The sequence below is a fragment of the Heptranchias perlo genome, chromosome 43, assembly GCF_035084215.1.
Source record: "Heptranchias perlo isolate sHepPer1 chromosome 43, sHepPer1.hap1, whole genome shotgun sequence".
NCBI classification, from domain to species: domain Eukaryota; kingdom Metazoa; phylum Chordata; class Chondrichthyes; order Hexanchiformes; family Hexanchidae; genus Heptranchias; species Heptranchias perlo.
Window position 1 is genome coordinate 9,126,584 of NC_090367.1, and position 70,090 is coordinate 9,196,673.

At 48.8% G+C, this 70,090-nt stretch overlaps 1 protein-coding gene across 1 annotated transcript; it reads left to right on the plus strand.

Moving 5' to 3' along the window:
* Nucleotides 1–3,899: 3,899 nt before the first annotated feature.
* LOC137306527 (membrane-anchored junction protein) lies at nt 3,900–55,978 on the plus strand. The gene is made up of 10 exons (XM_067975794.1): nt 3,900–4,243; nt 10,696–10,741; nt 15,809–15,884; nt 17,331–17,456; nt 24,476–24,504; nt 31,097–31,200; nt 41,133–41,208; nt 47,654–47,720; nt 50,600–50,726; nt 54,266–55,978. Exons 1-10 carry the CDS (start codon nt 4,143–4,145, stop codon nt 54,354–54,356), a joined length of 843 nt encoding a protein of 280 aa, XP_067831895.1. The 5' UTR covers nt 3,900–4,142; the 3' UTR covers nt 54,357–55,978.
* The last annotated feature ends 14,112 nt before the right edge of the window (nt 55,979–70,090 follow it).

Genomic DNA, 70,090 nt, shown 5'->3' on the forward strand with positions numbered 1-70,090 from the left:
TCTATGTCGGTGTTTATGCTCCACACGAGCCTCCTCTCTCCCTACTTCATCTCACCCTATTGACATATCCTTCTATTCCTTTCTCCCGCTTCCCCTTAAATGTATCTATTCTATTCACCTCAACTACTCCTTGTGGGAGCGAGTTCCACATTCTCACCACTCTCTGGGAAAAGAAGTTTTCTTCTGAATTTCTTATTGGATTTATTAGACTGGACTAGATGTGATATTAAAATATATAGGGAGGGAGCAGGAGAGTGGGATTAGACTAAGTTAGCAAAATTTACTCTATATCTAATCTGTGCTGTACCTGCCCTGGGAGTGTGGGACAGTGTGGAGGGAGCTTTACTCTGTATCTAACCCGTGCTGTACCTGCCCTGGGAGTGTTTGATGGGACAGTGTAGAGGGAGCTTTACTCTGTATCTAACCCTGTACCTGCCCTGGGAGTGTTTGATGGGACAGTGTAGAGGGAGCTTTACTCTGTATCTAATCCGTGCTGTACCTGATTTTGACGGGTGTAAAAAGTACAGAGATGTTCTGTCCTTAGCCCTGACAGCCCTCATTTTCATGAACAACATAATCCTAAAATGCAAAGCAGTAAAATAATGCTAATCTTCAGCTGTTTGATTTGCTGGATGATGGACAGTATGGTGGTATAGAGGTGGAGTAACATTGATTGAGATGAGTGTTCCATACCCAGCCCTCTCAAGCTAAGTTCCCTTTCTTAGCTTCGTACCTGTAGTTTTAAAGTTCAGGCGCTCTGATTGTGAAGACACGGCTATGATGGTCAGGTCACGTGGTGCGAAATATCTGATGAACGAATTCCAAAGATCTTTTATGGCGCTTCAGCCGCTGCGAAGCGATTTTGAGATGGTCAGCAAAAGACTGCTGAAAAGCGACTCTGAAGCAGTGCCAAATAGACGCCCATTAGTGGGAACAACATGCTCAAGGTAAGAAAGCCTGGTGAGAAGCCATCCGTGAAGGCACCTCCTACATTGCTGATGCTGAATGTAAATGGCAGCTCAGGCCGTCTCGCCTGAAAAATCAAAGAAACCCCAATCTGGGGTGTCCACTCTTCAATCTGCAGACGCTCATTTGCAGCAAATATAGGACTCATCAGTCATCTAAGAACTCGGTGCAAGAAATGAGATGATATTCTGGCTGTCTTCTTCCATATCAATGAACAAATGGCGGAGGTGACGGTGTGACTGGCAGGCGGTGAGCGTGAATGAAAAAGAAAGACTTTACAGCCAATGAAGTACTTTTGAATTGTGGTCACTGTTGTACTGTAGGAAACGCGGCAGCCAATTTGGGCACAGCAAGATCCCACAAACAGCAATGTGATCCTGACCTGATAATCTGTTGTTAGTGATGTTGGTTGAGGGATAAATATTGGCCCAGGACACCAAGGAGAACTCCCCCTGCTCTCCTTCGAAATAGTGCCCCTGGGATCTTTTACGTCCACGTGAGAGGGCAGACGGGGCCTCGGTTTAACGTCTCATCCGAAAGACGGCCCCTCCGACAGTGCAGCACTCCCTCAGTACTGCACTGGGAGTGTGAGCCTAGATTCTGTGCTCAAGTCTCTGGAGTGGGGCTCGAACCCAGGACCTTCTGACTCAGAGGCGAGAGAGAGAAACCGACTGAGCTAAGCTGTCACTTCAGTGTATGTAACTGGAGAGGGAATGAGCGAGGCCCAGAGAATAAAAAGTTGTGAAGAAAGTCACACAAATGCACCTCTTGTGTACTTCCCCAGCCAGGGAATAGTGTAGAGACAGACAACAGCGAGGAAGGAGAAACTTTAAATGGCGGATTGTATCACAAAAACCTAAGAGTTCAAATACATTATTCCCTGAAGGTCTGAGAGCACCTTGATAAAGCCATAAACAAGGCCAACTGCATTTTGAGTTTCATAAACAGGGCATAGAAGAGTAAAGAAATAAAAAAGGATTTGTACAAAACACTAGTTAGACCAGTTAGCACACTGTGGGTGCCCCATTATAAAAAGGGCATTAAAATCATACAGTGTAGATTCACCGGGACGATGCCAGGGATAAGGAAACTGTAGTCATGAGGAGAGACTTGAGATACTGGGACTGTTTCCACTGGAGTGGGGAAGGCTCAGAGGAGGTTTAATAGAAATATTTTAAATGACAAATGGTTTTGATAGGATGAATAGGGAAAGACTGTTTCCTGCAGCTGAAGAGTCATCAATTTAAAATGATCACTAAGAGAGTGAGGAGGGAGGTTAGGAGAAATTTCTTTATGCAGAGCGTTGTTGGAGCATGGTACAGGGAGTGGTTGAGGCAGAGACCATTGCATCTTTTAGGGGAAAATGTGATAAATATTTGAAGCACAGGGCTATGGGGAGAGAGCGGGGCAGTGGGATTAGTTTGGGATTGATACAGGGCTATGGGGAGAGAGCGGGGCAGTGGGATTAGTTTGGGATTGATGCAGGGCTATGGGGAGAGAGTGGGGCAGTGGGATTAGTTTGGGATTGATACAGGTCTATGGGGAAGAGAGCGGGGCAGTGGGATTAGTTTGGATTGCTCTAGCTGGCACAGATACAACGGGCCGAATGGCCTCCTTCTGCACTGTACATTTCTAGGGATCTTCTATGTTTATTGTAGGAGATCCAATACGGACTGATCAGAATGTAATCAGCTGGCCTTTGTCAGGCTGCTTGCAAACTGATATTCAGAACAGATTGCCTGAAGTTAAACAGCCGTGTGACATTCACCAAACCGTTTAGCATTTAAAACAAGTTCACATCTGTGTGCCCTGCAGTCTGTTCAACACTCATGTTGGGAAGCTGCTGTACAGCTGGGAGGGGCACATCAGTGTGGCAGCGGTTTGAAGTGCCAACATGTGGGGCCAACAATTGAAAGGGAAAAATTTGCAGGGCCATGGGGAAAGGGCAGGGGGAGTGGGGCTAATTGGATAGCTCTTTCAAAGAGCCGGCACAGGCACAATGGGCTGAATGGCCTCCTTCTGTGCTGTGTCATTCTATGAAAGAAAGAACTTGCATTTGTAGATGGCCCAGAATGTCCCAAAGCACTTTATAACAAATTAATTACTTTTGTAGTCCAGTCACTGTTGTGTGGGCAAATATGGCAGATTGATCTGTTTTTAGTGATGTTGGTTGAGGGATAAATATTGGCCCCAGGACACCGGGGAGAACCCCCCCCTGCTCTTCTTCCAATAGTGGCCGTGGGATCTTTTACATCCACCCGAGAGGGGCAGACGGGGCCTCGGTTTAACGTCTCACCCGAGAGACGGCACCTCCGACAGTGCGGCACTCCCTCAGTACTGCACACTGGGAGTGTCGGCCTGGATTATGGGGCTCGAGTCTCTGGAGTGGGGCTCGAACCCACGACCACCTGCCTCAGAGGGGGGGGGGGGGGGGGGGAAGGGAAGAGAGAGAGAGACCTATGCAGCCAAGCTGGCGCCTCTTGTATTTGAAAAGAACGTGCGGCGGTGAAATGTGATGGAAGTGGGCACCTTACCGTGGCACCGCCTGAGGCGCAGAGGCTCCGGTGTGTGGGGTGGTCTCTCACTCTGCCAGTGCTGCTCTCTCCATCCCTGCATGGTGCCCGTTCCCGCTCTTTTACACTGAGGGGGGGGGGGGGAGGCGGGGCTAACGGAACAGGCGCGCGCCTGGTGGGCGGGGCTAATGGAACAGGTACGCGCCTGGTGGGCGGGGCTAACGGCATAGGTCCGCGCCTGGTGGGCGGGGCTAACGGAACAGGCGCGATCCTAGTGGGCGGGGCTAATGGAACAGGTACGCGCCTGGTGGGCGGGGTAACGGCATAGGTCCGCGCCAAGGGGGCGTGGCTAACGGAACAGGTGCGCGCCTGAGGGGGCGGGGTTAACGGAACAGGTGCGCGCCTGCGCCTAGGCGTCTTCAACCAAAAAGGCGGCAAATTTAAAATGGCGGATGGGCGCTGAGGTGAAGAGCTGTCCAAAAACAAAAGAGCAAATCATTCCGATTTTCTTTTGGAACAATTATCCAGCCCCCTGTATGTAAAGCGGCAGATTGCGCGCTGAGCCGGTTATTACTGTGGTATTTTACTGCCGAAGCAGCCCCGAGAGTGGCCTGGTGTTGAATCTGCTTTATTGCTGTCGGTTCCCCAGTAGCAGCAGCCCCAATGCCTCTGAAATCGTTCACGTACCCGTTGCCTGAGACCAGGTTTGTCCACGCGGGAAGGACAGTTTACAAACTGAAAATGCGTTACAGTCACCACATTAGGTAAGCGAGTGTCTGTCTCGTTGCAATCTCTCGTCCCTATGACCGGCCCAGTTATTCAACCAGGTGGGTCAGCCTGTGGTGCAAAGAGGACGCCTGCCTCAAATGCTGGGAGGAAAACAAAATGCTTGCAGACTTTCAAGCCCCACACTCACTTTAGTTTGGTCCTAATGTATTGGCACATACTTCCTACAATCATATATCTACCAGTTATTTCTGATGAACACTTCCTCGCAGTATATAGAGATAGGATGACATTTCCACACAAAACACTGGGTTTTAAAGTAATCTGACTTGGTGGCAGCTTGGCTCAGTCAGTATCACTCTCCCTCTCGCCCCTTGAGTCAGGAGGCCGTGGGTTCGAGCCCCACTCCGGAGACTTGAGCCCCATAATCCAGGCGGACACTCCCAGTGCCAGTACTGAGGGAGCGCTGCACTGTCGGAGGTGCCGTCTTTCGGATCAGACGTTAAACCGAGGCCCCGTCTGCCCCTCTCAGGTGGACATAAAGCTCCCACGGCCACTATTGGAAGAAGAGCAGCGGGAGTTCTCCCTGGTGTCCTGGGCCAATATTTATGCTTCAATATTTATCCCTGGCTTATCCTCAGGATGTAGGACAAAGCAGCCCGCTTGATTGGCACCCCATCCACCACCCTAAACATTCACTCCCTTCACCACCGGCGCACTGTGGCTGCAGTGTGTACCATCCACAGAATGCACTGCAGCAACTCGCCAAGGCTTCTTCGACAGCACCTCCCAAACCCGCGACCTCTACCACCTAGAAGGATAAGCGCAGCAGGCACATGGGAACAACACCACCTGCACGTTCCCCTCCAAGTCACACACCATCCCGACTTGGAAATATATCGCCGTTCCTTCATCGTCGCTGGGTCAAAATCCTGGAACTCCCTTCCTAACAGCACTGTGGGAGAACCTTCACCACACGGACTGCAGTGGTTCAAGAAGGCAGCTCACCACCACCTTCTCAAGGGCAATTAGGAATGGGCAATAAATGCCGGCCTCGCCAGCGACGCCCACATCCCATGAACGAATAATAAAAAAATATATAAATGCCGTTTGTTTATTTTTTTTAATGGATCATACAAAGTAGATCCTCAAAGGAAACAGAGGCCATTTTTTCATGCCTTGCATCTTTTCCAGCTTTATGGCTTTGTCACCTAGCTGAACTTTCTCTTCTCCATCTCCTTTGTGTCTTCCTTGAGTATAGAAGATTGAGGGGTGAATTTTGATCGAGATGTTGGAAGGATTAAGAAAGGTGAGAGAGAGAAACCAGGACATTATAGACCTGTTAGTCTAAAATCTGTTGTGGGGAAGTTATTGGCATCTATAATGAAGGACAGTGTGACTAAGCACTTAGAGAAATTTGAGCTGATTAGAGCAAGCCAACATGGATTTATAAAGGGTAGGTTATGTCTAACAAACCTAATTGAATTTTTTGAGGAACAAACCAAAGTAGTAGACTGGGGATTGTCTATGGATGTAGTTTATAGGGACTCCCAGAAGGCATTTGACAAGGTTTCACATAAGAGACTGTTAGCTAAAATTAAAGCTCATGGAATTGAAGGCAAATTATTGACCTGGTTAGTAGATTGATTAGGTGGTAGGAGACAAAAAGTAGGGATAATAGTTTATGTACTATTCACTATATTTATTCATGACTTGGATAACATAATAGAGAGCCATATGTCCAAGTTTGCTGATGACGCAAAGATTGGTGGCATAGTAAATAATGTAGACAGGAGCATAAAATTACAAAGAGACATTGATAGATTAAGTGAATGAGCAAAACTGTGGCAGATGGATTTCAACGCAGGTTAAGTGTGAGATCATCCATTTTGGACCAAAAAAGGATCGATCTGAGTATTTTTTAAATGGTGAAAAGCCAGGAACAGTGGAGGTCCAAAGAGATTTAGAGGTCCATGTACACAGATCATTAAAATGTAGTGGTCAGGTTCAAAATATAATCAATAAGGCTAATGGAATGTTAGCCTTTATAACTAGAGGGCTAGAATATAAAGGGGAGGAAGTTTTGCTACAGCTATACAAAGACCATACCCAACCCACCTTAGAAATGATATATTGGCCTTGGAAGGAGTGCAGCGCAAATTCACCAGAATGATACCCGGGCACCAAGGGTTAGATTGAGGCGAGATAAACTAGGTTTGTCTTCCCTGGAATGTAGAAGGTTGAGGGGTGATTTGATTGAGGTTTTTAGGATTTTGAAAGGAATTGATAGGGTCGATAGAAAGAAACTTTTTCTGCTGGTCAGGACAAGGGGACATCACCTTAAAATCAGTGGCAGGCCATTCAGGAGAGAAGTTAGGAAACAGTTCTTCACGCAAAGGGTGGTAGAAGTGAGGAACTCTCTCCCACAAAAAGCAGTAGATGCTAGCTCAATTAATAATTTTAAATCTTTGATCGATAGATTTTTGCTAGCCAAGGATATTAAGGGATATGGAGCCAAGGCGGTGGATGGAGTTAGGATACTGATCATCCATGATCTCATTGAATGGCTCGAGGGGCTGAATGGCCTACTCCTGTTCCCATGTAGTTGTTGCCTATAATCTTCATGTCATCCATTGGACATCCTGAAGGGAATAATAATTCATGTTTACCGATGATATCACAATAGAAGGCAGGGTAAAAAATGATCAATGCAATCGGACTCAGAAAATTTAGATGTTTTAGGGAACTGGGTGGCAGATGCAATTCAATGCAGATAACTGTGAAATAACGAGCTTGTTGGGCCTAATGAGCTTTTCCTGTTTCTAAAAATTGTTTTGTTCTTAAAGGAAGGGTTTTGTATGCCACGAACAAATGGGAATGCATGCTCATCCTTATCCACAGGGTCCAACCATGTTCCATTCTTTCTGGGGCACTGTCAACACTTGATACCTTGGGTGCATCTACATTTATACTCCACCCCGCCCCAGCATGATTTACTATCCTATTCATGCCTGTTGAACAGGGGCTACGAGTACAGCTTTCAGATGTTTTCAGAGCTGCCAGCTGCCTTGAGATGATGAGGTTGAATCCAGTTGTTCCATGAGATGGTCTAGAATTGCCATCTACAGACAGTAGAGGAACAGTGAGCAAGCATCTCCCTCTTTCCAATCAACTCACTTTAACTCGGATTCTGGGTAGAATACTGTGTGCATTCCCTGGCAAACATCCACTGGCTCAATTCCCTTAATACCTTAGCAGGAGACAGATTATTCTGGATAAGTGGAGTCCCAATCTGGAGGTCATTACATTCACATACACTCCCGCCTAGAAATGGCCACAGTCAACATCTCCCCTCTCAAGGAGAATGGCACACTGATGTAATTAGCTTAAGGGGAGATTTGATAGAGATGTTCAAAATCATGACCGGCTTTAATAGAGTAAATAAGGAGAAACTGTTTCCACTGGCAGAAGGGTCGGTAACCAGAGGACACAGACTTAAGGTGATTGGCAAAAGAACCAGAGGCGACATGAGGGGGAAAAATATTTACGCAGCGAGTTTTGATGATCTGGAATGCGCTGCCTGGAAGGGCGGTGGAAGCAGATTCAATAGTAACTTTCAAAAGGGAATTGGATAAATTCTTGAAGGGGAAAAATTTGCAGGGGGGTGGGACTAATTGCTCTTTCAAAGAAACGGCACAGGCATGATGGGCTGAATGGCCTCCTGTGCTGTATCATTCTGTGATTCTGTGATGGTGTTTTGTACCTGGTACTTCCCTAACAGTGAATCAAAGAATGTATGGCCTGAAACTGCTGAAAATGTTGAGGACCATGAATATGGTTGTTAGGCCCAGTGAGCCCAGCCCTTTTTGAGTCATCTGAACCCAGCTACCAGCTTTCTCACCACAGCTTGCTTCCTGAGCCTATTTATATCCACTTCAATAGCCTTCTCTGGAAAAGGTTAGGGAGAGGGTTTTTTTTTAACACAATACAAACTGCCTCATGTGAAAGGCAAATTGAGGCCCATCTCCTCGCCCAGAGATAGATGTTTAAAAAGAGATCTTTTATCTATTCAAGAACAGCTGAAACCCCACACAAATGGGAGCTTTTGCATTCTATCAAATGCCCTCTGCTACTCACTGGCATGGACTGGGAACAGCATCAGCAGTAGAGGGTTGTTTCTGGGAGATGCTTTCTGTGATGAGCACGACAAACATTTGTCTTTTTTAAGAGCCCAATGGAAAGCAGCAGTTTGTTAATTTGGATTTGCTCTGTAAAGAGATTTGAATTAAAATATATTAAATAGCCAATGGTAAAAAAAATTTAGTGATCATTAAATCGATCTAAATAGATAACGGAACCAGCACTTTCTATTGACTCCATTGACACACCAGCATTTTTCAAGCGTTAACCGGATTGCTTTGTTGAAAAGATGCTAAAGTGAGTTAAGTTGCCAGTTAATTTATTGCTCATAACATCATCCATTTTTCGCACCCATAACTTCAGAAGGACATGTCTCACTCCTGCTCTAAATGTATGCTGCCCCATAGATGGTGGGCAGTCGTGATCCCTTCCTGGTGGGCACATGAAAATTCCTCTTTTAAAAGGGCTCCTGCAGATTCCAAGAGTCAAGTGTTTCAAAAATAATACTTCAGAACATACAAAGTAAACATTGTAGAAATAGATTAAATGTGCTGATTACGAGTACTAATGGGACAAACGAGACCCTTTGCACACAGAGCAGGGGAGTTGAAATCCTGTACTGAAGGGTGGATAAAGGGGAACCAGTGGAGGTAGTGTATTTAGACTTCCAGAAGGCATTCGACAAGGTGCCACATAAAAGATTATTGCTCAAGATAAAGAATCACTGGATTGAGGGTAATATTCTGGCATGGGTGGAGGATTGGTTGTCTAACAGGAAGCAGAGAGTTGGGATAAATGGTTCATTCCCGGACTGGCAACCAGTAGCCAGTGGTGTTCCGCAGGGGTCGGTGCTGGGTCCCCAACTCTTTACAATCGATATTAACGATTTGGAGGAGGGGACCGAGTGTAACATATCAAAGTTTGCAGATGATACAAAGATGGGAGGGAAAGTAGAGAGTGAGGAGGACATAGACAGGCTGGGTGAGTGGGCGGAGATTTGGCAGATGCAATACAATATTGGAAAATGTGAGGTTATGCATTTTGGCAGGAAAAATCAGAGAGCAAGTTATTATCTTAATGGCGAGAAACTGGAAAGTACTGCAGTACAAATGGATCTGGGGGTCCTAGTGCAAGAAAATCAAAAAGTTAGTATGCAGGTGCAGCAGGTGATCAAGAAGGCCAACGGAATGTTGGCTTTTATTGCTAGGGGGATAGAATATAAAAACAGGGAGGTATTACTGCAGTTATACAAGGTATTGGTGAGACCGCACCTGGAATACTGCATACAGTTTTGGTGTCCATACTTAAGAAAAGACATACTTGCTCTCGAGGCAGTACAAAGAAGGTTCACTCGGTTAATCCCGGGGATGAGGGGGGCGGACATATGAGGAGAGGTTGAGTAGATTGGGACTCTACTCATTGGAGTTCAGAAGAATGAGAGGCGATCTTATTGAAACATATAAGATTGTGAAGGGGCTTGATCGGGTGGATGCGGTAAGGATGTTCCCAAGGATGGGTGAAACTAGAACTAGGGGGCATAATCTTAGAATAAGGGACTGCTCTTTCAAAACTGAGATGAGGAGAAACTTCTTCACTCAGAGGGTGGTAGGTCTGTGGAATTTGCTGCCCCAGGAAGCTGTGGAATCTACAGAAATAGACAGTTTCCTAGAAGTAAAGGGAATTAGGGGTTACGGGGAGCGGGCAGGAAATTGGACATGAATTTAGATTTGAGGTTAGGATCAGATCAGCCATGATCTTATTGAATGGCTGATCTGATCCTACTCCTGCTCCTATTTCTTATGTTCTTATATTCTTATGAATGTTACTTATCTGGGGTAGGAGTAAGAATTTTGATGTACCTCAAGTATGCTTGTTGTCTTTTACCCCTTTTACCCTTTCATCTGAATTTAATTTGACCTTTGAATTGCCTGTGACAACCTTTCACTTCACCTTGAAAGTGTAACAAATCATTCTACAAAATGCAAATAAAAACTGGTGAATTTTGGAACCTGCTGTTGGAGGAGTGAGCTGTCCCAATCTCTCTCTCGTGCTATAAAGCCAGTCTATCATTCACTTTATTTTTATTCTATTTAATGGTGCTTTTTTATTGCATCACGCAAATGTGTTGTATAAATAGAATTACTAACTTTACACGTGGCAAGCCACGGGGAAATTTGGAAGCACACATTTGTAATCTGATAAATTACTTTCCTTATCCTGTTGCTTGGTAATTCTACACCTAATCATTCAAATAGATGTAGAGAGCTTTCCTTCTTGTTAGGACCGGCGTGTTTTCCCCAATAACACGGAGTGCTGTTCAACCTTTCTTTCCCTTGTTTTTGTTTTACAGGGAAGACTTGCGAATCGACAGAGAGCAAGTTAGGCAGGAACTGGAGGTAAGGTTCCATGTTCGAATGTTTCAGAACACAGGTACTTGGAAATTAGAGGGAAAGGATGTTTAACTCGTAGCCACGTTTCAAATATGTAGAGTGCCAGAGTTAAATGGATCAGTGTGAATGCTGATGCCATTGTTTATGTGAAATCCAAAGATCTTAGCCCCGAAATTCCATTCCTTTCAGGGGCGGAACTCAGGTGCAGAGTCAGCAAAGGCACCGGAATTTGGGGCAGACTCCGGATACACTGGGTTTCTGCCCCGTTGACCAATCCAAATTCTGGTAGAGGGGAGGACAGGTGCAATCTGGGGGGGTATTCTCAGGTTTTCCCAGCAATCCGGCCAGGTACGCCTCCGATGGGCCCAGTGGCACCCACGTCTGCGGAGAGCAGACATGGACGATTCAGGGCCTGCCACAGAAAACGACAAAAAGTGACCTCCTTTCTTAGACCCGACCGGCCCATTGAACTCCCCCGTCGGAGCGGGAGGGTGCTATTCGGGCGTGCTGTTGATTACGCTGGGTGGACGCACTTGTTGCCCCTCTGCAGACGCAGGCGCCTTCCCCCACTATGTTAATGATCCTGTCCCTGGGTTTGGGACAGCGTCACGGAGAAGCCGCTGTGGCGGATGTAAGTACCGCCACGCCACACTTCCGGCGGCGCACTGGCACTACGGGAATTTCTACCGTCTTATTTATAAAACCAGCAAACTTAACCGTTATAGAGAAAGCCGAGCATCTTAGGCTTCTCCATTAAAGCATTTAGGCTGCAGTTTTACTTAATGTGTTCATTCTGTACTGTATAATGCACAGCTGGTAGACTCCTGTTCCACTGCTGGCTGTGCACTGTTTGCACTGAGCTCTAGTAAAGCAGCTCCACTCGTGCTTGCTTGGCTTCGCCTGCTGAGCTCTGGGCCTTTGGTAGCTAATTTTAATGTTTTGCGAGAGTATCCCTTCTCTTGTAACGTTAAAAACATCCCATTCTAAGTTTAAAAAGTACCCAATGGACTGGAGTCATACTACATCTGGTGAAAAGCTCAAGCAGTGTGAGGGTGTGTATACACAAATCAACTTTAGCATTGCTGCAAAATGATTTCTGCTTCACATTGCCACTAAAGTTGCAGCATAAAGTCTGGAGTTAGGGCACATCCGACTCTAGAGAGAAGTGGTGTGAGACTTCTTGGAGGAGGTAGTCTCGCATCATTTGGGTGTTACACTGCATGGAATGTAAATCCAGTGTGGTGTCGCACTGGGTTTAAAAACGTTTTAAATCTACCTGGAGTTAATTTAAATGTTAAGTCAGTGCGGACGCTGCCTCATGCAGCACTGGGAGAGGAGCTTCGCCTATCAGAGGGCTCTCTGGGCCAGGAGGACTATTTACACAGATACACACTGTGCTCTCTCTGGGCCAGGAGGACTATTTACACAGATACACACTGTGCTCTCTCTGGGCCAGGAGGACTATTTACACACATACACACTGTGCTGTCTCTGGGCCAGGAGGACTATTTACACACATACACACTGTGCTCTCTCTGGGCCAGGAGGACTATTTACACACATACACACTGTGCTGTCTCTGGGCCAGGAGGACTATTTACACAGATACACACTGTGCTCTCTCTGGGCCAGGAGGACTATTTACACACATACACACTGTGCTGTCTCTGGGCCAGGAGGACTATTTACACAGATACACACTGTGCTCTCTCTGGGCCAGGAGGACTATTTACACACATACACACTGTGCTCTCTCTGGGCCAGGAGGACTATTTACACAGATACACACTGTGCTCTCACTGGGCCAGGAGGACTATTTACACACATACACACTGTGCTCTCTCTGGGCCAGGAGGACTATTTACACACATACACACTGTGCTCTCTCTGGGCCAGGAGGACTATTTACACACATACACACTGTGCTCTCTCTGGGCCAGGAGGACTATTTACACACATACACACTGTGCTCTCTCTGGGCCAGGAGGATTGGTGCTTGAGCCAGGTAGTATGAAAGGGATTCTGCCCAGCTAGCCTGAAACTGGAAGCTGCAGGAGGACACTAACTCCTGGAGGTGGTCTCGAGTCTCCTGGCTTCAGGATACTCGAGTTAACTCGTGACCGGGCTCCTGAGTTATGTCGCTGCTTTTACGTCATTGCATACGTGAAACTGCTTCGTAATTGTGGGAAAGTGATTGAGTATCAGCCAGTTTAATGAATAAAAGTATGCTTGTGAGTTGTCCTGCTGAAATGTGGTAGGATGGTCAGGAGCAGAGGCGAATTTTATTTTGACACGAGCGTTTGTCAGCTGTTGTGATTCTGCAGTATGATATTTCTACAACATGCAAGCTTCAGTGAACTTCTGAATAGTCTAGCTCCCGGCAGTGGCTGAAAACAGGTACTGCAGCAATTAACTTGCTGTATACACCCCTTGGTGTCCGTACTGATAACTCTGGCCGTACCCCTGTACACTTCGGGCTCCCTAAGCCTTAGCTCTCGCCAAGCTACAACTAAATTTTCTGGGTGTAGGTAAGTGAGTGTTTCTCTGCAGGTGGGGAGTGGGGGGTGTGTGCACTTGATATTGGACAAACCCACCCTGCATAGATTTCTCAGTAACTTGGCCTGGGGACTCCTAAACATGATGATGTGTTTCTGTGTCTATCAACCACCCGGCAGAAAAAAGTGACAGGAAAGGCTAATGGAAGTTCTGACTAATGGAATTCTCCACAACGACAAACCTTGTATTGAACACGAGGAGTGTATCTCCCTGTTGATGCTGTCCTGAATAAACAGCAACTTGCATTTGTAACACACTTCTAACGTCGAAAAATGTCCCAGAGGCAGGAGGAGAAAAAACAAATACCAAGCCAATGGAGGAGGGAGCAAAAGCTTGGTCACAGAAGTGAGTTTTAAGGAGGGTCTTAAAGGCGTAGCAGTAGTTGGAGGTGTTTAGGGAGGGAATTACAGAGAATGCAATCGTACATTATTTTGGGTGTGGGGCAAAAATGAAACCACAGCCCTTTAAAGGCTTGAAAGAGCCCAGAGAATGGTATTGAGAGAGAAGCAGAACATACACAGAATACTAAGGACTGGTATTCCTCATGTTCAAGAATAATTTAGGTTGGATGGGAAAAACTGCTTGTGAGCAGTATTGGGGGGCAGGGCCTTGTTGGTTGGTAGTGTTGTTTGGGTGGTCTTGGGCGCTTGGAGTGGGGATAATGGAATGTGGGAGCGTTGAGGAAAGGTGAGAGTGTCTGGGAAAACCAGGAGGGCAGGCAAGATGTGGGAACACTGGGAGGGGTTAGTGTAGTGTTTGTGAGCACTTGGACGACCGTACCAGAGCCTGGTAGGAGTGGGAGAGGGGAATTGGAGAACAGCAGCAACGGGGAGGGGGGGGGGGAGCCCTGGAGTGTGCGAGCGTTGGAAAGAGGGTGGCAATGTTGGGAGGGTGGACTTGTGGTATGACCGTATAGTGGTGGCGGAGTGTGGAAGTATTTGAGAGGGAGGCTGCTGAGTGTGAGATTACTGGAAGTGGGCTTGAGGGTTACTGATAAAAGCACGGTGATAGTTTTCTTGTGGTGGGTCAGCATTGAGGGGAAAGACATTGGTGCTTGGCATGAGGGTGTAGCAGCAGTGGAAGGGGAGAGGAAGGTAGGGGTGCTTCATTGAGGATCTGGCCGCAGTGGGTGGCGGAGGGCAGTGGTGGCAGGGGCAATCTCTTAAAGTAATGAGATGTAAAACTGAAGCCTTGTCTGCCCTCATAGGGAGATGTAAAAGATCCCATGGCACTTTTTGAAGAAGAGCAAGGAAGTTCTGGTGTAATATTTATCCCTCAACCAACACCACCAGTACAGATTATCTGCTTATTAATTTCATTGCTGTGTGTAAATTAGCTGCTGCATTTCCTACATTATAACAGTGACAACACTTCAAAAGTACTTCACTGGTTGTAAAGTGCTTTGTTACGTCCTGAAGTCAATGCAAGGTAGCATGTAAATGCAAGTCTGCCTGTCTTTTACCACCCAAAATAAAAAAGGTTCCCAAATATAACTTACTGATATTTTTCACGTGCTTCATTATAGTGGCTATGATTTATGGTTAGTGGCATTTAAAAGATGACAACTTTCACTCTAGCTCTTTGTTATAATGTCATTGAAACAACCTACATAATCTGTACTTATCAAGAAAACCAATCCTAATTAACAAGGTACATGGGGGGAAAACCATGGGTGCCCTGAACATAAGTACGTGAGAAATAGGAGCAGGAGTAGGCCATATGATCCCTCGAGCCTGCCCCACCATTCAATCAGATCATGGCTGATCTTCAACCTCAACTCCACTTTCCTGCCCGATCCCCATATCCCTAGAGTCCAAAAATCTATCGATTTCAGCCTTGAATATACTCAACGACTGAGCATCCACAGCCCTCTGGGGTAGAGAATTCCAAAGTTTCACAACCCTCTGAGTGAAGAAATTCCGCCTCATCTCAGACGTAAATGTCCGACCCCTTATCCTGAGACTATGTCCCCTAGTTCTAGACTCGCCAGCCAGGGGAAACAACCTCTCAGCATCTACCCTGTCAAGCCCCCTCAGAATCTTATATGCTTCAATGAGATCATCTCTCATTCTTCTAAACTCCAGAGAGTATAGGCCCATTCTACTCATTCTCTCCTCATAGGACAACCCTCTCATCCCAGGAATTAATCTAGTGAACCTTCGTTGCACCGCCTCTAAGGCAAGTATATCCCACCTTAGATAAGGAGACCAAAACTGCATGCAATACTCCAGATGTGGTCTCACCAAAGCCCTGTACAACTGTAATACTCTTGTACTCCAACTCCTTTGCAATAAAGGCCAACATTCCATTTGCTTTCCTAATTGCTTGCTGTACCTGCATGCTAACTTTTTGTGTTTCTTGTACCAGGGCACCCAAGTGTCTCTGAACACCAACATTTAATAGTTTCTCACCATTTAAAAAAAAAATATTCTGTTTTTCTATTCTTCCTACCAAAATGAGAAGCAACCACATAGAGACACGATGCAGTGGTGCTCAGTTAATGTTGATTTGTTGCAGGATGCCATTCGAGCAGTGCTTGGGAATCTGGACAGATTACAACCGTTTACCACTGCGCACTTCACCATCTTCCCATGTATCCTTTGGGGCTTGTTCAAGGAGGGCTGGATCGAATTCTGAGGGCATTACCATCCATCCAAGTGATAGTGGAAGAGACTTTACTAAGGTTTCACCCAGAGTAATGGTCAATAAAATTTAAGTAAAATTGTAGGGGTAGACTTTACAAATTAGCGCCGCTGGTGCAGGACTTCACACAGCAGGAGTGCGTATCAGTAATTCAAAGGCAACCCTTGGAATCCAGCGTTGCTAAGGGTGAAACTGAGGAAAATATACTTATGAGACACTTCAAAACTAAAGATGTATTTGCTGGAGCAGATAGTGATAGGAGGGGATCGATTCAAACTTTTCAAAGTTCTGAGATGGTGAACAGTGATAGATTACCTCCACTGGTCCATGAATATAGAGGGGGAGGTCAGAAGGAACTTTCTCGTGGAAATGTTAATTCGAATGCGGAACGCTTTATCTCAAGTGGTTATTGAAGCCGAGCCAGTCAAAACATTTAAGAGGGAATTAGATAAACTCTTGAAGAGTCTTAAATGTTTAAAGGTGTGGGGAAAGAGCACAGAAGTGGAATTGGAGCAGCTGGCTGAGTTGAGGAGCTTACATCACCACAGGCGTGATGGGCAAATGGATCCTTTCTGTGCTGAACTTTCTATGATTATATCGAATCTTAAAATGTTACAGCGTAGAAGGAGGCCATTTGGCCCATCATGCCTGTGCCAGCTCTCTGAAAGAGCTCTCCACTTAGTCTAATTTCCCTGCCCTTTCCCCCATATCCTTTTACATGTTTTTCTTTTACAAATATTTATCCATTTCCTTTTTAAAAGCTGTTATGCATTCTGCCTTCCTCACTCCATGCCTGTATAAAAAGAATCTTGTACCCTCTACCTTTGTTCTTTTCATTACAACTCACTACCCAATTTACTACCTCTATCATATCTCCTCTTAATCTTCCTCTGTTCCAGTGTCCCCAGTTTCAAACCTCCCTCTGTTTGGTAATGTTACTCCTTTTAATACCTCCTCCTTTTGAACTGTTCTTTATTACTATGTTCCTATATTACTTTCCATTTTTTTTTCTTTTCCCTACAATCCTTTTGCTTCCTCCTCTTTGCTATTCCCCATCCCCTGGTATTCTTGCTCAACCAACTAACACAGATTATCTGATCATTTATTTCATTGCTTCCTGCGGGATCTTGCTGTGCACAAATTAGTTGCCATGTTTCCCTATTTTACTATAGTAACTGCACTTCAAAAGTGACTCGTTGGCAGTGAAGCACTTTGGGACGTCCTGAGGATGTGAAAGGTGCTATATAAATGCAAGTTCTTTATTTTTAGATGTCTGCTGTGTGATTAATTGATCTGGTTTATGTCCGCTGGGGCGTCCTGTATGTATTTTGGGTGTATGAGAGGGACTGCATACAACAGATTCTCCTTTGCCGCTTGAACCTTAACAGTGTACAAGATAAAAGCGAATGGGAAAGATTATCAGAGCTGCGATTTAAACAAGGAGACAAAATCCTGATCTCTTACCCATATGTATGTACCTTGTATATTGAACTAAGATCAGATCAACAGCATTCGTATGCAGGTAAATGTGTTTCTTTTCACTACCGTTTCTCGAAATGTAGATTTACAACTGTATGACATAAGGATAAAACAGTACTATATGAGAGGTGCTTTTTTTTAAAAAAAATAAAGTTTTCACCCCCTACCCATTTATTTACTTTGTGTGCCCCTCCCTACATTTTGTGCCAAGCATCATTCTCTATCCAAAAAAGGCCGCCTGGCAACCTGGGGACAGGCCTCACCCAATGCTGCTCAATAGAGGGAGCAAGAACATGCTGAGTTAACTCAACTTACCCGTTGTATTCTCATCTCCACTCTCTCCCACGAAAAGCAGTAGATGCAAGCTCAATTAATAATTTTAAATCAGAGATCGCTAGGGTATTAAGGGATATGGAGCCAAGGTGGGTAAATGGAGTTAGGATACAGATCAGCCAAGATCTTATTGAATGGCGGAACAGGCTCGAGGGGCCGAATGGCCCACTCCTGTTCCTATGTTCACTCACCCCGCACCTGATAAAGTGGATCAGGAATTTGTCTCGAGGTGCAGTGTGATTTAAAATATCGTACAGAAGAAAATTTGAGAAACAGAATTGGAGATCCTCTGCAATACAGGTTGAGGAACTGGGAGGCACAGAACTGAGATGCTACAACGCCACCGCTGGTGGCAGGGTGTAATTACAGTGTGACGTTTACATAGGTAGTTTTCATTGTAAATGTGGACACTGGAATTTATAATGGGAAAGCTTGACACAAAAAGTGTGTGCAAATGTAAGATTATTAATATATTATCAATAGATTCAATAGTTCAGATTTTAGAGCTTTCTAGAGCCATCCAAAAAGTGAATAGGATTATGAATTCTGTGAAATTTATGGGTAAGTTTTCTGAAATTCAGAATTGTGCGCCTGTGATTTTCCAATAAGCCACCTGTTGCATGCAAGGCCCAACCGATGGTGCATCAGAACACTTAAGCCCTTTTTTAAAAAACTGTTTGTGGGTCCCCGCTCTTCGGAACATGGCTGCGATGTGTATGGCAACAATTTGTATTGATATAGTGCCTTAAATGTAGGAGAACATCCCATGGTGTTTCACAGAGCCAGGAGGAAGAAAACAGGCAGTAAGTCAAAGAAGGAGCTGTTAAGAGGTGGGCTTTAAGGAGGTGAGGGAGGTGTAGGGGTTTTATAAAGTAGTGAAGGAGAGAAAGAATGCTGGATCTTCGATGGAGTAAGCCTCAAAAAAGCTGTCTCACATGCCATGTGGTGGGAGGTGGCAGTGGCACTGAGTGCCACCTCTCTCACCCCCCCCCCCAGAACTGCAGACCAGTACTTCAAGTCCAAAGACCCAATGAGGGTAAGCAAAGTAACACATTGGCCCTTGTCCCTTTTCTTCCTTCCCTCCAAAGTGCCCAGGGCCACCTGCCCAGAAATGTCCATTTCCAGACCTTTTTGGATGGTAAAGTTGTGCAGGGCACAGCAAGCGGGACACACGATCTGGAGCATATTGTAGAGTCCCTCTTGACCTGTCAGGGCAGTAAAAGCAGCCCTTTATTTCTCAATGACCACTCTGGTGGAGGTATGTGCCTTGTTATAGTGCTTTTCAGCTGTTGTTTTTACAGGGGCCATTACCCATGGCAGAAGTGGGTAGGCCTCATCACCCTCAAACTATCCATCCACATGATTATCTTGCTTGAAGAGCTCAGGGAGAGCAGAATTCCCAAGGACAAATGCATCCTAGCAATGTTCAGCAAATCTCGTGTTGATGTGAAGGATTCTTTGCAAGTTGTCACACACAACCTGGAAGTTGAGCAAATGGTAACCCGTTCTATTAAGGAAGTTGTACAGGGTTAACTGTAGGAACTCACAAAGCAACGTGGGTCCCGTCTAATGCACCCTGCCCTATGAGGAAGCCAGTAATCCCATAAAGCTGCATGGCCCTATCTTGCTGCAGCCTTGCCGTGAAGTCCTCAGCTCTCTTGAAACATGTCAGCCACCTGATGAATACATGCCTGGACAGCATCCTGGCTGATATCTCACAGATCTCCCGCGGCTGCCTGAAAAGATGCGGTGGCACGAAAGTTTAGCCGTGACCTTCACAGCCACAGACAGCTGATGATCATGGCTGCAGATCTTCATACCGTAGGATGTACAGGTCTCCTATGGCTTCTTCAATGAAGTCATAGGAGACCTGAACTCCTCTAACGCAGAGCTCCTCCTGAACATCTTCATAAGCTCTGCGTGGCCTCTAGATTCTTTTGGGGCAGGGGCGTAATATCTTGAAGGCTGTATCCTCGTGCTCCCTCACTCTCCTTCATCCTCTTCTGCTCCTCCTCCACTATAATGGCAAACAAAGGAATGCTCAGTGGGACTCCCATGCCTGAACCTCTCACTGTGGTTGGGGGGCAAAAGTCTCCCGGTGGCCTCACAGTTCCTCCGGCAGTAGGAGGCAAGACCAGCACTGTCTAGGTGAAAAACCAAAAAAAAAACAGCTCTCCAAAAGCTCTTTCCCACCTCCAGTAACCGATTGTCAATTTTTCTGCAAACTTCAGGCTCGCAAGTTCCTCACTTCTGCCAGTCTCCACTGTTATTAGCAGCAGGTACACCTCCTTTATTTCATTCCAAGTTACCCCTGGTGTATTATGAGCGTAACTCCCAGGATTTTGGTGCACCAACATCACTGGCCCTCAGTTACGTAAATTTAAATTCCAATTTCCCTATCCCCTCTAAACGTATTGAACGTACTGGCACCTCCCAGATCCGTCTCTCTCTCAACTCCATGTTTGGCGCCCTCCAATCAGATTTCCACCCCCTCCCACAGCATTGAAACAGCTGTAACCAAAGACACGAGCGGCCCGCTGTGTGACTATAACCGTGGTATATTAAGTCTCCTCGTCCTTCTTGATCCCTCTGCAGCCTTTGACGTGGTTGACCACGTCATCCTCCTCCTGCATTGTCCAGCTCAGTGAGATTGCTCTTGGTTCCACTCTTACCTATCCAATTGTAGCCTGAACATCTCTAGAAATGGCTTCTCTTTCCATCCCCCATGCATACGTCCTTGGCCCCCTCCTCTTCCCCATCTATATGTTGCCCCTTGGCGACATCATCAGGTGTGAGTTGAACTTCAAAATTAATGCTGACGAAACCCTAACCCTGTCCACCACCGCCCTCAACCCTCCACTGCCTCTGCTGCCAGACTGCTTGTCTAACATCCAGTCTCGGATGAGCTGCAATTCCCTCCAGTTAAACATTGGGAAAACCAAATCTATCGTCTTTGGCCCCTGCCACAAACTCTGTACCGTTGCCACTGACTCCGTCCCTCTCCCCAACCCACTGTCTCAGGCTGAACCAGACCGCACGTAACACCAGCAAACTATTTGACCCCGAGCTGAGCTTGTGACCCCATATCCTCTTCATCACAACTACTTCCGCTTCCGTAACATGGCCCACCCCTGTCCCTGCCTTAGCCCATCTGCCACTAGAACTCTCATCCCTGCCTTTGTCACCTCCAGACTTGTCTATTCCAATGCTCTCTGGGCTGGACTCCCGTTCCCCACAGTTGCTAAACTTCAGCTCATCCAAAACTCTGCTTTCCATATCCTAACCTTCACCAAATCCTGTTTGCCCATCACCCCTGTTTGTACTGACTAACATTGACTACTGAACCCCCAATACTCAAACTGAAATCCCTCCATGGCCTCGCCCTTCCTCCTCCAGAACTGTTCGTTATTTTGAGTCTGGCCCCTTGTGCATTTCTTCCCCCCCCACCCCCCGCCGGCAAATCTTCTCCCCACCATTGGTCACTGTGCTTTCAGCTGCCTAGGCCCCATGCTGTGGAATTATCTCTGTAAACCCCTCTGTCTCTCCACCTCCCTCTTATCCTTTAAGACTCACCTTTTTAACCAAGCTTTTGGTCACTTTGGCTTGGCACGATTTTTAAAAAAATTTTGTCCTGCCAAACCCTTGGGGATTGAGGCATGTGCATCATTTCAAGTGCTGCCCTGGGTAAGATCAACTCTAAGGAATCTTACAACACCAGGCTATAGTCCAACAGTTTTATTTGAAAATCACAAGCTTTCGGAGGCTTTCTCCTTCATCAGGTGAGTGTTGAATTCCTTGAAGGTTATCGCATATATAGTCAGAGAGCAATGCCTGGTGATTACAGATAATCTTTCCAACTGCCCGTTGTTAAGGCAATCAGACAGAGAGACAGTAAATACAGGACTACTGAATATACAAACGGTCCGAACCCAAAGACAGACAGAGAGAGAGAGAGAAACATCCAAAAGGAAGAGAAAGAGAGAGAATGACCAGTTGTATTAAAAACAGATAACTCTTTTTTCGCTGGTGGGGTTACGTGTAGCGTGACATGAACCCAAGATCCCGGTTGAGGCCGTCCTCATGGGTGCGGAACTTGGCTATCAATTTCTGCTCGACGATTTTGCGTTGTCGTGTGTCTCGAAGGCTGCCTTGGAGAACGCTGACCCGAAGATCGGTGGCTGAATGTCCTTGACTGCTGAAGTGTTCCCCGACTGGGAGGGAACCCTCCTGCCTGGCGATTGTTGCGCGGTGTCCGTTCATCCGTTGTCGCAGTGTCTGCATGGTCTCGCCAATGTATCAACTCAGCACAGACTGGGAACTGAAACTGGGATCTTCTGATTCATGTGGCTGAGTACATTAACCCTCTGAGCCATTGAGGCAGTTTGCTGCTGTTTCCTTTTCTGTGCTGTGAGAACGCGTTTGCCAGCTAATGTATTGCAAAACGTTGGCCGTAGCAGCAGTTACAAAATAAGCCACGAGTACACTTCATGCTGAAAATAAATGTACGGTGTCCCACTACTTTTTTCCATTATTGAAATTAAGTCTAAATGGTGAGTTATTTTGGATGTTTCACATTTCTGTTGGTGCTGAGTACCTGGATATATAAAATGTCATTCCTAAAAGCCTTTCCACATCTACAAGACTTAAATCAAGAGTGTAATGGAATACCCCCCCACTCATTCAGATGAGTGGACTTGTTATAAAACTGAAGAAGCTCAGCACCATTCAGAGCAGAGCAGTTTTCTTGGTTGATTCACTGGACTCTATATCCACCCTCCCGACCACCAGCGCACTGGGGCTGCGGTATGTACGAGCAACTCACCAAGCTTACTTTAACACCTCCCGGCTCCACAGCCTCTACCACCAAGAAATCCAAGGGAAGCAGCATCCTGGGAAGTGCCGTTCCCTCCAAGTCACACACCATCCTGACTTGGACGTAAGTCGCTGCCGTTCCCTCACCGTGGCTGGGTCAAAATCCTGTCATTCCCGACCTAACAGCACCGTGGGAGCACCTTCACCACACGGACTGCAGCGGTTCAGGGAGAAGGCGGCTCACCACCACCTTCTCGAGGGGGCAGTAAATGCTGGCCTTGCCAGCGAAGCCCACATCCCGAGAACAAATTAATATTTAAAAAAAACCCAGAGGGTGTGCTTGAAAGCTTAAAGTTTTAAAGGTGGATTAGTAAATTGCCTGTGGTGTTGCCCACATTCAGTTGATGAATTAAAAAGATTTTTAATATAGAAGATGGTGATGGAATTAGGAGACTTAATTACAACAGTGGCTTAAAAAAAATGCTTCATTCGCTGTATAGCGCTTTGGTACGTCCTGAGGACGTAATGGGTGTTATATAAATGCAAGTACTTTCTTTCTTTACTACAGAACATAAGAACATAAGAACATAAGAAATTGGAGCAGGAGTAGGCCAATCGGCCCCTCGAGCCTGCTCCGCCATTCAATAAGATCATGGCTGATCTGATCCCAACCACAAATCTAAAGAACACAAGAAGTCGGAGCAGGACCCGGCCACATAGCCCCTGGGCCCTCTCCGCCACCCACAGGGCATTGACCGATCCGAACTCAGCTTCATGTCCAATTTCCTGTCCGCTCCCCATAACCCCTAATTCCCTTTACTTCTAGGAAACTGTCTATTTCTGTTTTAAATTTATCTAATGATGTAGCTTCCACAGCTTCCTGGGGCAGCAAATTCCACAGACCTACTACCCTCTGAGTGAAGAAGTTTCTCCTCATCTCAGTTTTGAAAGAGCAGCCCCTTATTCTAAGATTATGCCCCCTAGTTCTAGTTTCACCCATCTTTGGGAACATCCTTACTGCATCCACCCGATCAAGCCCCTTCACAATCTTATATGTTTCAATAAGATCGCCTCTCATTCTTCTGAACTCCAATGAGTAGAGACCCAATCTACTCAACCTCTCCTCATATGTCCGCCCCCTCATCCCCGGGATTAACCGAGTGAACCTTCTTTGTACTGCCTCGAGAGCAAGTATGTCTTTTCTTAAGTATGGAGACCAAAACTGTATGCAGTATTCCAGGTGCGGTCTCACCAATACCTTATATAACTGCAGCAATACCTCCTTGTTTTTATATTCTATCCCCCTAGCAATAAAAGCCAACATTCCGTTGGCTTTCTTGATCACCTGCTGCACCTGCATACCAACTTTTTGATTTTCTTGCACTAGGACCCCCAGATCCGTTTGTACTGCAGTACTTTCCAGTCTCTCGCCATTAAGAAAATAACTTGCTCTCTGATTTTTCCTGCCAAAGTGCATAACCTCACATTTTCCAATATTATATTGCATCTGCCAAATCTCCGCCCACTCGCCGCAGAGCCTGTGACGGTTGACGTAGCAAAATTAAATGGGAAATGTTGACGTACCAATTACAATGGGGAATGTTGATAAAAGCGTGACCAAAAGTCGTGACAACAGGCTGTGGACAGGAATTGTTCGCCTTCACACAAGGGTTTTAATAATGTGTGTAGGTGATGATCATTGTGTCACAGGCTGCAATCAAATTAATGTTACACGATTAGCTTTATATCACAAACAGATGCACAACTTTTGACCCAAATTGTTTGTTTTTCTAACCTTTCCCAAACCCAACTTTTCAAATCTTGAAGGAAAAATTGAGAATCATTTTTCCTCCTGACTGTGAACTGTACAACAAATGTGAGAGAATTATTGACTGATTCTTGTTTTCTGTGTTTCAGTTGAAGAAGAAAGCCCTTTCACTGATTGTGTAAGTACTTTCATGTTCTACAGTATCCCACGAAAACCAGTGACAAGAACTTGCCCTTTGTGCCCATGTGGGACATCATAGCACTTCAAATAGTACTTTGTGGTGTGAAGTTCTTGGAGCTGTTTCTATATGAAAGGGGCTATATAAATGCAAGATGAATTGAGTAAAGTAATTTTTCCGAGACTTGCCATAAAACAGGGAAATAGCACAAAACAACTCCCTCTCTGCTTGCAGCTTGCGGTCCCCCCCCAGCACATTGGCTCATTTCCTAAAAGGGTGGGAATTCCAATCGAGGAGCAGTACTGCAGTAAGAGATATTGAAACAGGCTCAGTTTCGGAATAGCCATCTTAGCACCTGAAGTAAAACACTGTGTACTGCTCTTAATATAATTTGTCGTTCATTTACTGGCAGCTCCAGATTCCAGGCTCCCTGGACGGTTGTGTTTTTTTAAAAAAAAAACGTTTTCAGCTCATGCACTGTGATGCAGAAACAAACCCCAATATTACAGCACTAAAGCTCACACTGAAACAAAATTAAACACTAGAGGCCCGCTATTAGGAGGGAGGCGGGTTGCCAGCGGGGCGGGTCGACTGGGCGCGTGGGTAACCTGTCCAGTAAAATCGGTGGGTTCCCCACGCGATCGTAAGTAAATTGAAGCCACTTACCTTGGCTTACGGGTTTCGTGCTGGAAAGCTGCGCAGCGGGCGGACTGCGCACCTGCATCATAGGCTGTCAGCTGGAGGAGCCCTATTTAAAGGGGCAGTCCTCCACTGACTGATGCTGCCGAAAGGAGCCAAAATTACATCATGGGGGAAGGCTGCTCCCGGGTTTAGTGATGCCTCACTCCAGGTCCTACTGGATGGGGTGAGGAGGAGGGGGAGGACAGAGATCTTCTCCCTGGCGGACGGGAGGAAGTGGCCTGCCTCTGCCACCACGAAGGCCTGGCTCGAGGTGGCAGAGGAGGTCAACAGCACCACCAACGTATCACGCACAAGCATACAGTGCTGGAGGCACTTTAATGACCTAAGTAGGTCAGCCGAAGTGAGTACACTTACTCAATCCCCTACACTCTGTCTGCCACATCACCGCCCCCACCCCACATCTCCTTCTGCACTGCCAACACTACTCTATCACATCACTCCTCACACCCACTCAAAGCTCATCCTCATCTTACTTACACTTACTCACCTCGCCAGTACTCATCCCACCACTACCACTCAACCCAATCCTCATACAAGCTCATGGCTCTATCTCATACTCACCCTCTCATGCATCTCTTTCACGGTCAGCCTCACCCCACCTGCTACTACCTGTGCTGCAGTCACAGGGCATGCATCACGTATGTGTAGTAGGAAGCGTAAGGCAAACGTGTCGTGAGCATGAAGGGGATGCACAAGGGTGTTTGGGGGTTTGTCATGGTTTTTACTTATATTTGATTTCTGATCAACTCACATTACATATTATATTGTCACCACCACTGCCACATCTTGGCCATTTTTGACTGGCTTGTGCAATAATGCCCTTTCATGAGGTTCTCCATGAACACCCTTGATGCCACCCATTGGGTCACCCTACAGTGGGTGTATGTGTAGTTGCACGACTACTTTGTGCAGGTGCCTGTTGCGCAGCACTGTGTTGTGTAGCTCCACGTGGCGGAGATGGACGGCGAGGCTGGTGATGTTGCTCGTCCTCCAACGGAGTGATGAATACAGCAATGGACCCCCCTCCCCCCTGCATCCTGAAGGTGTGAGTGTGAGGGGGTCCACAAAGTAGGTAAATGTGTTTGGACAGCAGAGTTTAGGGTATGATTTAATAATTTGGAGTGCGGAGACAACGGTGTGGCAGGCCAAACTTTGTCTGAGGTCATGATGTGGAGATGCCAGTGATGGACTGGGGTTGACAATTGTAAACAATTTTACAACACCAAGTTATAGTCCAGCAATTTTATTTTAAATTCACAAGCTTTCGGAGATTTGCCTGAGGAAGGAGAAAATCTCCGAAAGCTTGTGAATTTAAAATAAAATTGCTGGACTATAACTTGGTGTTGTAAAATTGTTTACATTTGTCTGAGGTGACAGAGTGCCCTGCTGCAATGGATGAGGGTTTACCCCGCACCTGTTAAATGGACCTTTGCAGCTGCTGCTGGCTGCAACACGTCCGTTTAAACAGGGAGTATTTCCCCCAGCATGGGAAACGTGCTCTGGGTAGTCCAAAATCCGAATCCTCCTAAAATCTCCAACAAATGAGGTCTGTAAACGACCTCAAGTACCCAGATAATGATCTTAAGTGGGATCCCGCCGGCTTTGATTGACGGTGGGAGTCCCGCATGCGGGGGCTGCGCGCGCACCGATTCTCGTCATTGGGGAACCCGGAAGCGGGTGGGTTGGAGCCGGGCTCCGGACCCGCTCCAGGAATCCCCAATTTTAGGAGCCCCCCCCCCCCCCCCCCCACCACGAACGCACTCGCTCGGCCATCCGAAAAATTGACCCCTATATCTCACCCTGCCCTGCCTGCTCAGCTGATTCTCCATTTTCTTTTCTTCTCTCTCTCTCTTTCTTTCTTTCTTTTTTTCTCTCTCTCTTTCTTTTTTCCTCTCTCTCTCTCTCTTCCCCCCCCCCCACAGGGCCCTCCCACCCCAATTTAATACTAATTTGCCCTTTGCCGACAATTTTGACCTTTTTCATTTAAAACATGTTTACTCATTTGTTTCACTTAAAAACTGGCCTTCAGTTGGGTCTGTAGGCCACTTTCCAGCCAACGGCAATCTAGGATTCTGAAGATTGACATTGTCTGTAAGCATTAGCAGACTTGAGTTTGGATGAGATTTTTATACATCATACTCGAGAACGAGCTGTAAGCAAGTCATCCTTCGAGTACTGCCAGTTCAATCCCCATAGGCTGAATCAACTCCTCCCTGCGCTGTGTTAACACTAAAGTAAGAGGGACTGAAATTCTTGGGGCTGGGGAGGGCATAGAGCGGCCTGTTTGACAGCATTGGGGGGGGTGGGTGCTGGCTTTGGGGAAGAACCTTGATCTGACGATTTCTGCCCCATAAGATCAGGTCCCAATTTCGGTCGGGGGGGAATGGGTGAGTTTTTCGCCCGTCTTACCGCCCCCCCCCTCATGTCTGAACACTGGTTTTGGGGCTGTGTCTCAGGGAGTTCCTGCACCGTTCCAGAAATTCCTCCTACTGTGCCCTCCCTGGGCCCAGTGGAACTCACACCAGGAGAGAGATGTTGAGTTAAATTGTGGGCCTAGTAAAGACTGCCTGAGAGAAAGGTAATCAATCCCAAAGGCCATTTGCTCCCTAATGTAAAAAATTTAGAGCCTTTTCTCAGTGTTTCTTGGGGCTCGCACTCAATTATATCATTATCAACAATCATGCCCTTTCGTAAGGTTGTGTTTTGAAAGATCTATCTGGTGAGATGTTTTACCAGCCGACCACACCTGAAAACTGAGAGTCTAAATTTAACGTGCACGAACTTCGTTTGTGCAAGTTACCTGAAATTGAAAGGACTGGTTAACTTTAAAATTGTGGGCAGGATTAATGGAAAGTGATCCAGAGCTTCGGAAAAGAAGGCTGAGGAAATAACATCAGGCCCATCCCAGGCAACGGTGCAAAAACAAACTGTGCTACTTCAGACAAAACTCTTGGAAATTCTTCCCCGACACCCCAAGAACGGACTTGCATTTGTGTAGCGCCTCTCACATCCTCAGGATGTCTCAAAGCGGTTTATAGCCAATGAAGTACTTTTGAAGCGTAGTCACTGTTTTAATGTAGGAAACGCAGCAGCCAATTTGCGCACAGCAAGCTCCCACAAACAGCAATGAGATAATGACCAGATAATCTGTTCTAGTGATGTTGGTCGAGGGATAAATATTGGCCCAGGGCACCGGGGAGAACTCCCCCTGCTCTTCTTCCAATAGTGGCCGTGGGATCTTTTACGTCCACCTGAGAGGGGCAGACGGGGCCTCGGTTTAACGTCTTATCCGAAAGACGGCACCTCCGACAGTGCGGCACTCCCTCAGTACTGCACTGGAGTGTCGGCCTGGATTGTGGGGCTCAAGTCTCTGGAGTGGGGCTCGAACCCACGACCTTCTGACTCGGAGATGAAATTGTTACCATTGAGCCGAGACTTGAAACCTAAAGCAATCAAGAGAGGTTCCAGGAGACTGTTGTAGCCCAAAGCTTCTCTGAACAGCAACCAATGATTCTTTATCCGGGAATGACCTCTTCACTCAGGAATATGTCAAGTTCCTCTTTAAAGGACCACAGCAACTCAGTTTCAGAAGTCTGTTCCAGAGGGCGATGGCTTTCTCTGAAAAGAATTGCTTCCTGGAATCTAACTTAACTCTGTGCCTAATCCGTGCCCTCTGGTCCTATTAACCCTATCGATTTCAAATAACTTATCCAACCAGACCAAGTCCAATTCCTTCATCGTTTTAAAAACCTCTAAATCCCTTCTAAGTCTGCATTTCTCCAAAAAAAAAAGCCAGCCCTCATAACTAAGAACTCGAAGGTTAGTTAATATCCTGGCCACCCTAATGTGCTCCTTCTCTAGAGTCTGCGTCTCCTTCACCCTGTGTGGGGGCTAAAAGTGGATCCAATACTCGCAGTGCAGATGTACCAGAGCGTTGTATATCCTAAAAGTAGTACTCCATGTTTTGTACTTAGATTGCATTGCTAGGCCCAACACCTTATTAGCTTTCCCTATAGCTATCGCACACTGCCTGTGCACCTTTAATGAGTGACGAACTGTTACTCCAGGTCCCTTTCCTGATCTGATCCTTTAATGGGAAACGTATCTGGAGATTCCTAACCCCAAATACATGAGGCTGCATTGTCCACAATAAAACACAAGTGGCATGATTTGTTCCTGATATAATACCATGATTAGTTTCCTTGATAACATGTTTAAAATGATTTGTAGCAATTTTGGTGTTGGGGGGGCTCGGAGGGGGAGATGATTATATTAATGTAACTTTCAAAGCCACTGAACTCTAATTAACTTTTTAGGCCGAGGTTCGGTTGAAATGAAATAACAATCTAAATTGGAAAGCAGCTTTATAATAGAAGTTTAGAATCTTACAGCGCAGAAGGAGGCCGTTCGGCCCATCGTGCCTGTGCCGGCTCTTTGAAAGAGGTATCCAATTAGACCCACTGCCCTTTCCCCATAGCCCTGCAATTTTATCCCCTCCAAGTATATATCCAATTCCCTTTTGAAAGTTACTATTGAATCTGCTTCCACCGCCCTTTCAGGCAGCGCATTCTAGATCATCACAACTCGCTGGGTAAAAACATTAAATATAAGAAAAAATGAAGTACAGTTTTGGATAATAAACTGCTCAGCGATTTTAACAAATGGAAAAGGCATTTAGGCCCGACAGGCTCATCTGTTGATTAGTCTCCATCCCTCCCAGCTACCTTTTTCACCCTATCCCTCGGATAATGCTCTCAAATCTAACCTTTTAACCCTGAGACTGACAGCAGGTTCAGGAAAATTGCTGTCTCCCTGGGCTGACCACAGACCTTCGCCAAAATAACAATAAAATCACAGCAATAAAAGTGTTAAATAATAACGGTACTCAAATGCCAAGAGTCACTATTACAGCAGGTCAGAGGCTGGGTATTCTGCGGCGAGTGACTCACCTCCTCACTCCCCAAAGCCTTTCCACCATCTACAAGGCACAAGTCAGGAGTGTGATGGAATACTCTCCACTTGCCTGGATGAGCGCAGCTCCAACAACACTCAAGAAGCTCGACACCATCCAGGACAAAGCAGCCCGCTTGATTGGCACCCCGTCCACCACCCTAAACATTCACTCCCTTCACCACCGGCGCACAGTGGCTGCAGAGTGTACCATCCACAGGATGCACTGCAGCAACTCGCCAAGGCTTCTTCGACAGCACCTCCCAAACCCGCAACCTCTACCACCTAGAAGGACAAGGGCAGCAGGCACATGGGAACAACACCACCTGCACGTTCCCCTCCAAGTCTCACACCATCCCGACTTGGAAATATATCGGCCGTTCCTTCATCGTCGCTGGGTCAAAATCCTGGAACTCCCTTCCTAACAGCACTGTGGGAGAACCTTCACCACACGGACTGCAGCGGTTCAAGAAGGCGGCGCACCACCACCTTCTCAAGGGCAATTCGGGATGGGCAATAAATGCCAGCCTCGCCAGCGACGTCCACATCCCATGAACGAATAAAAAAAAAGTACTATGATACCTAAATGACTAAAATAAACAGATATTCGTGTTATTTTATTAATTTAGGCTGAATATTTCTTTTAACATTTGAGTACCTTTATTACTGTAATATTAGTATGATCGTGAAGAGCTAGTGCTAGTACTGATGTGATGGGTTGAACGGCCTCCTACTGTCCTGTAATTTCCATGATTCTATAGGCTATCAATGAACGTGTGGGGAATGTGGCCGTACAGAGACCTCTGTTTTCCCCGATTTGAATCTCCCCTTCTGGCTATTGGAATATTTTGCAGACTCCCTGCGCTGCAAATATGTCCTGTTTACGTAGCTTGAAGTGCGCAGGAAATGCGGTGACTAAAACGTTACTTTCAACTTTAAGGGTTCCGTAGCGAGGCCGATTGAAGAGGCGGTGGTGGCTGCAGTAACTCGAGGAGCAAATGAGAAGAAACTGGAGAGATCCCAGTTCCAGCCGAATAGGAAAAGGTCAGTGGTCCAGACATTAAAGCACAGAAGGAGGCCATTCGGCCCATTGTGCCAGTGCTAGCTCTTCAACTGGAGCTGTCAACTCTAGTCCCGTTTCTGTACATTAATCCTGTTGTATATGTGATCTGTAAATGGTCTATGCTGGTTAGATGTTTATCCAGGATCCCAGCAGCACAAGTATTCCCGCATCATTGACCCTTGCTGTTATGTTGTGCAAGAACTCTCTTTGTAATTGCTGCTGCGTTCCTCAAACAACAACAACTTGCATTTATATATCACCTTTAATATAGGCGCTTCACAGGAGCGATTATCAAACTGAATTTGATACCGAGCCACATAAGGAGGTATTAGGACAGGTGACCAAAAGCTTGGTCAAAGAGATAGGTTTTAAGGAGGAGAGAGAGGTCGAGAGGCGGAGAGGTTTAGGGAGGGAATTCCAGAGCTTAGGGCCCAGGCAGCTGAAGGCACGGCCGCCAATGGTGGAGCGATGAAAATCGGGGATGCGCAAGAGGCCAGAATTGGAGGAGCGCAGAGATCTCTGAGGGTTGTAGGGGCTGGAGGAGGTTACAGAGATAGGGAGGCCATGGAGGGATTTGAAAACAAGGATGCAGCAAGGGTTGATGGGTGCAATGGCTTCTCCTCCCGCTTTGTTCATCGAATCATAGAAAGTTACGGCACAGAAGGAGGCCATTTGGCCCATTGTGTCCATGCCGGCCGATAAAGAGCTATCCAGCTTAATCCCACTTTCCAGCACTTGGTCCGTAGCCCTGTAGGTTGCAGCACTTCAAGTGCACATCCAAGTACTTTTTAAATGAGTTGAGGGTTTCTGCCTCTCCCTTTCAGGCAGTGAGTTCCAGGCCCCCACCACCCACTGAGTGAAAAAATTTCTCCTCAGCTTCCCTCTAATCCTTCTACCAATTACTTTAAATCTATGCCCCCTGGTCACTGATAAGGGAAATAGGTCCTCCCTATCCACTCTATCTAGTCCCGTCATAATTTTATATACTTCAATTAAATCTCCCCTCAGCCTCCTTTGTTCCAAAGGAAACAACCCCAGTCTATCCAATCTTTCCTCATCGCTAAAATTCTCCAGCCCTGGCAACATCCTCGTAAATCTCCTCTGTACCCTCTCTAGTGCAATCACATCTTTCCTGTAGTGTGGTGACCAGAACTGTACGCAGTACTCAAGCTGTGGCCTAATCAATGTTTTATACAGTTCTAGTATAACCTCCCTGCTCTTATATTCTATGCCTCGGCTAATAAAGGAAAGTATCCCGTATGCTTTTTTAACCACCTTATCTACCTGTCCTGCTACCTTCAGGGATCTGTGGACATGCACTCCAAGGTCTCTCACTTCCTCTACACCTCTCAGTATCCTCCCATTTATTGTGTATTCCCTTGCCTTGTTTGCCCTCCCCCAATGCATTACCTCACACTTCTCTGAATTGAATTCCATTTGCCACTTTTCTGCCCACCTGACCAGTCCATTGGTATCTTCCTGCAGTCTACAGCTTTCCTCCTCACCATCAACCACACTGCCAATTTTTGTATCATTTGCAAACTTTTTGATCAAGCCCCCCCACATTCAAGTCCGAATCATTAATATATACCACAAATGCTGGGACCTAATACTGAGCCTTGTGGAACCCCACTGGAAACAGTCTTCCAGTTGCAAAAATACCCGTCAACAATTACCCTTTGCTTCCTACCATTGAGCCAGTTTTGGATCCAACTAGCCACTTTCCCTTGGATCCCATGGGCTTTTACTTTTCTGACCAGTCGGTCAAAAGTCTTGTTAAAATCCATGTACACTACATCAAACGCGTTGCCCTCATCGACCCTCCTTGTTACTGCCTCAAAAAATTCAATCAAGTTAGTCAGACACGATCCTCCCATAACAAATCCATGCTGACTGTCCTTGATTAACCTGTGCCTTTCTAAATGACAATTTATGCTGTCCCTCAGAATTGGCTCCAATAATTTGCCCACCACCGAGGTTAGACTGACTGGCCTATAATTACTCGGTCTATCCCTTTCTCCCTTTTTAAACAACGATACAACATTAGCAGTCCTCCAATCCTCCGGCACCACACCTGTAGCCAGGGAGGATCGGAAAATGATGGTCAGAGCCTCCGCTATTTCCTCCCTTGCATCTCTTAACAGCCTGGGATACATTTCGTCCGGGCCTGGTGATTTATCTATTTTCAGAGATGCTAAACCCCTTAATACTTCCTGTCTCACTGTGTTTATCCCATCCAATATTTCACACTCCTCCTCCTTAACTACAATCTCTGCATTGTCACCCTCTTTTTGAAGACAGAGGCAAAGTATTCATTAAGACCCATACCCACATCTTCCGCCTCCACACATAGGTTACCCTTTTGGTCTCTAATAGGCTCTACTCTTTCCTTAGTTATCCTCTTGCTCTTTATGTATTTATAAAACATTTTTGGGTTTTCCTTAATTTTACTTGCCAGTATTTTTTCACGCCCTCTCTTTGCTTGCCTAATTTCCTTTTTAATTTCACCCCTGCACTTTCTATGCTCCTCTAGGCTTTCTGCAGTATTGAGCTCTCTGTGTCTGACATAAGCTTCCCTTTTTTGCCTTATCTTACCCTGTATGCTCCTTGTCATCCAGGGGGCTCTAGATTTGGCAATCCCACCCTTTTTCTTTGTGTGAACATGTTTACTCTGAACCCCTTGAATGCCTCCCACTGCTCTGACACTGATTTACCTTCAAGTAGCTGTTTCCAGTCCACTTTTGCCAAATCACTTCTCAGCTTAGTAAAATTGGCCTTTCCCCAATCCTGTTCTATCTTTGTCCTTTTCCATAACTATGCTAAATCTAACTGAATTATGATCACTACCACCTCTGGAGTCCCCCAAGGATCTATCCTTGGCCTCCCTCCTATTTCTCATCTACATGCTGCCCCTTGGCGACAGGGCGCAATCATAAAATTAGTTAGGCCATTTAGGAATGAAATCAGGAAGCACTTATTCACACAAAGGGTAGTGGAAATCTGGAATTCTATCCCCCAAAAGGCTGCGGGAAGCTGGGGCCCAATTGAAATTTTCAAGACTGAGATCGATAGAGTATTGTTGGGTATCAAAAGATATGGATCAAAGGCGGGTAACTGAAGTTGAGGTACAGATCAGTCGTGATCTAACAGAATTCCGGATCAGGCTCGAGGGGCTAAATGGCCGACTTCTGTTCTCATATAAGCTGCCGAATGGGGATGAATCGGTTGTGTGGAAAGTGGGCAGGGATAAAGTGTGATGGTGCTTTTATGTTGACAGGGCGTAGAGAGAGAGGCGCTGAAGCAGGCACTGGCTGAATTCCCGAGTACCGCTCTCCCTGATTTTCTTTGGCAGTGTCCCAGTGGTCACCATTTAGTCCAACAGGAACGAGGCCTGCGTTTTCAACTGCCTCCAACAACATCTCTTGGGTCCCTCGCATGCCGGTTAGGGTGCGTTGTCGGTGTGGAGTGTGGCTCCTTTACCTTGATAATGTGCCGTTGGTGGCAGGCACACACTTACCCCCAAGGCCATATGCCCAATGTCAAAGTGCCGCTAGCCTATCCAGTATACACACCTCCTTCTGAGGGCCGGGTTCAGAGCGTTATCGGTACCAGGCTGTAGTGAATGGTGCACAGCACAGATGAAAGGCGGGTGGAAAAGTGCTTACCAAATAGGGCAATAAAACGTCTCGGCAGGATGCCAGGCAGACTTCGACACCAGTAAAAGCTGGGATTCCAGCTCACGGCCTCTGGCTGAGCAATTTAATTCTGTGCCAACGGTCTTCAAGAAACAAAGTCTATGTTGCTCCTGATACCATTAGACCGTGTTACCGTCACCCGTGAGCTCTAGTCTGGTGGTACCGCCACCCGCGGGCTCTAGTCTGGTGTTACCGTCACCCGCGGGCTCTAGTCTGGTGTTACTGCCACCCGCGGGCTCTAGTCTGGTGTTACCGCCACCCGCGGGCTCTAGACTGGTGGTACCGTCACCCGCGGGCTCTAGTCTGGTGTTACTGCCACCCGCGGGCTCTAGACTGGTGGTACCGTCACCCGCGGGCTCTAGTCTGGTGTTACCGTCACCCGCGGGCTCTAGTCTGGTGTTACTGCCACCCGCGGGCTCTAGTCTCGTGTTACCGCCACCCGCGGGCTCTAGACTGGTGGTACCGTCACCCGCGGGCTCTAGTCATAGAGTCATAGAGTTATACGGCACGGATAGAGGCCCTTCGGCCCATCGTGTCCGCGCCGGCCATCAAGTCCTGTCTACTCTAATCCCATATTCCAGCATTTGGTCCGTAGCCTTGTATGCTATGGCATTTCAAGTGCTCATCCAAATGCTTCTTGAATGTTGTGAGGGTTCCTGCCTCCACAACACTTTCAGGCAGTGAGTTCCAGACTCCAACCACCCTCTGGGTGAAAAAGTTCTTTCTAAAATCCCCTCTAAACCTCCCGCCTTTTACCTTGAATCTATGTCCCCTTGTTATAGAACCCTCAACGAAGGGAAAAAGCTCCTTAGTATCCATCCTATCTGTGCCCCTCATAATTTTGTACACCTCAATCATGTCCCCCCTCAGCCTCCTCTGCTCCAAGGAAAACAAACCCAATCTTCCCAGTCTCTCTTCATAGCTGAAGCGCTCCAGCCCTGGTAACATCCTGGTGAATCTCCTCTGCACCCTCTCCAAAGCGATCGCATCCTTCCTGTAGTGTGGCGACCAGAACTGCACACAGTACTCCAGCTGTGGCCTAACCAGTGTTTTATACAGCTCCATCATAACCTCCTTGCTCTTATATTCTATGCCTCGGCTAATAAAGGCAAGTATCCCATATGCCTTCTTTACCACCTTATCTACCTGTTCCGCCGCCTTCAGGGATCTGTGAACTTGCACACCAAGATCCCTCTGACCCTCTGTCTTGCCTAGGGTCCTCCCGTTCATTGTGTATTCCCTCGCCTTGTTAGTCCCTCCAAAGTGCATCACCTCGCACTTTTCCGGGTTAAATTCCATTTGCCACTGTTCCGCCCATCTGACCAACCCATCTATATCGTCCTGCAGACTGAGGCTATCCTCCTCTCTATTTACCACCCTACCAATTTTTGTATCATCAGCGAACTTACTGATCATACCTTTTACATTCATATCCAAGTCATTAATGTAGACCACAAACAGCAAGGGACCCAGCACCGATCCCTGTGGTACCCCACTGGCCACAGGCTTCCAGTCACAAAAACAACCTTCGACCATCACCCTCTGCCTTCTGCCACTAAGCCAGTTTTGTATCCAAAGTGCCAAGGCACCCTGGATTCCATGGGCTCGTACCTTCTTGACCAGTCTCCTGTGGGGGACTTTATCGAAGGCCTTACTGAAATCCATGTATACCACATCCACTGCGTTACCCTCATCCACACGCCGAGTCACCCCCTCAAAAAATTCAATCAAATTAGTCAGACATGATCTTCCCTTGACAAAGCCATGTTGACTATCCCTGATTAATCCTTGCTTCTCCAAGTGGAGACTAATTTTGTCCTTCAGAATTTTTTCCAATAATTTTCCTACCACTGATGTTAGGCTCACTGGCCTGCAGTTCCCCGGTTTTTCCCGACTCCCCTTCTTGAATAATGGTACTACATTAGCGGTTCTCCAGTCCTCTGGCACATCCCCTGTGGCCAGAGAGGTTCTGAATATATGTGTTAGAGCCCCCGCAATCTCCTCCTTTGCCTCACACAGTAGCCTGGGATACATTTCGTCCGGGCCTGGGGATTTATCCATTTTTAGGCCTGCTAAAACCGCCAATACCTCCTCCCGCTCGATGTTAATATGTTCGAGTGTATCACAGTCCCCCTGCCGTATTTCTATGTCTACATCGTCCTTCTCCATAGTGAAAACAGATGCAAAAAATTCATTTAGAACCCCACCTACATCTGCCGGCTCGACACACAGATTGCCATTTTTGTCCCTAATGGGCCCTATTTTTTCCCTAGTCATCCTCTTACCCTTAATATACTTATAGTCTGGTGTTACCGCCACCCGCGGGCTCTAGTCTGGTGTTACCGCCACCCGCGGGCTCTAGTCTGGTGATACCGTCACCCGCGGGCTCTAGTCTGGTGATACCGCCACCCGCGGGCTCTAGTCTGGTGTTACCGCCACCCGCGGGCTCTAGTCTGGTGTTACCGCCACCCGCGGGCTCTAGTCTGGTGTTACCGCCACCCGCGGGCTCTAGTCTGGTGTTACCGCCACCCGCGGGCTCTAGTCTGGTGGTACCGCCACCCGCGGGCTCTAGTCTGGTGTTACCGCCACCCGCGGGCTCTAGTCGTGTTACCGTCACCCGCGGGCTCTAGTCTGGTGGTACCGCCACCCGCGGGCTCTAGTCTGGTGTTACCGCCACCCGCGGGCTCTAGTCTGGTGTTACCGCCACCCGCGGGCTCTAGTCTGGTGTTACCGCCACCCGCGGGCTCTAGTCTGGTGTTACCGCCACCCGCGGGCTCTAGTCTGGTGTTACCGCCACCCGCGGGCTCTAGTCTGGTGTTACCGCCACCCGCGGGCTCTAGTCTGGTGATACCGTCACCCGCGGGCTCTAGTCGTGTTACCGTCACCCGCGGGCTCTAGTCTGGTGGTACCGCCACCCGCGGGCTCTAGTCTGGTGTTACCGTCACCCGCGGGCTCTAGTCGTGTTACCGTCACCCGCGGGCTCTAGTCTGGTGGTACCGCCACCCGCGGGCTCTAGTCTGGTGTTACCGCCACCCGCGGGCTCTAGTCTGGTGTTACCGCCACCCGCGGGCTCTAGTCTGGTGATACCGTCACCCGCGGGCTCTAGTCTGGTGTTACCGCCACCCGCGGGCTCTAGTCTGGTGTTACCGCCACCCGCGGGCTCTAGTCTGGTGTTACCGCCACCCGCGGGCTCTAGTCTGGTGTTACCGCCACCCGCGGGCTCTAGTCTGGTGGTACCGCCACCCGCGGGCTCTAGTCTGGTGTTACCGCCACCCGCGGTCTCTAGTCTGGTGTTACCGCCACCCGCGGGCTCTAGTCTGGTGATACCGTCACCCGCGGGCTCTAGTCGTGTTACCGTCACCCGCGGGCTCTAGTCTGGTGGTACCGCCACCCGCGGGCTCTAGTCTGGTGTTACCGTCACCCGCGGGCTCTAGTCTGGTGTTACCGCCACCCGCGGGCTCTAGTCTGGTGGTACCGCCACCCGCGGGCTCTAGTCTGGTGTTACCGCCACCCGCGGGCTCTAGTCGTGTTACCGTCACCCGCGGGCTCTAGTCTGGTGGTACCGCCACCCGCGGGCTCTAGTCTGGTGTTACCGCCACCCGCGGGCTCTAGTCTGGTGTTACCGCCACCCGCGGGCTCTAGTCTGGTGTTACCGCCACCCGCGGGCTCTAGTCTGGTGTTACCGCCACCCGCGGGCTCTAGTCTGGTGTTACCGCCACCCGCGGGCTCTAGTCTGGTGTTACCGCCACCCGCGGGCTCTAGTCTGGTGATACCGTCACCCGCGGGCTCTAGTCGTGTTACCGTCACCCGCGGGCTCTAGTCTGGTGGTACCGCCACCCGCGGGCTCTAGTCTGGTGTTACCGTCACCCGCGGGCTCTAGTCGTGTTACCGTCACCCGCGGGCTCTAGTCTGGTGGTACCGCCACCCGCGGGCTCTAGTCTGGTGTTACCGCCACCCGCGGGCTCTAGTCTGGTGTTACCGCCACCCGCGGGCTCTAGTCTGGTGATACCGTCACCCGCGGGCTCTAGTCTGGTGTTACCGCCACCCGCGGGCTCTAGTCTGGTGTTACCGCCACCCGCGGGCTCTAGTCTGGTGATACCGTCACCCGCGGGCTCTAGTCTGGTGTTACCGCCACCCGCGGGCTCTAGTCTGGTGTTACCGCCACCCGCGGGCTCTAGTCTGGTGTTACCGCCACCCGCGGGCTCTAGTCTGGTGTTACCGCCACCCGCGGGCTCTAGTCTGGTGGTACCGCCACCCGCGGGCTCTAGTCTGGTGTTACCGCCACCCGCGGTCTCTAGTCTGGTGTTACCGCCACCCGCGGGCTCTAGTCTGGTGATACCGTCACCCGCGGGCTCTAGTCGTGTTACCGTCACCCGCGGGCTCTAGTCTGGTGGTACCGCCACCCGCGGGCTCTAGTCTGGTGTTACCGTCACCCGCGGGCTCTAGTCTGGTGTTACCGTCACCCGCGGGCTCTAGTCTGGTGTTACCGCCACCCGCGGGCTCTAGTCTGGTGATACCGTCACCCGCGGGCTCTAGTCTGGTGTTACCGCCACCCGCGGGCTCTAGTCTGGTGTTACCGCCACCCGCGGGCTCTAGTCTGGTGATACCGTCACCCGCGGGCTCTAGTCTGGTGTTACCGCCACCCGCGGGCTCTAGTCTGGTGTTATCGCTACCCGCGGGCTCTAGTCTGGTGTTACCGTCACCCGCGGGCTCTAGTCTGGTGGTACCGCCACCCGCGGGCTCTAGTCTGGTGTTACCGCCACCCGCGGGCTCTAGTCTGGTGGTACCGTCACCCGCGGGCTCTAGTCTGGTGTTACCGCCACCCGCGGGCTCTAGTCTGGTGGTACCGCCACCCGCGGGCTCTAGTCTGGTGTTACCGCCACCCGCGGGCTCTAGTCTGGTGGTACCGCCACCCGCGGGCTCTAGTCTGGTGGTACCGTCACCCGCGGGCTCTAGTCTGGTGGTACCGCCACCCGCGGGCTCTAGTCTGGTGATACCGCCACCCGCGGGCTCTAGTCTGGTGGTACCGTCACCCGCGGGCTCTAGTCTGGTGTTACCGCCACCCGCGGGCTCTAGTCTGGTGGTACCGTCACCCGCGGGCTCTAGTCTGGTGTTACCGCCACCCGCGGTCTCTAGTCTGGTGTTACCGCCACCCGCGGGCTCTAGTCTGGTGTTACCGCCACCCGTGGGCTCTAGTCTGGTGATACCGTCACCCGCGGGCTCTAGTCTGGTGTTACCGCCACCCGTGGGCTCTAGTCTGGTGTTACCGCCACCCGCGGGCTCTAGTCTGGTGATACCGTCACCCGCGGGCTCTAGTCTGGTGTTACCGCCACCCGCGGGCTCTAGTCTGGTGTTACCGCCACCCGCGGGCTCTAGTCTGGTGTTACCGCCACCCGTGGGCTCTAGTCTGGTGTTACCGCCACCCGCGGGCTCTAGTCTGGTGATACCGTCACCCGCGGGCTCTAGTCTGGTGTTACCGCCACCCGTGGGCTCTAGTCTGGTGATACCGTCACCCGCGGGCTCTAGTCTGGTGTTACCGTCACCTGCGGGCTCTAGTCTGGTGATACCGCCACCCGCGGGCTCTAGACTGTTGATACCGTCACCCGCGGGCTCTAGTCTGGTGTTACCGTCACCCGCGGGCTCTAGTCTGGTGTTACCGCCACCCGCGGGCTCTAGTCTGGTGTTACCGTCACCCGCGGGCTCTAGTCTGGTGTTACCGTCACCCGCGGGCTCTAGTCTGGTGTTACCGTCACCCGCGGGCTCTAGTCTGGTGTTATCGCCACCCGCGGGCTCTAGTCTGGTGTTACCGCCACCCGCGGGCTCTAGTCTGGTGTTACCGCCACCCGCGGGCTCTAGTCTGGTGTTACCGTCACCTGCGGGCTCTAGTCTGGTATTATCGCCACCCGCGGGCTCTAGTCTGGTGTTACCGTCACCCGCGGGCTCTAGACTGGTGTTATCGCCACCCGCGGGCTCTAGACTGGTGTTATCGCCACCCGCGGGCTCTAGACTGGTGTTATCGCCACCCGCGGGCTCTAGACTGGTGTTATCGCCACCCACGTTTAAGTTGTTGTCACAACCCATGGTGTGGCATTATAGTCACCTTAACCATCGTGCGATGTTACTGTTGCTGTGACCATTGTGTGGGGTATTGTCAGAAGTTAGGCCTAAATGGAAGATTGAGACAGACTAATAAAACACTGGTGTCATTTTTTTTAAAGGTGTAAAAATGCCCTTGTGGGCATCCACAATAAAGAGGACATGGCTGATTCACGGCAGAGTGAGAAGAGGAGGAAAGTAAGGATGTGAAAGGTCCATGTGGGCTTTGAGATTGTCCTTCTAGTGTTCTAGCTCGACCACTGTTCTATACTCCCTGAATGTCTTTAACTCCACTAGTTCACCTGCTGGAATATTCTCAATCATTTGTGCCCTGAGTAAGGAAATGTTTTCAAAAATCAGTTTAAAATGAAAGTTTCCTGAACTTTTTTATCATCTTGTTCTACTGGCCTGACAAACCTGAAAATTATATTCTGCTACACAATTTAAATTTTTTAAAATTTTGTGACAAACAGGATTTGCCTCCTTCTCGGTGTAAAGTTGCAGCTGCACACAGTCTAATATAACATTGGGACTTTGCAGTCTGATTAGTCCAAACTTACATAATTTATGCTAGTAATATATCACCCATTGTACACACAGTGTGCCCGGTCGGTTATATATTACTTGGAGTACACACAGTGTGCCCAGTCAGTTATATAACTGACCAGGTATACTGTATTATATATTATCTGGAGTACACACAGTGTGCCCGGTCGGTTATATTGTGTGCACAGCGTGCCCGGTCAGTTATATAGTGTACACAGTGTGCCCGGTCGGCTATATCGTGTGCACAGCGTGCCCGGTCGGTTATATAGTGTACACAGCGTGCCCGGTCGGCTATATAGTGTACACAGCGTGCCCGGTCGGTTATATAGTGTACACAGCGTGCCCGGTCGGCTATATAGTATGCACAGCGTACCCGGTCGGTTATATAGTGTACACAGCGTGCCCGGTCGGCTATATAGTGTACACAGCGTGCCCGGTCGGTTATATAGTGTGCACAGCGTGCCTGGTCGGTTATATCGTGTGCACAGCGTGCCCGGTCGGTTATATCATGTGCACAGCGTGCCCGGTCGGCTATATAGTGTGCACAGCGTGCCCGGTCGGTTCTACCATGTGCACAGCGTGCCCGGTCGGTTATATAGTGTGCACAGCGTACCCGGTCGGTTATATAGTGTACAGAGCGTGCCCGGTCGGTTATATAGTGTGCACAGCGTGCCCGGTCGGTTATATAGTGTGCACAGCGTGCCCGATCGGTTATATAGTGTGCACAGTGTGCCCGGTCGGTTATATAGTGTGTACAGTGTGCCCGGTCGGTTATATAGTGTACACAGTGTGCCCAGTCGGCTATATCGTGTGCACAGCGTGCCCGGTCGGTTATATTGTGTGCACAGTGTGCCCGGTCGGTTATATAGTGTGCACAGTGTGCCCGGTCCGTTATATAGTGTGTACAGTGTGCCCGGTCGGTTATATAGTGTGTACAGTGTGCCCGGTCGGTTATATAGTGTGTACAGTGTGCCCGGTCGGTTATATAGTGTGTACAGTGTGCCCGGTCGGTTATATAGTGTACACAGTGTGCCCGGTCGGCTATATCGTGTGCACAGCGTGCCCGGTCGGTTATATGGTGTGCACAGCGTGCCCGGTCGGTTATATAGTGTGCACAGCGTACCCGGTCGGTTATATAGAGTACACAGCGTGCCCGGTCGGTTATATAGTGTGCACAGCGTGCCCGGTCGGTTATATAGTGTACACAGCGTGCCCGGTCGGTTATATAGTGTACACAGCGTGCCCGGTTGGTTATATAGTGTACACAGCGTGCCCGGTCGGTTATATCGTGTGCACAGCGTGCCCGGTCGGTTATATCATGTGCACAGCGTGCCCGGTCGGCTATATAGTGTGCACAGCGTGCCCGGTCGGTTATATCATGTGCACAGCGTGCCCGGTCGGTTATATAGTGTGCACAGCGTGCCCGGTCGGTTATATAGTGTACACAGCGTGCCCGGTCGGTTATATAGTGTACAGAGCGTGCCCGGTCGGTTATATAGTGTGCACAGCATGCCCGGTCGGTTATATAGTGTACACAGCGTGCCCGGTCGGCTATATAGTGTGCACAGCGTGCCTGGTCGGCTATATAGTGTGCACAGCGTGCCTGGTCGTTTATATAGTGTACACAGCGTGCCCGGTCGGTTATATAGTGTGTACAGTGTGCCCGGTCGGTTATATAGTGTACACAGCGTGCCTGGTCGTTTATATAGTGTACACAGCGTGCCCGGTCGGTTATATAGTGTACACAGCGTGCCCGGTCGGCTATATAGTGTACACAGCGTGCCCGGTCGGTTATATAGTGTACACAGCGTGCCCGGTCGGTTATATAGTGTGCACAGCGTGCCCGGTCGGTTATATGGAGCGAAGGGAGGGTGAAATGCACAAAAGTCTAGAGTCAGAGGGCTGCAAGATGCAGCAAGGCTCTGGAGGGATTTGAAGATCTCCATCTTCAATATCAATGCACTTGGGACAGGGCGAACATGTAGCTCAGTGAGGACCAGTGAGGTGAGCAGGACTGGAGCTCAGCAGGATATGAACAGCTGAGTTTTGGAAAAGGTGTAGTTGTTGGAGGATGGGTAGTCAAAAGGAAGACAATTTAACGACAGGACCTCATTTGATTTTTTTCCTCCTCGGTTTCCCGGCCGGCAGCCGGCCAGATTGAGAGGCTGCCTGGTGGGCGGGGAGGCCTGCGCTAGGAGGCCGCAGCCGGGGAGCGGAGTGGAGAGGAGGGAGGTAGAGGTTGCCTGGAGGGGGGTGGGGGAAGAGATCGGATCGCAGCAGGTTAGCTTGCTGGTGGGGTTAGTGGGAGGTGGGGGGGTCAGCTCTCCAGCTCCCCCTGGCCCACCAACAGTGCTGGAAAAGCACTTACCTGCTGGATCCAGCCATTCTCACCTCCCTTCAGCTGCCGGGTTTCCCTTGCCCTGGGAAAGCCAGCCTGCAGCCGTTAAATCTAATCGGCTGCTAACATCTGAGGGGCGCGGCCTCATTAACATATTTAAATTACTGACCCGCCTCTCGAGAGCAGGTTACTCGCCCGGCCCCCCAGCCCACCGCGGTTAAACCAGAAGTACGTGCGTTTGCAGCAGGTTGGGGGGGCGGGAGGGTGGTTTCTGATTTTTAAGAATTTAACCCCACCTACCCTGGGGGGTTAAAATTCCCCCCACAAAGTCCAGAGGCAACAAAAGCCTCTTTTTCAGCAGCTGTGGGCTGAGGTGGGGTGGAGACGGGCATCATCGCGGAGGTGGGATTAAACGCTCTTGGTGATGGATAAGGTGTGGAGTTGAGGCTGAGCTCTGAGTTGAACAGGACACCGAGGGTTTTGCACGGGTTAGATCAGCCTCGGGGCAAGGGTGGAGTCAGTGGTAAAGGGACTGAAATCGATGACTTTACTCTTCCCGATGTTCAGTTGGGGGTAATTTTGACTCATCAACGACCTGATGTCAGCCAGGCAGTCTGACAACACATGGGTAGGGTTGAAGAAGTTGGCATAGGGTTACATGTGGAAGCTGGCCTTGTGCCTGCAGATAATGTCACTGAGGGGTAGCATGTAGAAGAGGTGGCCAAGGATAGATCCTTGAGACTCCTGAAATGACTGTGGGGACGGTAAGAGAAACCATTGTTGGCGATGCGCTGGTTGTGTTGAGACAGGCAGATGTTGAACCCGGTCAAAGTCGTACCTCTGAGCTGGACAGTGGAGGGAAGGTGACAGAAGAGGGATCTGTGGTTGCGTGTATTATGGGGAGGTTGAGGCTGACCAGGAGGGACAGTCCATCACAGTTGCAACCACAGGATGTCACTCATGACTTTGGCCGAGCAAAGTAATGACATGTTTGAGGACTTGAGAGGAAAGGGATATTTGAGATGTGGTGGTAGTTGGAGAGGACAGATTAGACGAGAGGCGGGGGGTGTTATCCATTGTTTTGAAAGGGAGCAGGACAGTGCCAGAGCAAAAGGAGCCATTAATAACCTTGGCTAACTTGGGAGCCAGGGGACATGAGTTGAATGGGGTGGGGATCAAGAAGATTTGAAGAGATGAGCTTGGAGAGGGCATGGAGGATGGGAGAGAAACTACATTGATGGGAATTGGAGCTACATGGGTGGGAGGTCGGGAGTAGAGGGAGAGAGGAAGGGGAGGCAGCTACTTGAACCTTAGATATAAAGAAACCCACCAGTTCTCTGCAATCTGTAGTGGAGGTGAGAGCGAAGGGACCGAGCGAGGAAAGGGGTTTGAGGAGGCGGTTGGTTGTGGAGTAAAGAAGCCTCGTGTTGTCCTTGGCTTCCAGTGCCGCTGGAGTATTAGGAGGAGTTAGCGGAGGAGCACGGGGTGCAGAAACGCTTGACATGGTCGAGCAAAATCTGGCAGTGAACGACTGGACCAGTTGTGCGTCAGGTGCACACAACGTTTCAGCCCTCAGACTTGAGGGAGAGAAGATGGTAACTGTACCTGGGGTAATGACACGAGTGGGTGACAGTGAGCGATTTGGTGGGAACAAAGATGTCAAAGACAGAAATAAGGGAGCAGGTTAGCAGGTCAACAGCAGCAGAGCTGTTGTGACAAGTAGAGGGTCAGAGGAGAAGGAGTTGAGAGCAAGTTGGTGAGGAAGTGGGAGGGGAGTTTTTTTTCTTCCTCCCACAGGCAGATTGCGAGAGTAATGAGACGGGGCAAGGTGGGGGTTCTGGATGGAATGGGAGACAAAGGGAGTGGTCAGAAATTGAAAGCTTGGGAGCAGAGAGAGCAAAGGGGGTAAATTTCCTCGGAACTGCTCCTGCCTTGCCGCTGTAACTTCACCGGGAGTGTGGCAGAGGCACCACTTACTCACATCAATGGGGTTTCCACCCCTGTCACGGGGCAGGAGCAGCTCTGAGGAAATTCCCGGCCCCGGAGCGATGCTATGGTCGAGGGGTGGTGTGGCTATGGGTGGGAGAGTTTATATGAAAGGTGAGATTAAGTGGGGATAGGAGGGTAAAGAAGAGGAGGGGGGATAGGGTAGGTTGAAGCTGGGCTAAGAGAGAAGGCCGTGGTGAGAAAGTCAGCGTGGGGCTCTGGAGAATGTTACATGACAAGAATTTTAAGTGAGAGGCGGGAGGGGCGGAAGAGGGTGAGGTGCTCGAAGGACTGGAAGCTGCCAGAGGAGTAGGGGCGAGGCTACACCACTGCGGCGGTTTGGGAAGGGCAAGTGATGGATAGCCAGGGTGGAAGACCTTTGATGAGGATTGATTTGCTGCCTGTAAGTCAGGTTTCTGTCAGCACCAAGATGTAGATAGATTCTCCCATGATGTGGTCGTGGATTTGAGAGCTTTGTGACCACGAGTCAAATCGTTCTGGAAGGTCCTGCTGGGCAGGGCAATGATTGACGATCTGCTGGTGGAGTCAGAAGGCAGGGCTGTGGACGAGGCAAGAGAAGTCAGTCCTCAAGGAGTTAGCAGGGGAGGTGGTCACTGGATCCTCGAGGAGTGAGTAGGGGCAGGCGGTCACTGGACCCTCAAGGAGTGAGCTGGGGCAGGTGGCCACTGGATCCTCGAGGAGTGAGCTGGGGCAGGCGGTCACTGGACCCTCAAGGAGTGAGCTGGGGCAGGTGGTCACTGGATCCTCAAGGAGTGAGCTGGGGCAGGTGGTCACTGGACCCTCAAGGAGTGAGCTGGGGCAGGCGGTCACTGGATCCTCAAGGAGTGAGCTGGGGCAGGCGGTCACTGGATCCTCAAGGAGTGAGCTGGGGCAGGCGGTCACTGGATCCTCAAGGAGTGAGCTGGGGCAGGTGGTCACTGGACCCTCAAGGAGTGAGCTGGGGCAGGCGGTCACTGGACCCTCAAGGAGTGAGCTGGGGCAGGTGGTCACTGGACCCTCAAGGAGTGAGCTGGGGCAGGCGGTCACTGGACCCTCAAGGAGTGAGCTGGGGCAGGTGGTCACTGGACCCTCAAGGAGTGAGCTGGGGCAGGCGGTCACTGGACCCTCAAGGAGTGAGCTGGGGCAAGTGGTCACTGGACCCTCAAGGAGTGAGCTGGGGCAGGCGGTCACTGGATCCTTGAGGAGTGAGCTGGGGCAGGTGGTCACTGGACCCTCAAGGAGTGAGCTGGGGCAGGTGGTCACTGGATCCTCAAGGAGTGAGCTGGGGCAGGTGGTCACTGGTAACTGGAGGGTGAGACAGTTGGGTGTTCCTGTTCTGGGAGAGCCAGTGACGGGTGCCTCCGGGAGAATACCAGGGGAGGCACAGAGGGGCGGACATGGGCTCGTTCAAGGGCATCTCAAGACTGGGGCAGCGGCAAGAGAGACTGAGCAAAAGTATCAAGTTGGGGAGGAGAATCGAGGGAGATACAGTACTGGAGTTGGGGGAAATGAAAGGGGGCTTTGTTGGGAGCCGGTGCCCCGGCCCGTATTGGGAACTGATGACATGGTTTGGTTTGGGAACTAATTTTGTGGAGAGCCCACAAGTTAACCACACCCTTCCCCGACCTGTTGAAGCACCCAAGTGACATCAAGTGACATCAGTAATTTCTTTCTGTCCATATTAATATTGGTGAACCATGCAGCTGAGCTTTCCCCTTCCTCCATTGGCATGTAACTGTGCAGTGACATAAAAATGTTTTATTTTTGACCTAGAAACGAGCAAAGAAGGCTACCCGAGCTGACAGCACACGCACCAAGCAGCCCAGCTCATGGGGTTCAGGTTGGTACAGTCACGCTTGGCCAGGACGGTTACTTGGTGCCCAGGGCGCGCATGGCACAATGTGGCTACAATTATTCAGGGGCATTATGTGCAGCAAAGTCACCCTTGCCCATTGGGTTAACTCTTCCATTAAAACACAGATACAGGACTGTCATACAGATGTGCTAGGCATTCCTACATTGCATTGCACACAGTAACTTCCAGACAAATAGGTCTCATCTCTGAGAAAGACAAAGTCCTTTTAGTTTCAAGCACTATCTAAAAATGGCACAACAGTCCAGTAAGTGAGGTGCAATATGCTTGTTTTTAAATAAGATCTCTTTTCTAAATGGTTTAAAATGGCTCGGTTTTGGCAAACATAAATTACACCGTGCACCGACGCACCGAGTATTGAATTACACCGTGCACCGACACCGAGTATTGAATTACACCGTGCACCGACACACCGAGCATTGAATTACACCGTGCATCGACACACCAAGTATTGAATTACACCGTGCACCGACACACCGAGTATTGAATTACACTGTGCATCGACACACCGAGCATTGAATTACACCGTGCACCGACACACCGAGTATTGAATTACACCGTGCACCGACACACCGAGCATCGAATTGCACCGTGCACCGACACACCGAGCATCGAATTACACCGTGCACCGACACACCGAGTATTGAATTACACCGTGCACCGACACACCGAGCATTGAATTACACCGTGCACCGACACACCGAGTATTGAATTACACCGTGCACCGACACACCGAGCATTGAATTACACCGTGCACCGACACACCGAGCATTGAATTACACCGTGCACCGACACACCGAGCATTGAATTACACCGTGCACCGACACACCGAGCATTGAATTACACCGTGCACCGACACACTGAGCATTGAATTACACTGTGCACCGACACACCGAGCATTGAATTACACCGTGCACCGACACACCGAGTATTGAATTACACCGTGCACCGACACACCGGGTATTGAATTACACTGTGCACCGACACACAGAGCATTGAATTACACCGTGCACCGACACCGAGTATTGAATTACACCGTGCACCGACACACCGAGTATTGAATTACACCGTGCACCAACACACCGAGTATTGAATTACACCGTGCACTGACACACCGAGCATTGAATTACACCGTGCACCGACACACCGAGTATTGAATTACACCGTGCACTGACACACCGAGCATTGAATTACACCGTGCACCGACACACCGCGTATTGAATTACACCGTGCACCGACACACCGAGCATTGAATTACACCGTGCACCGACACCGAGTATTGAATTACACCGTGCACCGACACACCGAGTATTGAATTACACCGTGCATCGACACCTAGTATTGAATTACACCGTGCACCGACACACCGAGCATCGAATTGCACCGTGCACCGACACACCGAGTATTGAATTACACCGTGCACCGACACACCGAGCATTGAATTACACCGTGCACCGACACACCGAGTATTGAATTACACCGTGCACCAACACACCGAGTATTGAATTACACCGTGCACCGACACACCGAGTATTGAATTACACCGTGCACCGACACACCGAGTATTGAATTACACCGTGCACTGACACACCGAGCATTGAATTACACCGTGCACCGACACACCGCGTATTGAATTACACCGTGCATCGACACCGAGTATTGAATTACACCGTGCACCGACACACCGAGTATTGAATTGCACCGTGCACCGACACACCGAGCATTGAATTACACCGTGCACCGACACACCGAGTATTGAATTACACCGTGCACCGACACACCGAGTATTGAATTACACCGTGCACCGACACACCGAGCATTGAATTACACCGTGCACCGACACACCGCGTATTGAATTACACCGTGCACCGACACACCGAGCATTGAATTACACCGTGCACCGACACCGAGTATTGAATTACACCGTGCACCGACACACCGAGTATTGAATTACACCGTGCATCGACACCTAGTATTGAATTACACCGTGCACCGACACACCGAGCATCGAATTGCACCGTGCACCGACACACCGAGTATTGAATTACACCGTGCACCGACACACCGAGCATTGAATTACACCGTGCACCGACACACCGAGTATTGAATTACACCGTGCACCAACACACCGAGTATTGAATTACACCGTGCACCGACACACCGAGTATTGAATTACACCGTGCACCGACACACCGAGTATTGAATTACACCGTGCACTGACACACCGAGTATTGAATTACACCGTGCACCGACACACCGAGTATTGAATTACACCGTGCACTGACACACCGAGCATTGAATTACACCGTGCACCGACACACCGCGTATTGAATTACACCGTGCATCGACACCGAGTATTGAATTACACCGTGCACCGACACACCGAGTATTGAATTGCACCGTGCACCGACACACCGAGCATTGAATTACACCGTGCACCGACACACCGAGTATTGAATTACACCGTGCACCGACACACCGAGTATTGAATTACACCGTGCACCGACACACCGAGCATTGAATTACACCGTGCATGGACACACCGAGTATTGAATTACACCGTGCATCGACACCGAGTATTGAATTACACCGTGCACCGACACACCGAGCATTGAATTACACCGTGCACCGACACACCGAGTATCGAATTACACCGTGCACCGACACACCGGGTATTGAATTACACCGTGCACCGACACACCAAGTATTGAATTACACCGTGCACCGACACACCGAGTATCGAATTACACCGTGCACCGACACACCAAACTGCCAAGCCTCACCTTAGCTATGTAGCAAACCAATTGGACTCGAGCTATTCTGGGACCTGTTTTCTCTCTCATCAGGTCAGCCTGTAAATGCAGCACACAGCTGGAGTGATAATGGTGTGAAAGAGCAGGCCCCCTTACATCAGTCTCCTGAACTCGGCTCACCAGAGGCAGCAGCAGGAGGGATTCTTGGCTTTTTAACCAGGTGCTTTTGCTATTTAATTCATCCTAGTATTTCAAACTTGCTACACATCTCAATCTTTTATTGGATCATTTTTTTACTAACTATATGAGGACCTTAGGCTCAATCTACGCTGAGTGAGCTGGGGCTGCATGAGGACACGCTTGTTGGACTCAGCATCCTTAGGCTAAGGAGGAGAAAATTCACTGAGCATTCCTGCTCTTAATTATTACCCTGTATCCCAAGTCCCATTTACCCGCACCAAGTCCTGTTCACCCATCACCTCCTGTGCTCGCTGACCTACATTGGCTCGATTTTAAAATTCTTATCCTCGTTTTCAAATCCCTATCTCTGTAACCTCTTACAGCCCTCCGAGATCTCTGCGCTCCTCCAATTCCGGCCTCTTGCGCATCCCCGATTTTAATCGCTCCGCCATTGGCGGCCGTGCCTTCAGCTGCCCGGGCCCTAAGCTCTGGAATTCCCTCCGTAAACCTCTCCGCCTCTCTCTCCTCCTTTAAGACGCTCCCTAAAACCTACCTCATCAACCAAGCTTTTGGTCACCTGTCCTAAAATCTCCTTTTGTGGCTCGGTGTCAAATTTTGTCTGATAATCGCTCCTGTGAAGCGCCTTGGGACGCTAACGACGCTGTATAAATGCAAGTTGCTGTTGTGACTCCGCCACTCCTTGCTGGAAAGTGTAAGGGTGTGAGGACGGGATCACACTCAACGCTGGTGTTGATCACGATGGAATAGCCTGCCAATACTCACTCCCCACGTGAAGAATGGCCACGTGGGTGGCTGTTGCACGAGTAACTGTGTGCCAGCAAGAGTCAGCACCTTCAGGACCGGAGAGCTGAGGGCGAGGGCTGGGATCTCTGTGTCCCGTTTCAGTTAATTCCTTGATGATAAAGTATTTACAAATGCAGTAAATGCAAATTGTTGTAATAACTGTTCACAATATGGTGGAAGATTTAAGTTGCAAACACTGAATGGGAACATAGTGTGACGCCTGGAAGGTTTAGTGCTGGTTGCCACTGCGACCAGGACTGTGTCGCGATTAGCACTGGCCAAAGATAATGGCTCCTGATGGCAATCCAGTGCCCTCTGCTGGAAAGTGCAGTCTGCACACTGGGCTGTGACACGTTCAAGTAAAGCTGTTGGACTATAACCTGGTGTTGTACGACTCCTAACATTTGTCCACCCCAGTCCATCACCGGCATCTCCACATCACGATTAGACCCGACTGTGATGCCCCAGGACAACGGAATGCCTTTGCCGTCTGCCATTAGTTAGACTTTGCCCCTGCATCCTTCAGCTCAAATACTTTGTTGCCCACAAAGTTGGTGAAAGCTGACAGCGGGGCAGCGAGGGGAAGGGGGCATCTGGGACCTGAGGGAACAGGGCAAGCAACAGGGTATCTCCCTAACCTATGAGATGTAAGGATTGGGAATGAGAATGAGGGTGAATTGAAGGGGGTCAATTCAATGTGAAATCAGGTACAGAGACAGAGAGAGGGAAGGAAAGATTGAATTGAGAGAGAGAGAGAATAAAGAGACAGAAAGGAAAAGTAAGAATAAAAGTTGAAAATTTGACGCTTTTAAAATCTCCCTGGAAAAATTCAAAACCTGAAGGAATGAGACTTCACACTTGCAATAGTTAACGTTCGGTGCCCGAGAGGTCGATTGGCACGTCCCACATCGTCAAAAGGATACTTGTGCTTGAAATGACGAGACTTAACTTCCTGTGGCGAGTTTTAATGGGCAATTGATACAGCAAGTTAATAAAAACAAAACCCGGGGAGCCTAAGGGCGCGATGCCGTTTTTGGCGAAGTTAACGGCAGAGCGGCGAAACTCGGACAGCAACTTTCGGACGTTCACGTTTAACCGCAGACCTGCTCCTCGCCTGAAGTTGTCGTACCATTTACCCATAAATAACGGCAACGCCGTTACACTTGGCCGTTATTTTGACAGCAGATTCTGGCCCAATAGAGTCCTGAGCGGGTTTCCGTGGGAAAGGTAACTGAAGTGGTGCCCACATTCCCGGCGATTTATTAATGGGTTGAGTCACTACCGACTGCGGAGCGGAGCAGGTTTCACAGCAGTCGACAAGCTCTCAACACCGCACTTCTTTCAGCGTGGTCAATGCGGTCCTTGGCGTATATTATTCAAGTACAGTAACATTTATGTTGGGGTAGTATTTTCCGGATATAATGTAATGTTGTGAGTTCTATTTAAAAAGTTTGCACAGGAGGTACGTGGTCCAGATTGCAGGACCCTCAATCCTTTCGCATTTCTGTACCAGTTTTAAGAGAGTGATGGTTCACCGGCCTCCAGGCACCTCCCCCATTCGCAACAACTACTTGCATTTAAACGGCGCCTTTAACGTAGTAAAACGTCCCAAGACGCTTCACAGGAGCGATTATCAAACATAATTTAACACCAAGCCGCATAAGGCGATATTAGGACAGGTGACCAAAAGCTTGGTCAAACAGATAAGTTTTAAGGAACGTCTTAAAGGAGGAGAGGGAGGCAGAGAGGTTTAGGGAGGGAAATCCAGGCAGCCGAAGGCACGGCCGCCAACGGCCAAGCGATTAAAATCGGGGACGCGCCAGAATTGGAGGAACGCAGAGATCTCGGAGGGTTGTAGAGGCTGGAGGAGGTTACAGGGATACGGAGGGGTGAGGCCAGGGAGGGATTTGAACACAAGGGTGAGAATTTTAAAATCGAGGCGTTCCTCCAGACCGGGAGCCGATGTAGGTCAGCGAGCACAGGGCATGACGGGTGAACGGGACTCGGTGTGAGTTAGGATACGGGCAGCAGAGTTTTGGATGAGCTCAAGTTTATGGAGGATGGGAGGCCGTCCAGGAGAGCATTGGAATAGTCCAGTCTAGAGATAACATGGGTGAGGGTTTCAGCAGCAGATGAGTGAGGCAGGGGCGGACACGGGCGATGTTATGGAGGTGGAAGTAGGTGGTCTTGGTTACGGAGTGGATATGTGGTCAGAAGCTCATCTCAGGGTCAAACAGGATGCTGAGGTTGCGAACGGTCTGGTCCAGCCTCAGACAGTGGCTGGGGAGAGGGATGGAGTTGGTGGCTTCACCAGAAGCCCTATCCCATCCTCAGACAACCCTATCCCCCCTCAGACATCCTTCTCCCCCATTTACACTCCACCCGGCACCCTATCCCCCCTCAGACATCCTTCTCCCCCTTTTACACTCCCACCCGGTGCCTCTTCACTTGAATGCCGCTATCTTGGAGCACCGGTAGCAAACTAAAAGTCATGGGAGGGGGCACGGTCTGTGTATGGCCTTCTGTTCCCCCCCCCCCCCCACTCCCCCTGCCAACCACCTCGCCTTGAGAATCATGTCTAGGCGGATGGGACAGCCCGTAGACCAAATGTAGGCGATGCCCCTCCATGATGGGAGGGTCAATCAGAGGTGGAATCATCTTCCAGCTGGGCCCAGGCAAGCACTAGCTGAGGCCAATGATGGGTAGCCCAGAAAGGAAAGTACTTTGAAGTTTTGCGTTAACTGATTCTGAAATCTGGCGACCTTTTTGTTGCAGTGCTTTCTTTCCGTTCCGAATGATTTTTGGCAGAAGGCGATCACAGCAGAAGCTGCCACCTCGGCCCAGAATCGGCAGTCTACGAGCATAAAGACGTGACCAGATCAGGAGTTAAACTCTTCCTTTCAGCACTGTGTATTTGCATGGTTTTAAAATTGTTTCTCTTGTCATATTTGACACTGAATCCATTCGAAAATATAGTAAATATAATTATAATTGTTAACTTGAAATGTCTCTGGGCTGAGGGACTGTTCCACCAGCCTCTGATACCTCAGCCATGTTTGATGTCCAAGTCCAGAGAGTGAGGGCTGGCAGGCTATCTCACCATGGCCATCTCACAGCCGAGTCCGATCCAGTCCTACCCTTATCCAATACCCCACTTGTTCTTTCCAACCTGGGGACAGGAGTCTGGCTGATTCCTCCCCCCTCTCTCTCTCTGACCCAGGGACACTGGGGACGGGAGTCTGGCTGATTCCTCCCCTCTCTCTGACCCAGGGACACTGGGGACGGGAGTCTGTCTGATTCCTCCCCCCTCTCTCTCTCTGACCCAGGGACACTGGGGACGGGAGTCTGGCTGATTCCTCCCCCCTCTCTCTGACCCAGGGACACTGGGGACGGGAGTCTGGCTGATTCCTCCCCTCTCTCTCTGACCCAGGGACACTGGGGACGGGAGTCTGGCTGATTCCTCCCCCCTCTCTCTGACCCAGGGACACTGGGGACGGGAGTCTGGCTGATTCCTCCCCTCTCTCTCTGACCCAGGGACACTGGGGACGGGAGTCTGGCTGATTCCTCCCCCCTCTCTCTGACCCAGGGACACTGGGGACGGGAGTCTGGCTGATTCCTCCCCCCTCTCTCTGACCCAGGGACACTGGGGACGGGAGTCTGGCTGATTCCTCCCCTCTCTCTCTGACCCAGGGACACTGGGGACGGGAGTCTGGCTGATTCCTCCCCTCTCTCTGACCCAGGGACACTGGGGACGGGAGTCTGGCCGATTCCTCCCCTCTCTCTGACCCAGGGACACTGGGGACGGGAGTCTGGCCGATTCCTCCCCTCTCTCTGACCCAGGGACACTGGGGACGGGAGTCTGGCTGATTCCTCCCCTCTCTCTGACCCAGGGACACTGGGGACGGGGGTCTGGCCGATTCCTCCCCTCTCTCTGACCCAGGGACACTGGGGACGGGAGTCTGGCTGATTCCTCCCCTCTCTCTCTGACCCAGGGACACTGGGGACGGGAGTCTGGCTGATTCCTCCCCTCTCTCTGACCCAGGGACACTGGGGACGGGGGTCTGGCCGATTCCTCCCCTCTCTCTGACCCAGGGACACTGGGGACAGGAGTCAGGCTGATTCCTCCCCTCTCTGACCCAGGGACACTGAGCCTATCTCTACTGTAACCCCAGCTGAGACCAGTTAACTTGGCACTGCCCAACAGGTCGAACCTGCAACCTTTCTGGTCTATAAGGTGTGTTTATTCCGTAACAAACCATCAATACAGTTGTAATATTACATTCAAATTGTATCTTGAGGCAAAAAACGTTTGAATACATTACAATCCCTATCAGATGTGACAGTTGTTTTAAGCATAGTTCCTGTTAAAGTTATCCATTGCTGTAAAAGCTAGGAACGTGTACAATATTGTACGCTGTGAGTACCTCTCGGCAGTGTAACACTGTTTTCTATACACGGCTTAATAAAACAGTTTTGAGGACCGTTGAATTTTAGAGCTCCCTCCTGCCCTAGCACAGCCGTATGCGGTGGAACCATTCCACACTCCACCTGCTAAACCTTTAGCCTTACTGTACACTGCTGCCACACATACAATTCCAGTTCAGCAATTGACAATGCTGGCTGACCTTTACCCAGGATCCCAATCATTGAATCGTCCAGTTACATCGAGTCTACAGCACAGGAACAGGCCATTCGGCCCAACTGGTCCATGCTGGTGTTTATGCTCCACACGAGCCTCTTCCCTCCCTACTTCATCTCACCCTATCAGCCTATCCTTCTATTCCTTTCTCCCTCATGTGTTTATCGAGCTTCCCCTTAAATGTATCTATTCTATTCACCTCAACTACTCCTTGTGGGAGCGAGTTCCACATTCTCACCACTCTCTGGGTAAAGAAGTTTCTCCTGAATTCCCTTTTGGATTTATTAGTGACTATCTTATATTTATGACCTCTAGTTCTGGTCTCTTCCCCCACAAGTGGAAACATCTTCTCTACGTCTACCCTATCGAACCCTTTCATAATCTTAAAGTCCTCTATCAAGTCACCCCTCGGCCTTTTTTCTAGAGAAAAGAGCCCCGGCCTGTTCGGCCTTTCCTGATAAGCATATCCTCAGTTCTGGTATCATCCTTGTGAATCTTATTTGCACCTTCTCCAATGCCTCTACATCCTTTTTATAATACGGAGGCCAGAACTGTGCACAGCGTACAGCACAGAAGGTGGCCATTTGGCCCATTGTGCCTGTGCCAGCTCTTTGAAGGAGCTATCCAATTAGTCCCAATCCATCTGCTTTTTTCCCCGTAACCCTGCAAATTTCTCCTTTTCAGGTATATATCCAATTCCCCATTGAAGTCAGACTGAGGACCAGGTGGGCAGACAACAGGTGAGCATAGGCAGCATCTGAATGTAAACCATTAAAATATCACTGTACCACACAGGGTTAACAAAATGAGCGCACTGTACGTGTAGAGTCATTGCTGAGGCAGGTATTTGATCAGGGTCAATCTGCCCCTCCACCCTACCGGTGTCAGCTCGGCTCTGACAGTGTCTCCCCATCCCCTCTGAGTCAGAAAGTCATCGGTTCGAACCCCACTCCTGAGACCTGAGCCCATAAAACAGTGCCGGTACTGAGGGAGTGCCGCACTGTCGGAGCCACCGCCTTTCGGATGAGACGTTAAACCGAGGCCCCGTCTGCCCCTCCCAGGTGGACGTAGAAGATCCCTATTGACAAAGAGCAGGGGGCGTTCGTCTCATGGCCAATGTTTATCCCTCACCCAACACCACCATCTCGTTGCTGTTTGTGGGATCTTGCTTTGTAAAACATTGGCTGCCGCGTTTCCCTAAAATAACAAGTGCCCGTGCTTGAAGAGTACTTTATTAGCTGTGAAACGCTACGGGGCCTCCTGAGGACGAGATACAAGTGCAAGTTCCTGCTTCAAACATCTGCAGCTCGTGCTGCAAATCTGCACCAAGAATGGGATGGGATTGTGAGCCGATAACTTCTCTCCGGGATGTTTGGCTGAAGCGGCACGTTGTTGGAGTGAAAATGAACACAGTGGCGTTAAGCCGTCTTACAACTGCTGCAGAAATGAGCAATATTTGTTCCCACCTCTTATAATCTTCAGGCTTTTAAAATCTCGACCCTGGCACTCAACAAAGTTCCCCACAAGAGGGTGCTATCAAACACACTCAGACATCGGTCGAGGGTTTCCTCCATGTAAAAAGCGCCTTTCACAACCTCAGGACGTCCCAAAGCGCTTTACAGCCAATGAAGTACTTCTGAAGTGCGGGCGCTGTTGTAATGTAGGAAACTCGACAGCCAATTTGCGCACAGCAAGATCCCACAGACAGCAACGTGATTTTTTTTTTATGATGTTGGTTGAGGGATAAAATATTGGCCCCATGGAATAACTCCCCCGCTCTTCTTCAAAATAGTGGCCGTGGGATGGTTTACGCCCACCTGAGAGGTTAACATCTCATCCGAAAGACGGCACCTCCGACAGTGCTGCACTCCCTCGGTGCCGCACTGGGAGCGTCAGCTTGGATTTTGTGTTCAAGTCTCTGGCAGTGGGACTTCGAACCCACGACCTTCGGACTCGGAGGCGAGAGAGACGGTGATACCATCCCCCTCCCCCCACCCCGAGCCACAACGATGTGTTTGCCTGGCGCTCCTTTTTAATGTGTTTTTTTTCACTTTAAACCCAGGTGAAGGGCTAAGTAACCACCACGATTCGAGAGTAGGCGAGCAGGTGAGAAGTGGTGGCTTTTAAAAAAAAAACAGTCGATCTGGTCATTTGTCACATTGCTGTTTGTGGGATCTTGCTGTGCGCAAATTGGCTGTCGCGTTTCCTACATTACAACAGTGACCACACTTCAAAAAATACTTCATTAGCTGCAAAAAAAAAATAGCCCGCAGACTGTCGGAGGAAAGCAAGACAGAGGGAGGTGTGGGGAGGACCCACAGACTTGAGGTCCTGGGAAAGAATGATTTCGAGCAGCAGAGCGCAGCGTTTAATACAATAAAAAAATCACAGTAGGTACAGCGCAGGAGGAGGCCTTTCGGCCCATCGCGCCTGTGCCGGCTCGTTGGAAGACCCATCTAATTAGTGCCACTCTCCTGCTCTTTCCCCCATATCCCGTTTGTTCCCTTCAAGTGTTTATCTAATTCCCTCAAATAAGGCGGGAGGCAGGGAATGCTTCCTCCCACCTCACTTAGATCGATGCTCCCAGGCCAACGCAGGCCCCCACCCCCTTAGCCTCTTCCCCAGAAACCCCTAAATCCCAGGGCAGAAGTTAAGGGGAGACGCCCCTTTGCGCCTGCGGAAACGTGCGTTCCCCAGGGGGGCAAAGATTGGGCGAACAAGCCCTAATAAATATAGGATCAGCCCGCGAGTGGTTCAGAATGTACTGCTGAAAAGCAAAAGGATTTTAGATGAAAGAATCTTTCGTAAAGCGGACGGTGATACACGCAGAAGATGTGAAATTCAGACTTCAGAGCTAAAAACACGAGCGACCTGCACTGTGGTTTATACCATACAAATTCTTTCACGTTACAGGCGTTTCTCTGAAGTGAACAAAAGAATACAATGGGAATATAACAGCTCCCAAACCTTGTGAGGTGAGGCACTAATAGCTCCTTATTATAGTGTTTTTGAAGTATTCCCCTTCATGCTTCAACAAATTACGTTTCTTTATTGCACCTTATGTTAGTCTGCAAACATTAACATTTCAAGCAGTCTGTTTTTATTTCATAGTAAGTGAAATCACAACATCGTAGAGGTTTACAGAGGGACTAAGCTCACTCGTGAACAATATGGGGGTAGTACTGGGGCCCTGCCAGCTCCGTTGGACCTGTAGCCCAGTGGTGGGCGTCTATCTCTCTCTCTCTCTCATCTTTGAGTCAGAAAGTCATGGGTTCGAGCCCCGCTCCAGAGACTTGAGCCCATAATCCAGGCCGACACTCCCCGTGCAGTACCGAGGGAGTGCTGCACTGTTGGAGGTGCCAACTTTCGGATGAGACGTTAAACCGAGGCCCCGGCTGCCCCTCTCAGGTGGATGTAAAAGATCCCATGGCCACTATTGGAAGAAGAGCAAGGGGAGTTCTCCCCGGTGTCCTGGGCCAAAATTTACCCCTCAACCAACATCAAAAACCGATTACCGAGTCATTTATTTAATTTGCTCTTTGTGGGGTCTTGCTGTGTAGAAATTGGATGGCCTGTTTGCCTGCATAATAACGGAAGCTGCATTTGAAAAGTACTACATTGGCTGGTGACGCTCATTGGGATATCCTGAGGATGAGAAAGGCCCTTCTTTCAAATCTTTAAAATAGATTTTGGACTTTTAAAAGTTCATATTACTTCACCCCTGTCACAATCACAAGCAATGCTCTCCACTTGCCTGGATGGGAGCAGCTCCCAACAACACTCAAGAAACTCAACACCATCCAGGACAAAGCAGCCCGCTTGATCGGCACCCCATCCACCACCCTAAACATTCACTCCCTTCACCACCGGCGCACTGTGGCTGCAGAGTGTACCATCCACAGGATGCACTGCAGCAACTCGCCAAGGCTTCTTCGACAGCACCTCCCAAACCCGCGACCTCCACCACCTAGAAGGACAAGGGCAGCAGGCCACATGGGAACAACACCACCTGCACGTTCCCCTCCAAGTCACACACCATCCCGACTTGGAAATATATCACCGTTCCTTCATCGTCGCTTGGTCAAAATCCTGGAACTCCCTTCCTAACAGCACTGTGGGAGAACCGTCACCACCCGGACTGCAGCGGCTCAAGAAGGCGGCTCACCACCACCTTCTCAAGGGGCAATTAGGGATGGGCAATAAATGCCGTGCTTTGCCAGCGACGCCCACAAAAAAAGAAGACACTTCGAAGTTTGTGGAGAGTCACACTATCAGCTCAACACATTAAAACAAAATACAGCCTGCACCACTCACAGGTTACAGGTAGACAGACCCAAGCAACACATCAGACAACACCTGACTGAACTGTCATGACGGTGCCGGATAAAAGATGTTTCGGGTAGGAAAAGTAACTGGGCATAAACATGGGTGAATGCACCCTGGAGCAGCGAAGGAGCTGCTTGCCACTGCTTTTCTGGCATCAAGACTCCTGACTGCCAATAATTTAAGGCGACCTGAATTCAAGGGGCATTATAAAGTCATACGGGTAGATTTTCTGCTTTGGACGCAATCGGGAAATTGCGCTGGGTCATTTACAGTTCAAGTTGCCGATAAAAATCGTTTGCATAATCACAAACGTAAAATCTCCCGTGAACCAATGCAACCCGGCAGCTTAATAGAACGAAATCATTCACTTCTTGTTTTCTTGAAAGATGTCCTTGCCATGGAGGGAGTGCAACGAAGGTTCACCAGACTGATTCCTGGGATGGCAGGACTGACGGATGAGGAGAGATTGGGTCGACTCGGTCTATATTCACTCGTGATGTGGAGATGCCGGTGATGGACTGGGGTTGACAATTGTAAACAATTTTACAACACCAAGTTATAGTCCAGCAATTTTATTTTAAATTCACAAGCTTTCGGAGACTTCCTCCTTCCTCATTTACCTGAGGAAGGAGGAAGTCTCCGAAAGCTTGTGAATTTAAAATAAAATTGCTGGACTATATTCACTCGAGTTTAGAAGAATGAGAGGTGATCTCATCGAAACATGTAAGATTCTAACGGGACTAGACGGACTAGACGCAGGGAGGATGTTCCCGATGGCTGGGGAGTCCAGAACCAGGGGTCACAGTCTCAGGATACGGGGTATGCCATTTAGAACCGAGATGAGGAGAAATTTCTTCGCTCAGAGGGTGGTGAACCTGTGGAATTCTCTACCACAGAAGGCAGTGGAGGCCAAGTCATTAGATGTATTCAAGAAGGAGATAGATATATTTCATAATGCTAAAGGGATCAAGGGACATGGGGAAAAAGCAGGAACAGGGTACTGAGTTAGATGATCAGCCATGATCATTTTGAATGGCGGAGAAGGGCCGAATGGCCTACTCTTGCTCCTATTTTCTATGTTTCTTTCCATTAAAAAAATATTCATTGATGTATTCACAGGTGCAGTTTTATTAATCCAGCGGAAAATAGTTATCACACAAACAATCAATATTTTTAATAAGTGTTCAGTCCTTACGCCTGTAAGTAATCTGATTTAAAATCACCGAAAGTGACTTTTAAAAAACGATACTGAACCGTTTACTACTTTCAATGGTGTGCACTAGTCAGTGTCTTAGTAAATTAAATATCTTTTGAAGTAGGAAAAACTTTAAAGACATGTCTGCTAGTCCTGTGCACCGTGGAAAATTAGCAAAATTTGAAGAGTCTTCCCGAATTGGCAGAACCTGGCAAATTCAACCTAGGAGCTTGGCCGGTTTTGCGGGCGGGGGACACGAAGATAAGTGATTTTTTTTGGGTGTAACTCTCTAAAATTCCCCGATCTCCTGAGCCTGTTCGGGCGACTGCACCTGGATTATTACTTGGCACTGATGAGTGGAAACTCGACCCCATAATACCAGAGATTATTAAGGCACGTTTACTCTGGCACAGCACATCAGGGCAGATGTACGCAGATGGTGAGTGGGTAACAGCTGACCTGCAGAGTGCAAGACTCCTGCCTTTGAAGGACTCGAAAATAATTCAGTTAAAGTCAACTCTCTTCTCAAATGCACAGCTGGGGCGAGCCCCATTCATTCATTAACTGTTTTTATTCAGAGTTAATAGGGAAGGAAGCTTCTCAAACTTTCAGGATGGCCCCGATCCAGACCAGTGACCCGACTCTGATCCCGGGATTAGAGCTGGTGAGCTTCGGCTAAGGAGCTAGCACCACCACAGGCGCAATGGGCTGAGTGGCCTCATTCTGTGCCACAATTTATATCGCCCCTGTCCTGCTGTCCCCCATATAAGAGCATTAATTTATTTGGAAGCAAGGATTTAATATTTTTGAAAATTGTTAATCAATATTTTTAACGACAACGGTACCTACACTTCGGGACGTTCTGGGGACGTAAAGGGTGCTATATAAATTTTTGACTATGCTGATTGACTTCCCTTGGCATTGCTCGTTGCTGTTTGTGGGATCTTGCTGTGCGCAAATTGGCTGCCGCGTTTCCTACATCGCAACAGTGACTACACTTCAAAAAGTACGTCATTGGCTGTAAAGCGCTTTGGGACGTCCTGAGGTCGTGAAAGGCGCTATATAAATGCAACTTGTTTCTTTTTTCTTTCATGGCCGGAAAGATGGTTTGGAATATTTTGCCGTGTCCGACCCCATCTGCCTGCTCGGGTGGAATTAAAAGCCCCCTCGGCACTATTTGAAGGAGAATGAAGCGTCCTGGTGCCCCCGACCAACATTCCTACTCTCAAGCAGTATTACCAAAACCAGCCATTTTTGTCCCATTGCTGTTGCGTGGGATCTTGCTGTGCACAAATTGGCCGGCCACATAACAGCTGACTGCACTTGGAAAGTAATTCATTACACGGGAAGAGCTTTGAGACATTTCGGAGGTGTGATAACCCCGTGCCGTAACGGTGACGGATTGTCAGCGGACAGATCAAACCCAAGCTACCGTTTATTTTGATACCAGCGGATCTTCTGTGCAAGAGAGGGCGATGTGTGGTTTATAAGGACGGGAGCAGAGTACGTATATCACATGCAATGTATTTATTCTGCTGCTGAATGGAGCTGTGTTTAAATGGCCTGCCCCTTTAAGGCAACATGTTTTAATAGATGCAACTAAGGTAGATTGGCAGCAGCTTGTAAATTCCCGACCCTGACCCTCCACTTGGCCCTCCAGGTCAGATTGGCTTTCTTTATCTGCTTTGTAATGTATTTTTTAAAAGAATAATTTAAAGAAAGAACGATCTTGCATTTATATAGCGTCTTTCACGACCTCAGGACGTCCCAAAGGACTTCACAGCCATGTAAGTACTTTTGCAGTGTTGTCGAAGGGAAACATGGCAGTCAATTTGTGCATAGCAAGATCCCACAAATTGCAATGAGATAATCCCCAGATTTTGTTCGGTGTTGGTTGAGGGATAAATATTGGCCGGGGAGAACTCCCCTGCTCTTTGTCCACCTGAGATGGGCAGACGAGGCCTCGGTTTAAGATCTCATCCGAAATAGGGCCCCTCCGACAGTGCAGCACTCCCTCAGTACCGCACTGGGAGTGTTGGCCTGGATTATGGGCTCAAGTCTCTGGAGTGGGGCTTTTCACCTGAATCCTCTCCCAGCAGACACGACTGCCTTTGAGAGAGATGGAAGAAAAATAGAGTAAAAAAATCTCACTGTATAGAGACTGCTTAACCATCCTTTTACCCTCTATTCTTGACACACTTGGTTTTATTTTTAATAAGCAGTCAGACACAGGCAAAAAGGATTTTCTGCCTCACTGCTTTTAGCTGTCAGACCAAATAGCTGGCATTGGACTAACAATCACCACCAGAGCAGCGGGGCAGGGAACTGACCCTCGGATCAGGTGTACTCCTGTCAGCACTTCCAACACACCACTGCGGTTTACGTCCGTGTTACTTAACACCCTCTCACTCTGCGAACACATTCGGTTACAGAGAGGGAAACCGTCACCCAGGGCAGGCAGAGGCTTAAAATCCAGCTTTTCGGTCTCCAGCCAAGTCCGCGGAGAACTTTAAACGGCAAGTGTACTCCTTTTGATAGAGCGAAGAGGGAAAGACTATTTCCTGTGGCTGGGGATCTCAGTGGTGAGGGAATCATCAATTAAAGATTGGACACTAAGAGAGTGAAGAGAGAGGTTAGGAGAGATGCCTTTCCTCCAGGCTCTTGTTGGAGCTTGGACTGCTTTGCCGCACGGAAAAGTTAAGGGAGAGACCATTCCATCCTTTAAGGAAAAATTGGATAAACATTGGAAGCAGAGGAAAATACAGGGTTATGGGGAGAGAGTGGGGCAGTGGGATTAATGTCGGATTGATACAGGGCTACGGGGAGAGAGTGGGACTAGTTTGGGATTGATACAGGGCTATGGGAAGAGAGCAAAGCAATGGGATTGGCTTTGAAGGAGCAGGAGGCTACATATACAAGTTTGCTGGTGACTCAATGTTAGATGGCACTGTCAGTAGTGCAGATGGGAGCAGAATGTTGCAAAGGGACATTGATAGATTCAGTGAGTGGGCAAAACTGTGGCAGATGGAGTTCGATGTGGGAAAGTGTGAGGTCATCCAGTTTGGACCTAAGAAAGATAGATCGGAGTATTTTCCAAATGGCGAGATGGTCGGAACTGTGGGTGAGCAGAGAGATTTAGGGGTCCAAGTACAGAAATCGCTAAAAGCCAGTGGACAGGTACAAAAATAATTATAAAGGCGAATGGAACGTTAGCCTTTATCTCGAGGGCTGGAATACAAAGAGGTGGAAGTTATATTACAGCTGGACAGAGCTCTGGTTAGACCCCATCTGGAGACACTGCGTCCAGTTCTGGGCACCGTCCCCTCAGGAAGGATATATCGGCCTTGGAGGGGGTGCAGCGCAGATTCACCAGAATGATACCGGGGCTAAAAGGGTTAAATTACGAGGACAGGTTGCAGAGACGAGGCTTGTATTCCCTCGAGTGTAGAAGATTAAGGGGTGATCTAATCGAGGGGTTTAAGATGATTAAAGGATTTGATAGGGTAGAGAGAGAGAAACTATTTCCTCTGGTGGGGGGAGTCCAGGACAAGGGGGCAGAACCTTAAAATTAGAGCCAGGCCGTTCAGGGGTGATGTCAGGAAGCGTTTCTTCACACAAAGGGGAGTGGGAATCTGGAACTCTTCCCCCAAAAAGCTGGGAGTCAATTGGAGCTTTCAAGACTGAGATGGATAGATTTTTGTTGGGTGAGGGTATCGAGGGATATGGAGCAAAGGCGGGTACATGGAGTTGAGGTGCAGATCAGCCCTGATCTAACTGAATGGCGGAACAGACTGTTTTAATGTTGGTCTCTATTCACCCAGCCTTCAGATGAGACGTTAAACCGAGGCCCCGCCTGCTCTCTCAGCTGGATGTGAAAGGCCCCATTGCAGTATTCAAAGAAGAGCAGGAGAATTCTCCAAGTGGCCTGGCCAACATGCCTTCCTCAATGTACACCATCAAAAACAGATTATCTGGTCATTTGTTGCATTGGTGATTGTGGGATCTTGCTGTGCAAAAATAAAACAGAAAATAGGAATACAGTCCCATTCCCCTACCCTTTCCCCCATTGTGTCTGCGCCCTCTCTCTGAAAGAGCTCTCCCCTCAGTCCCATTCCCATGCCTTTCCCGATCCCATTTTAATTTTCATTCCCTTCCATTTTAAATGCTATTATGGATTCTGCTCCCCCCCGCTGTTTCTGATCAGGAATTCAACGTCCCAACAACCATCTATGTAAAAAAAAAATTCTCCTAACCTCTCCCCTTTTTAGTGGCGATCTTAAATTTACGTCCAGTTGGGCACTGACCAGTGAAAAGAGTTTTTCCAGATTTCCCTAATCAAAACCACTCCTAATTTTGAGCCTCTCTGTTCTCTGTAATAATTAAACCACTGTTTCATAGAATCATACAGCAGAGATGGAGGCCATTCGGCCCATCTTGCCGGTGCCGGCTCTTTGAAAGACTCCCACTCCCCCCCGTCGCCCTGCAAATTTTTCCTTTTCAAGTATTTCTCCAATTCCCCTTTTGAAAGTTATTATTGAATCTGCTTCCACCGCCCTTTCAGGCAGCGCATTCCAGATCATCACAGCTCGCTGCGTAAAAAAAATTCTCCTCATCTCCCCCCCTCTCTGGATCTTTTGTAAATTATCTTAAATCTGTGTCCTCTGGTCACCGACCCTCCTGCCACTGGAAACAGTTTCTCCTTATTTACTGAGATCATTTGGAATAACTTTTCCTTTGGCAATTCTTCCCGGAGAAACTCCCAGTTCCAGTCGAACATTGAGTGCTCCTTGTGTGCCGGTTGCAAAACTGCACATAACACCTTGGACGCTCATCAAAAGAAAAGCACAGGTTTTAATTGAATAAACTTCAACCTGTCAGCTTTCGGGCACACAAAGCATTCCACGCCTTAACTTCAAAAGAGGAACCCGCCCAGACATTGTGAGAAAAAAGGTTTTTTTTTAGAAGTTGAAAAATAAACAGGAGAGGTGAGGCTGTTAGGAGGTTTGAGGCTTGAGTGGGGCTGAATGGACCATCCCTCTGATAGGTCAGGGATGATGAGGGGTGGGGTGTGTGATCTGTCCCTGAACTACTTAAGTGAGAGCTTATCTCAACCGTAGCAGAGAGAGACTGAGAAAGAAAGACACCATTGGAAGATACAGAGAGAGCAAGAAACAGAGAGCAAGAAACAAATAGAGAGAGGAAGATACAAAGAGAGGAAGATACAGAGAGAGGAAGATACGGAGAGAGCAAGAAACAAATAGAGAGAGGAAGATACAAAGAGAGGAAGATACAGAGAGTGGAAGATACAGAGAGAGGAAGATACAGAGAGAGCAAGAAACAGAGAGCAAGAAACAAATAGAGAGAGGAAGATACAAAGAGAGGAAGATACAGAGAGTGGAAGATACAGAGAGAGCAAGATACAGAGAGTGGAAGAAACAGAGAGAGGAAGAAACAGAGAGAGCAAGAAAGAAATAGAGAGAGGAAGAAATAGAGAGAGCAAGAAAGAAATAGAGAGAGGAAGAAATAGAGAGAGGAAGAAAGAAATAGAGAGAGGAAGAAGCAGAGAAAGGAAGAAACAGGGATAGGAAGAAACAGAGAGAGGAAGAAAGAAACAGAGAGAGGAAGAAAGAAACAGAGAGAGGAAGAAAGAAACAGAGAGAGGAAGAAACAGAGAGAGGAAGAAGCAGAGAAAGGAAGAAACAGGGATAGGAAGAAACAGAGAGAGGAAGAAAGAAACAGAGAGAGGAAGAAAGAAACAGAGAGAGGAAGAAAGAAACAGAGAGAGGAAGAAACAGAGAGTGAAAGATACAGAGAGAGGAAAATACAGAGAGAGGAAAATACAGAGAGAGGAAGATACAGAGAGAGGAAAATACAGAGAGAGGAAGATACAGAGAGAGGAAGATACAGAGAGAGGAAAATACAGAGAGAGGAAGAAACAGAGAGAGCAAGAAAGAAATAGAGAGAGGAAGAAATAGAGAGAGGAAGAAGCAGAAACAGAGAGAGGAAGAAAGAAACAGAGAGAGGAAGAAAGAAACAGAGAGAGGAAGAAAGAAACAGAGAGAGGAAGAAACAGAGAGCAGGGGTCAGAGCAAGAGAAAGAATTAGAGAGGAGAAAAAGAAACAGAGGGAAGGAGCAGAGGTGAGTATACCATGGTCAAAAGTCTCTGTCATTCTCGATGGTGAAGGTCAGTTAAACGTTAAGCTGAGATTCCTGGTCTGGGTGCCTGACAGTGTGGGGGTTTATTTATTCTCAGTCTGTGCCCGGGGGTTTATTTATTCTCAGTCTGTGCCCGGGGGTTTATTTATTCTCAGTCTGTGTCCGGGGGGTTTATTTATTCTCAGTCTGTGCCGGGGGTTTATTTATTCTCAGTCTGTGTCCAGGGGTTTATTTATTCTCAGTCTGTGTCCGGGGGTTTATTTATTCTCACCCTGTGCCCGGGGGTTTATTTATTCTCAGTCTGTGTCCAGGGGTTTATTTATTCTCAGTCTGTGCCCGGGGGTTTATTTATTCTCAGTCTGTGCCCGGGGGTTTATTTATTCTCAGTCTGTGTCCGGGGGTTTATTTATTCTCAGTCTGTGTCCGGGGTTTATTTATTCTCAGTCTGTGATCCGGGGGTTTATTTATTCTCACCCTGTGTCCGGGGGTTTATTTATTCTCACCCTGTGTCCGGGGGTTTAATTTATTCTCACCCTGTGTCTGGGGGTTTATTTATTCTCACCCTGTGTCCAGGGGTTTATTTATTCTCACCCTGTGTCCGGGGGTTTATTTATTCTCACCCTGTGTCCGGGGGTTTATTTATTCTCACTCTGTGTCCGGGGTTTATTTATTCTCACCCTGTGTCTGGGGGTTTATTTATTCTCACCCTGTGTCCAGGGGTTTATTTATTCTCACCCTGTGTCCGGGGGTTTATTTATTCTCACCCTGTGTCTGGGGGTTTATTTATTCTCTCACCTGTGTCCGGGGGTTTATTTATTCTCACATGTGTCCGGGGGTTTATTTATTCTCACCCTGTGTCCAGGGGTTTATTTATTCTCACCCTGTGTCCCGGGGGTTTATTTATTCTCACCCTGTGTCCGGGGGTTTATTTATTCTCAGTCTGTGTCCGGGGGTTTATTTATTCTCAGTCTGTGTCGGGGGTTTATTTATTCTCACCCTGTGTCCGGGGGTTTATTTATTCTCACCCTGTGTCCGGGGGTTTATTTATTCTTAGTCTGTGTCCGGGGGTTTATTTATTCTCAGTCTGTGTCCCGGGGGTTTATTTATTCTCACCCTGTGTCCGGGGGTTTATTTATTCTCACCCTGTGTCCGGGGGTTTATTTATTCTCACCCTTTGTCCGGGGGTTTATTTATTCTCACCCTGTGTCCAGGGGTTTATTTATTCTCACCCTGTGTCCGGGGGTTTATTTATTCTCACCCTGTGTCCGGGGGTTTATTTATTCTCACCCTGTGTCTGGGGGTTTATTTATTCTCACCCTGTGTCCAGGGGTTTATTTTATTCTCACCCTGTGTTCCGGGGGTTTATTTATTCTCACCCTGTGTCCGGGGGTTTATTATTCTCACTCTGTGTCGGGGGTTTATTTATTCTCACCCTGTGTCTGGGGGTTTATTTATTCTCACCCTGTGTCCAGGGGTTTATTTATTCTCACCCTGTGTCCGGGGGTTTATTTATTCTCACCCTGTGTCTGGGGGTTTATTTATTCTCACCCTGTGTCCGGGGGTTTATTTATTCTCACCCTGTGTCCGGGGGTTTATTTATTCTCACCCTGTGTCCAGGGGTTTAATTATTCTCACCCTGTGTCCGGGGTTTTATTATTCTCACCCTGTGTCCGGGGGTTTATTTATTCTCACCCTGTGTCCGGGGGTTTATTTATTCTCACTCTGTGTCCAGGGGTTTATTTATTCTCACTCTGTGTCCGGGGGTTTATTTATTCTCAGTCTGTGTCCGGGGGTTTATTTATTCTCACCCTGTGTCCAGGGGTTTATTTATTCTCACCCTGTGTCCGGGGGTTTATTTATTCTCACCCTGTGTCCAGGGGGTTTATTTATTCTCACCCTGTGTCCGGGGGTTTATTTATTCTCACTCTGTGTCTGGGGGTTTATTTATTCTCACCCTGTGGTCTGGGGGTTTATTTATTCTCACCCTGTGTCCAGGGGTTTATTTTATTCTCACCCTGTGTCCGGGGGTTTATTTATTCTCACCCTGTGTCCGGGGGTTTATTATTCTCACTCTGTGTCCGGGGTTATTTATTCTCCATGTTCCTCACTCAGGAAGCCCCGAGATGCCTGGACTCCGGGAGTTGGCCGTTTCTGCCCTGATCTTGACGCTGGTCTGACGGACGGAGCTCTGGACCCGCGGGACCGGGCTGTCAGCTCCACCGTAAGTAAAGAGTGGAGGGGGGAGAGGGGGGGAGGGGGAGAGAGAGAGAGAGAGGGAGAGAA

Bases quoted from the DNA above. Each gene is read 5' to 3' on its own strand.
- LOC137306527 (XM_067975794.1), top strand. From the start codon at position 4,143: ATGCCTCTGAAATCGTTCACGTACCCGTTGCCTGAGACCAGGTTTGTC. The intron at 15,885-17,330 runs GTATCCTTTGGG...ACAGTGTACAAG, and splicing joins GCACTTCACCATCTTCCCAT to ATAAAAGCGAATGGGAAAGA. The intron at 47,721-50,599 runs GTTGGTACAGTC...CTCTCTCATCAG, and splicing joins GCCCAGCTCATGGGGTTCAG to GTCAGCCTGTAAATGCAGCA.